Source organism: Esox lucius, chromosome 19, assembly GCF_011004845.1.
Source record: "Esox lucius isolate fEsoLuc1 chromosome 19, fEsoLuc1.pri, whole genome shotgun sequence".
Classification (NCBI taxonomy): Eukaryota; Metazoa; Chordata; class Actinopteri; order Esociformes; family Esocidae; genus Esox; species Esox lucius.
Window position 1 is genome coordinate 31,901,117 of NC_047587.1, and position 68,342 is coordinate 31,969,458.

The following is a 68,342-nucleotide window of genomic DNA, read 5'->3' on the forward strand; positions in this document are numbered from 1 at the left end:
CAGCCCCTTTTAGGGAGTATTTCCTAGGCACTGCGCATCAACACTGTTGTTGCTTGTTCCATGGGGTTTCAGGCTGGGTGTTTTGTAAAAGCACTTTGTGCAACAGCATCTAATATATCCAGATCTTGACATGTGCCCTTGTTAAGAGATGATCAACATTATTTGCTTCACCTGTGAGTGGTAGAAATGTTTTGGCTCTTCAGTGTATATATACTGTACATATACTGCATTAAAAAAGGCAGTTTAAAGGCAGCCTAATTGTCTATACCGCATATTTAATCTGGAAGGCCCTGGCATGGCTTTAAGTCTCTCCCCAACACATACAGTCATTTACCAGCCAACTCTCTCTAAGAATTAAGCATGGGGACAAAGTTAATGCATACTTTATACATCAGCATTCACCTCCTTGAGAATGTACAGAATGTTATTCTCAAGTCCAGGGATTCAATCACATCTGGTCTCTCAACACTGCCCAGGGATGCTTTTAACCAGAGGTCAACGACCATAATATACCATATATGCTGTTTTAATGATGATGAGTCCCATTGGACATTTAGATTAAGGCCAGTTTTGGGTTTTTTTACATGCTGCAAACCCAATCTCATAAGTTTCTAAGCTATGGAATTTTTGAATGAAATAGTTACTTAATTTAAAATTTAAAATGGCTCAATGTAGGATTATAGTTTAGATCCTGATTTAACACAGGTGGTTTTTATCCAGGATAGCTTTGTTCAAGGTAACAGAGGGTGAGAGAAACATTAGAAAATTTTAGACTACTGACGGCGCTCATCCTTTTGGTTACTAGGATACGTGGCTAATGAAATAACCATTCTGACCACATTCACCCTGAGGACCCATGGAAAAGTCCACCAGGCAGACAGGCAAGCAAACGGACAGACAGGCAGACATGAGGTCAGGCATGCAGGCACCTCTGTTGCTTTGTAAACAGACAGGGCCCAATTAGTTTTCAATTCACCCAGGCTCACTGGGAAAATGTATCCAAAATGCATAGAATTGCTGTGATCATCTATTTCAGTCTACAGTACTTGTACACGTAGACCTGTCATTTATGTGATCTGGGTTTTTCATTAACTATTCAAATCAGATTGCATTGGCCTGAATATTGAATGTCATAACCTTAACAAATAGTTTAGATCTTTTTCCTTTGCCTATTGCAACAACTATAAACTGCTGTAGATTAAATTATTTGTGTTTTTATGGTATTTCTCATTGTCATATTAGGTAATAGACAATTCATAAATCAATCAATCTGCGACAGGAAGTGGTATCAAAGACCATAATTGTACATTCAATTCGTTTTAATTAATACATATTATTTCTGTGTTTGTGAATTTCACGCACTGTTGGTCGTGTGCCTGGGTGGATGGTATGGAAGACTTGCAAGAGTTTTCAGGGTCTTTCCACGTACCCGAACTGCACGTTGGGCTCCGGTTGGTCATTTTAGTTAATAGCGTATTTCTCCGAAAACTGCTCGTCGAGTCCTCTTTCTTGAACGTGTGGGGTAATTTTTTACAGCATGGGAACCAGTTAGTAAAGTCGAGGAGTACATGCCCGCTGAAGATCATGTATATCCACGGGTTACAGCAGCTGTTTAAACTTGCGAGGAGCGCTGACAGCGTGACAGCAGTGTTCTCAGAATCTGGAAAGGAGAGGGGGAAATATGACCAAAATCATGAGATTCATTAAACCTCGATATAGCGATTATTACGCACTGCGAAATCACACCGGTATGCAGAGACACTTGGTTAATTGTAGTATCTTAGACAGTACCCAAAAAGAGTAGGCTGTTTGAGTGGGGAAAGCAGTTACAGCGTAAATCCTGAAATGTACGTTTAATTGAATTGAGCCTTTGGGCTACCTGATGGGGATTATTGTAAGTGTACAAAGCCCAATCAATTACATGGTGCAATAAATAATAACTATTATGATACAGGAATAACATTGACCAGACGCCGTAGACTTTGGTAGGCTATGCTTAACAACATTTTCAATAACACTGCTTCAATCAGTGAATAGGATATGTAACAAAAACAACTATTTTTATCCTTTGCTTTCATGCTTTATTGATAATAAGAGAGAAAGCGGGAAAAGACAAAAGAGAGGGTTTTGAAATTACATTGATCCGGTATCTAAGCCAAGTAGCGATGTCTGCACAGCTGGGCGGTATGAGTGAATATTACATTTTGTTCATACAATTTGAAGATCAATCAGAATATTTTAATATCCTAAATAGCAATAAGCCTAAACTTTCCCCAAAAAGTTAAGTTACTTACCGTCCCATGCAAAGTTCTCATCCCACACCGACCACATCTGCACGATAAAGAAAGGTGACCAGCATATTATGTAAACCAGAACAATCACAGACGTCATTTTAACAGTTCTCAACTTAGCTCTGGATATAGTGGTAACGCTGCTAACTGCATTCTTTACAATTAAACTATTTTTTGTCGCATCTCCCACAGTTGTTTTCCTGGTTTTATACTTAATGTTCTTCCAAATGGCGTGGCAAATGTACCCATAGCATATAATCAGTAGGAACACCGGGATTAGGAATATACTGATGGTTATCCAAGTGATGTACGCCCTTACGCCCCATGGCTCTATGAAATGACCCCAGCAATCGTAGACGTCCGAGCCGTTCTTGATCTCACTCAGAGAAAATATGAAGTACTGCGGCATGCTGAGGACCAAACTACATATCCAGGTGCTGACGATCATGATATAGGACCGTTTGGTGGGCTGCTGGAGGGTCTTCAACGGGTGGCAGATTGCGATATAACGGTCCAGGGTCATCATAACCATCATGTAGGTGGAGGCGAACATGCCCATCACCTGGAGGTGCTTCACTATTCGGCACAGGATATCTGGCCCGTAAAAGCGAAAGGTGATCTCCCAACATAGTTGCGGCAGGACCTGAAAAAAAGCGACCACCAGATCAGCGACGCAAAGGTGCCGGATGAAGAGATGCATTCTCGACGTCTTTTTTTTTGTATTGTACATGGCCAGCAACACACTGACATTCCCAATCACGGCCACAATAAATGTAATGCTCAGGACTGTTATCTCTATTTTGGCAACTTCTTCATTTCTTCCAAAGGGATCACTCCTGTTTGGCAGGACGGTGCCATTGCTTAGCATAGCCATCTTAAAATCATTCGTAGGACTAAAAACCAGAGACTGGTTGACTTGGTTGAACAGCGGGAGCGCATGGACCGGAGTGTGCATGACATTGACTTTTGTGCGCACCGTCCAATTGCAGTGCCAGAGTTTATCGCCTTCCTGTATTAGGAGCAACCTGACTCTGAAACATATTACCTTCTGCTGGGTCTTTACAAAGCGAATCAAATTTCAGGCACTACCCGCTTCAGTTATCAGCCAATCATACTGCACACGTCACCAAACATTGAAAATGAATGTTTTGTGTAGAATAAAGTATGATATACTTCAAATGATGTGTCATTTCAACCCACTCTCTTCCTTTTGCGTACATATAACACGGGTTCACACAATGTCGTGCTATGCATACGCCAAAGTCCTTTTTTGTGTGCAGTTGAGACGCGATCTCCTCCCATTAATAATAATGGTGGTCAATAAAATCGTTTCATTGACACGCACCAACTGAAACCTATTTGACGTCACCATCATCGAGGCACGGATTTCCCGAAGAGTGACTAATCGTTTAAAAGCAGTAGATTAACTTTTTCCTTGAAAGAACGTAAAAGGGTAAAGGTAAAACTTTAATATCGCATTAATTCACCATTGTTCTTAATTGGAGGAGATCGCGTCTCTGAACTGCACGCAAAAAAGGACTTTGGCGTATGCATAGCACGAAATTGTGAAGTGTAAACCCGTGTTATATGTACGCAAAGGGAAGAGAGTGGGTTGGTCATTTTCAATGATCATACTTTTGAAATACAGAAGACGCAGAAGATGAGCCGGACAAGAAGAGCGAATGCCTGTCTGTCTGATTGACTGCCCATTGTTACATAGCGTAGCGGTTAGAGACGCCGACTGCCACGTGGGTGACCGGTCTTGGATCCTGGTCTCTTGACGGATTAATTAACGGATTAATAAGAATGCATTAGGATTAGTTTAGGGTAGACAAAATCCTTGCTGGCTGCAAGCTTCAGTTGCTACGTTAGTAAGCCTAAAATAAAAGCCTAAAATAAAACTGGTGGATTTTCCAAGTACTCGCCCATTAATGCTTTTTGTTTGCGTCACTCTAGGCAAATTGTGTGCAAATTTACATCTCATGGAATCCCATCACTGCTACTAAAAGCCATCCATCTTTTTAAAAAGGACCGCAAAAGTTTAATTCTGGTGTCAATATTAGATAGGTTAGCTGACTGGTGTTCACCTAATTGTAGCAAGTTGGTTTGCTAGCTAGCATTGCAGGTTGTAAGAATTACATCAATGAGGCATATTAATTGAATAGAGACATATAAAATGTAAAAATTTATTAAAATAAATTTCTATTCCAATTTTAATCATTGTACTAATATGAGGTTCCTTAATTCAAATGTGCTATTCTCAAACTTTAATACACAGCTGATCTGATGTTATGACGCTAGTTCGCCCACAGACACACCCACAAGTACGCTACAGGCGAAACACACTGGGCGTTGCTTGGTTACATTATATTTTAAACTACATTACACAAGCTACCCAACTTTCATTTGAACTAGTGTCTATTTTTTTAAATTACGAGATAACATCACCAAACACTTTGATGAAGATTTTATATTTCAAATCTATTGAAAGGGGCACTGTGTAGAATCCTGCCTCTAAACAATAACACTACATGTCAAAAACGACATGGTGAAGAGGTCACCTATGTCATTTCTCCCTTACTGAACAAGATCCAGAATAGTATTACCTAGACCAGGATGGTTTAGGTTGGGAAGGATAGAACTGCAACTGTTTAAAATGAGATTACAACTCATGCAAACTGAAAGATGAATGAAGAAATTAATGTGTTTTAATTAATTCCATTGAATGTTTTGTATAGAGTATTGTTTAGTATCATTAGTATATAGTTACAAACAATAATATATGTGCATGTAATAGTAGCTTATACATAGCCATGCAAAGTTTTGTAGATGTGCAAGATATATTTGGGGCAATATGTAAGGTTTTTACTGGAACACTAACATAAACACAAACAAAAATGACCAGTAGACATCTGCAGTTAATGTTTGAAGTTAATGTTTCAAATCATATTTCTCTATAAAATTGATCTGAGTGCCTGAGATATTCCCCATTTAAACTTTCTCTCCGTTCCATCTTTCAGTTTGCATGACTTGTAATCTCATTTTAAACAGTCGCAGTTGTAACTGAAATAAGTATGAATAGTTTAAAAGCATAAATAAGTTGGAAGGTAAAAGTGATTCATTTAATGCAAGTTAATAAAAAATGTTCACAACAACAATTTAATGTTTAAGATTTAAAAGTATGCCGACAGAAAATGAATGTCGCTGCCCCTTTAAGGGACTAGTGACGCTAGACTCAGCACCTGAGTGACGCTGCAATAGAGACCTGATGGAGAGAGCGTGAGGAAAATCGGAGAGAACGAGTGGTGGCTAATAAGCAGGGAAAAGAGTAGAAGAGTTGATTTTGCAGTTGAAAAACATAATTTACCTGTTCGGGAACTGACAGGGATTTTATGAGAACTAAGCCACACCGGTTGTAGTCAGTTTTTTTTGGTGTTGAAGCTCGGTCGGAGCGAGGATTGGTCTTCAGCGTGCCTGCATGTGCATAGACGGGATTCAAGATGGCGAGCCAGGCCCAGACCTTGAATTTATCTTCTCCATTGCACCAGTGAGGAAATCTCCTGCGTATGGTGACTCGCTGCCAGAGTGGTAGGAGTGTCAGGAAATATTTTTGAACGGAACTGGGAAATGATTGAATTATTATTTTTGGACTGAAGCGAACAAACTTTTAATTGAACTGAATAATTGAACTCACATTTGGACTTGAACTTGAATTTAAGGTGTTATACTTTTATTTTCATATTGGGTTCATATTTTTGAATGTGATCTGAAATGATTGTGGTCCACTTTGATTTGATTGTGTAATTGAAGGTATTGTTTTACCCTTAAAAGAAAGGAAGAAATTAGTTAACTCAGGAAGAAAAATAGGAATTCTAAATTAGGTGCAACCTAGGAAAAAGAGACTGGTCTAACTTAGATTAGTTTGACTAAAATAACTTAAAGAGAGTGAAATACCCTTTCATTTATTATACTTACCTCAATATTAAGAACCTGCAGGGTATTTTTGTTTTGTGTACTGTATTTTATAAGTGTGTTTTGTGTTCAGTAAATTGCCAGCCTTTTGAATTTAAAGCAACAGTCTCTGGTGTAATTATTTTCTGCTCCCCACTCCTTAGAACCTAGAACTGGTCCAGTGGCGCAGTAAGTGGTGTGATACCGGTGCTACACAGTTCTATCCTTCCCCACCTAAACCATCCTGGTCTAGGTAATACTATTCTCGTTTTTGGCATGTAGTGTTATTGTTTAGAGGCAGGATTCTACACAGTGCCCCTTTCAATAGATTTGAAATATAACATTTCCATCTAAGTGTTTGGTGATGTTATCTCGTCATTTAACAAAATAGACACTGGTTCAATTGGAAGTTGGGTAGCTTGTGTAATGGAGTTTAAAATATAATGTAACCAAGCAATGACCAGTAGAAAGAGCTAGTGGCTGAATTTGTTCAGTCACAGCACAATATACTGTATAATGACTGTTACTGTTTGATGCACGTGCAATGTGCTATGATAGCAGCCTCTTGTAATTGAAAATATCTATGGTAACCACTATCTTTTTTAGAGGCTGCTTTGAAACATCCCAAGGTCATCATTGTTCATGAAGCAGGCTTCAGCCTTGCCAAAACTCAACACCCTGGGTGCAATATCAACAGCAAAAGAGCAACAGTCCGGACAATGTATGGGAATATCTTGATGTGTGCAGCCATATCAGAAGATAGGGTGGTAGGATGTACACCCTTCTTGGTTCCTGCACAACTCATTGAGTTCTTCAAAAACGTTGAGCCATTGTATCAAGGTAAGGAGGTCACCTACTGTGGGACAAAGAAGTATTTAGTCAGCCACCAATTGTGCAAGTTCTCCCACTTAAAAAGATGAGAGAGGCCTGTAATTTTCATCATAGGTACACTTCAATTATGAGAGACAAAATGAGAAAAGAAAATCCAGAAAATCACATTGTAGGATGTTTAATTAATTTATTGGTAAATTATGGTGGAAAATAAGTATTTGGTCAATAACAAAAGTTAATCTCAATACTTTGTTATTTACCCTTTTTTGGCAATGACTGAGGTCAAACGATTTCTGTAAGTCTTCACAAGGTTTTCACACAGTGTTGCTAGTATTTTGGCCCATTCCTCCATGCAGATCTCCTCTTCAGCAGTGATGTTTTGGGGCTGTCGCTGGGCAACTCGGACTTTCAATCCCTCCAAAGATTTCCTATGGGGTTGAGATCTGGTGACTGGCTAGGCCACTCCAGGACCTTGAAATGCTTCTTACGAAGCCACTTCTTTGTTTCCCGGGCAGTGTGTTTGGGATCATTGTCATGCTGAAAGACCCAGCCATGTTTCATCTTCAATGCCCTTGCTGATGGAAGGAGGTTTTCACTCAAAATCTCATGATACATGGCCCCATTCATTCTTTCCTTTACACGGATCATTCGTCCTGGTCCCTTTGCAAAAAAACAGCCCCAAAGCATGATGTTTCCACCCCCATGCTTCACAGTAGGTATGGTGTCCTTTGGATGCAACTCAGCAATCTTCCTCCTCTAAACACGACGAATTGAGTTTTTACCAAAAAGTTATATTTTGGTTTTATCTGACCATAGGACAATCTCCCAATCCTCTTCTGGACCATCCAAATGTTCTCTAGCAAACCTTAGACAGGCCTGGACATGTACTGGCTTAAGCAGGGGGACACGTCTGACACTGCAGGATGAGTCCCTGGTGGCATAGTGTGTTACTGATGGTAGCCTTTGTTACTTTGGTCCCAGCTCTCTGCAGGTCATTCACTAGGTCCCCCCGTGTGGTTCTGGGATTTTTGCTCACCATTCTTGTGATCATTTTGACCCCACAGGTGAGATCTTGCGTGGAGTCCCGGGCCGAGGGACATTATCAATGGTCTTGTATGTCTTCCATTTTCTTATAATTGCTCCCACAGTTGATTTCTTCACACCAAGCTGCTTACCTATTGCAGATTCAGTCTTCCCAGCCTGGTGCAGGTATACAATTTTGTTTCTGATGTCCTTTGACAGCTCTTTGGTCTTGGCCATAGTGGAGTTTGGAGTGTGACTGTTTGAGGTTGTGGACAGGTGTCTTTTATACTGATAACAAGTTCAAACAGGTTCCATTAATATAGGTAATGAGTGGAGGACAGAGGAGCCTCTTAAAAAAGAAGTTACAGGTCTGTGAGAGCCAGAAATCTTGCTTTTTTGTAGCTGACCAAATACTTATATTCAGAGGAATTTACCAATAAATTCATTAAAAATCCTACAATGTGATTTTCTGGATTTTCTTCTTCCATTTTGTCTCTCATAGTTGAAGTGTACCTATAATGAAAATTACAGGCCTCTCATTTTTTTAAGTGGGAGAACCTGCACAATTGGTGGCTGACTAAATACTTTTTTGCCCCACTGTATGCCATTCTGTGGGTAAATGGGAAGTTCCACCATGCAGAGATGGTTCAGAAAAACTTTTGGGCCAGACCACAATTCATGACCCTATATCTGCCCCCATATCCTCCTTTCTTCAACCCTATTGAGGAATACTTTTCAGCATGGATATGGAAGGTCTATGGCCATCAATCCCAAGAGAATTTTGCCCTTCAGGCCATGGATGAGGCATGTGATGACATCACTGGTGACCAATGTCAGGCTTGGATTAACCATTCCTGAAGAATTTTCCCACAGTGCATGAATAATGAAGATTATTCATTGCGATATGGACGAGAACTTACTGCCAAATGTGGAAGACAGAAGTGACACAAATTGGTGTCATCTGTGTGAAACATTGACTTCATGACATTTCCTTCATTTCTTACAGCATTTGTTACATTGGAGTAGACACTTTTTTTAATAGCATGTACAGGCCACTTGTTGGCCACTTGCATTACAATGCCTTCCAACAATACCCCAATCAGCGGCTCACCAGCGGCCCGATGGTGGCAAGCCGCTTTTTTGCACCAAACCCAGCAGGATGACTCTTGCCATTGTATTAGGTTTTATTTATAATAATCTGAATTTGGTCATATCATGAACATTGAACTGAAATAAATCTATACAATATATTTCATATAGTGCAAGATGCATACAAAAAACATGTGCATTATACAACAAGCATATAAAATAAACATGTGCAAATGAATTGAATTAAATAAAAATATCAAACAGTGAAAGATGCATGCAAAAATCATGTGCAATATACTGTGCAGAAACAGATATAGAAAAGTCACAGTATTTGAATGTGTAAAAGTACAAAATAAACAATACAATACTAAATAAGCAAGGGCTTCAATTCAAGCGTTGTAGCATTATGGTTTTGTCATTCATATTCCTGAGGAAAAAGCTCCTTAAAGCTGGCCTTGTGCCTTCAGCTTGACATTCTCTTCAGGCAGCCGTTTCTCTGAGGCTAAAAAGCTAAAAGAAATGTCAATAGTTTAATAGTGAAATAAAGATAGCTAACTGCTTTATACATGTAATTTAGAATGTCTGTAAAGTATTGCATTTTAGTAAAGGGCACTAATTCAGACAAATGAAATGTAAACGTAAGACACAAGATGCTAGCGTAACAATAGTCTTGTTTTTACAGTGGGGAGAACAAATATTTGATACACAGCTGATTTTGCAGGTTTTCCTTGCAAAGCATGTAGAGGTCTGTTATTTTGATCATAGATACACTTCAACTGTGAGAGACGGAATCTAAAACAAAAATCCAGAAAATCACATTATATAATTTAATGTAATAATTAATTTGCATTTTATTGCATGACATAACTATTGGATCACCTACCAACCAGTAATAATTTGGGCTCTCACAGACCTGTTAGTTCTTCTTTAAGAAGCCCTCCTGTTCTCCACTCATTACCTGTATTAACTGCACCTGTTTGAACTTGTTACCTGTATAAAAGACACCTGTCCACACACTCAATCAAACAGACTCCAACCTCTCCACAATGGCCAAGACCAGAGAGCTGTGTAAGGTCATCAGGGATAAAATTGTAGACCTGCACAAGGCTGGGATGGGCTACAGGACAATAGGCAAGCAGCTTGGTGAGAAGGCAACAACTGTTGGGGCAGTTATTAGAAAATTGAAGAAGTTCAAGATAACGGTCAATCTCCCTCGGTCTTGGGCTCCATGCAAGATCTCACCTCGTGGGGCATCAATGATCATGAGGAAGGTGAAGGATCAGCCCAGAACTACACAGCAGGACCTGGACACAACGCTGTCATGGATTAAAATCCTGCAGCGCACGCAAGGTCCCCCTGCTCATGCTAGCGCATGTCCAGGCCCGTCTGAAGTTTGCCAAAGACCATCTGGATGATCCAGAGGAGGAATGGGAGAAGGTCATGTGGTCTGATGAGACAAAATAGAGCTTTTTGGTCTAAACTCCACTTGCCGTGTTTGGAGGAAGAAGAAGGATGAGTACAACCCCAAGAACACCATCCCAACCGTGAAGCATGGAGGTGGAAACATCATTCTTTGGGGATGCTTTTCTGCAAAGGGGACAGGACGACTGCACCGTATTGAGGGGAGGATGGATGGGGCCATGTATCGCAAGATCTTGGCCAACAACATCCTTCCCTCAGTAAGAGCATTGAAGATGGGTCGTGGCTGGATCTTCCAGCATGACAACGACCCGAAACACACAGCCAGGGCAACTAAGGAGTGGCTCCGTAAGAAGCATCTCAAGTTCCTGGAGTGGCCTAGCCAGTCTCCAGACCTGAACCCAATAGAAAATCTTTGGAGGGAGCTGAAAGTCTGTATTGCCCAGCGACACCCCCGAAACCTGAAGGACCTGGAGAAGGTCTGTATGGAGGAGTGGACCAAAATCTGGTCAAGAACTACAGGATACTTATGATATATGTAAATGCAAACATAGGATTCTGTACCAAATATTAAGTTCTGCTTTTCTGATGTATGAAATACTTATGTCATGCAATAAAATCCAAATTAATTACCTAAAAATCATACAAAGCGATTTTCTGGATTTTTGTTTTAGATTCAGTCACTCACAGTTGAAGAGTACCTATGATAAAAATGACAGACTTCTACATGCCTTGTAAGTGGAAAAACCTGCAAACTTGGCAGTGTATCAAATACTTGTTTTCCCCACTGTAAGTCATCCTCTTCCTGAATGCTCCGGGAAGTGTGTGGCCTCAGTTGGACATCATTCTCCATCCTCAATCTCACTTGCCTTATGTTGTGGCACAATGTTGTGATTTTTTATTTCTATTAATATCCCATGTTTTGCTTAACTTTAAGTTGGGATGGTTTCATTTATTCAGTATTGCCAATACAATGTTGTGATGGAAATAATTTTTTTGAAGCTTCAAATTTTGTATGAATGGGTGTGTGCCGCTATTTATTTATTTTAGCTTATATTTTATGGATGTATTTATTAATGTTGAATGCCACCATTTGATAAATCCTTATTTATTTTTCGTGGTAAAGTAACTCTGTACTCATTGATTCAGAATTGAAATGTTATGGTTGCATTCAATACACTAATTGGTTTTTTGAAACATACTTCAATTGTACAATATATGTACATTTTTGTTAAATTCTTAAATAATTTTTCATGGTTTTATATTTAATTACTGACATTGCTTTACAATACAGAAAACTGCATTATTATTTACAACTGTTTCACAGGTATTAAAATATCAGTTTTGATGAGTTATGGGAAGATAATGTTATGGTCATGGTAGAAATGTAAAATAGTTCAAATCCTATTTAATTTGTAATTGTTTAGCATATTTAAGAAAATTTAGAACACACACATCACCATTAGTATCGAATCAAAACTGGAACTGAAACTGATTTGGCACAGAGCCAAATCAGAGGTAACATTAAATATAGTACATTTGGGTCTGAGCTGGGCCTATGCTGGTCCAAGTCTGTTTTTGATCCGGATTCCAGATCTGTTTCGCTATTGGCACATTTGAGTACCTTGTGCTGTCCCACCTCTAGACCATCATCGACCAACTAGACCCACTGCAGTTTTTCTAAAGAGCCAACAGGTCTGTGGACGACACGGTCAACATGACTCTTCACTTCAACCTCCAGCATCTGGACTGCCCTGGAACCTATGCCAGAATCTTGTTTCTGGACTTCAGTTCCACATTCAACACCATAATTCCCACTTTACTACAAGACAAGCTCTCCCAACTGCTGCACCTCCACTCACCACTCTGACAAGCTCCTGAAGTTTGAGGATGACACCACCCTCATCTGACATTTCTGATGGAGACGAGTCCGCCAACAGGTGGGAGATTAACCATCTGGTGTCCTGGTGCAGTCAGAACAACTTGGATAGTGGAGATGATAGTGGACATCAGGAGAAGCCCAGCTGCCCTTCCCCCCATTGCCCTGGGTGACACCCTAGTCAACTCTGTGGAGTCCTTTCCCTTGTTGGGCACCACCATCACCCAGGACCTCAAGTGGGAGCTGAATATCACCTCTCTTACAAAGAAAGCACAGCAGAGGATGTACTTCTTGCGGCAGCTGAAAAAATTCAACCTGCCAAAGACTATGATGGTGCATTTCTGAACTGCCACCATAAAGTCCATCCTGACCGTCTGGTATGCTGGAGCCACTGCCAAAGACAAGGGCAGGCTGCAGCGTACACTGCTGCACAGGCTGCTCAGTCCACTGAGCATAAAAATATTATTATTTGTCTTTATTTTCCTTATTCCTATTGTATAAATTGCTGCACTAGCGGCCAGAACCAATTCCTTGTTTGTTGTGAAACTTACTTGGCAATAAAACTCTTTCTGATTCTGACAAAATTATCAGGATTAATCCTATTACAGACAAGGCAATCAAGTAAGCAAGTTTATTTATATAGCAAAATTCATACATAGAAGCAATGTGCTTTACAAAGAAAGAGAAATATAAAAATACTATAGCATACAAATGAATACTCAAATGAAAACATCAAAACTAAAACAGAATAAGATAATAGTAATAGATTAAACATGGGATAAAAACATAGGAAGCTATGTTTTTATCCCGAGGGACAAAAACACCAGTTATCTCATTATATTTCACAATTAAGAAAACATTTTCCAAAATATGTGCACAGGACAAGTTACTGCTGTATTTCATTATTTATTCATTATGTTAGTCTTCGTTTCTCCATATCTGTCCACCTCATCTCTCAACCTCTGCTGTCCCCATTGACTGTTCCCCATTGACTGTTTCTGGTTCACAGTCTCTATTTTGTATTATTTTAAGATTCCTCCTTGTCTGACAAATGTGATGACGCCAGTGTGGTTTGGAAGAAAACCCTGAAGTGAACTCTAAAAACGTCTGACTCAATTAACAATGGTGGCCGAAGAGAGATCATTTCAAAAACAGCTATGGTCATTCAACTGAGATTTGTGGTCAAAATTATATGATGATACTAGCCTTATGTCTGTATTGGCATCCTACCAGATAACACTATAGGTTCACTAATGTCTGAACTGGCCTCTGGCTGCAGTCAGTGATGCAAGCTGATTCTCTAGTTCACACAGGAACTAGTCTGAATTGCATCTCAGTTAGATTGGCTTACTGGAATCATCAAGTGTTCCCACTAATCCTCTGCTATGGTGCACTAATCTTCCCATGCATCAGAACAACTAAGAGGGACAACCTTGATGACACAGGACTGCAAAACACAGCCTCAGGGAGAAAAAACCTCTCTGTACCACAGACTCCCAGTGGGGTTTCCTTTTGTTGTGGCTGCTCTATTGGCTACACTAGCGTAGCCAATGAGTCCCAGTAGTAAAGCAATGAACGGCTGAAGCTTTAATTTAGCCCTGCCTGCTTTGTCCTGTTTCTAGGGGTTCATAGGAGAGCTGACAACCTGTTATCATGCTCCAGGCTCAAAGAAACGTAGCTTGTTATGTCTTTGGTAGCCTGAATGGACATTATAAATCACCTTAATGACTGCAGGCTTAGATCAGTGGTTGTTAACTGGTGACCCGGGACGTTTTTAATGAGGAAAATTTTTTCTTTAATTATTATTAATTATTATGAAAAGAAATGTACTAGTTAATTGTTTCTCAAATGTGATTGTTTTCTCTTCTGACAACCCCTAGTTCAATTAGATGTCAATTGATTCAATTGATAGAAGTATGACACCCATTACAATAAAAAACGAAAAAGACGAAAAAGGCACTAGAACGAATAAAGGAAAATGACCCCCCCATTGGCCAAAGAAATTAGAGTGGGCAGCCGACTTCCCTTTCAGTCCCTGGAGAAATATGTTTTATTCTGTTTGTACTGTACATGTGTCCCTCAAGCTACAATTGTACATGAAATAAGCAATTAAACTGTGTCTACAAACAATAATCTAGAGGCCAAATCAAATAGGAAATGAAATCTTAGATGGATATGAAGACAAGGTTCATAGACTCAGAGAAGCCTGAGCAGGATTCTTGTTAATGCCTGTGAATGATGGGTTATGTAATTGTCATGTATGTTTGCATACTTGGTCTAGTTGACTATTACTTTTAGTTTACACTCCAGTTGCTATAAGAATTCCAAAGCAAACATGGCATTATGTTTTATAACTGTTGGAATATGTGCTGCATTATATATTATGCAAAACAGTGGCCACATATGTGCAGTTTTACTATCAAAGTACTATCAAATGAGACCAGAACTATCCTGGACAGCTGTCATATGCAGGAGACGTTAACTGCAGTACAATCATTGTGTTTTCTTGTTGTGGGTTTAAAATGTAAAATTTGAAATTATATAATAATAATAAGTGTTGAACATAATGACAGATCTTAAGGTGTCAATTTGGGGATTGTAGATACACTCACCTAAAGGATTATTAGGAACACCTGTTCAATTTCTCATTAATGCAATTATCTAATCAACCAATCACATGGCAGTTGCTTCAATGCATTTAGGGGTGTGGTCCTGGTCAAGAAAATCTCCTGAACTCCAAACTGAATGTCAGAATGGGAAAGAAAGGTGATTTATCAATTTTGAGTGTGGCATGGTTGTTGGTGCCAGACGGGCCGGTCTGAGTATTTCACAATGTGCTCAGTTACTGGGATTTTCATGCACAACCATTTCTAGGGTTTACAAAGAATGGTGTGAAAAGGGAAAAACATCCAGTATGCGGCAGTCCTGTGGGCGAAAATGCCTTGTTGATGTTAGAGGTCAGAGGAGAATGGGCCGACTGATTCAAGCTGATAGAAGAGCAACTATTACTGAAATAACCACTCGTTACAACCGAGGTATGCAGCAAAGCATTTGTGAAGCCACAACACGCGCAACCTTGAGGCGGATGGGCTACAACAGCAGAAGACCCCACCGGGTACCACTCATCTCCACTACAAATAGGAAAAAGAGGCTACAATTTGCACGAGCTCACCAAAATTGGACAGTTGAAGACTGGAAGAATGTTGCCTGGTCTGATGTCTCTCGATTTCTGTTGAGACATTCAGATGGTAGAGTCAGAATTTGGCGTAAACAGAATGAGAACATGGATCCATCATGCCTTGTTACCACTGTGCAGGCTGGTGGTGGTGGTGTAATGGTGTGGGGGATGTTTTCTTGGCACACTTTAGGCCCCTTAGTGCCAATTGGGCATCGTTTAAATGCCACGGCCTACCTGAGCATTGTTTCTGACCATGTCCATCCCTTTATGACCACCATGTACCCATCCTCTGATGGCTACTTCCAGCAGGATAATGCACCATGTCACAAAGCTCAAATCATTTCAAATTGGTTTCTTGAACATGACAATGAGTTCACTGTACTGAAATGGCCCCCACAGTCACCAGATCTCAACCCAATAGAGCATCTTTGGGATGTGGTGGAACGGGAGCTTCGTGCCCTGGATGTGCATCCCACAAATCTCCGTCAACTGCAAGATGCTATCCTATCAATATGGGCCAACATTTCAAAAGAATGCTTTCAGCACCTTGTTGAATCAATGCCACGTAGAATAAAGGCAGTTCTGAAGGTGAAAGGGGGTCAAACACAGTATTAGTATGGTGTTCCTAATAATCCTTTAGGTGAGTGTATATTTCTGGGCATAAACCCTGACTGATTCGCAGTGAAAGTAACTTGTATACATACCTTATAAAATGACTGTACCAACTCAGAATCCAGAATATCAGCTCATTTACTCCAATGTTTTTAAACAAAGTGAATGGAAACAAGCAGTCTGCTGTTTTCCATGCATCATCATTTTAAAGGGTTACATTTCTCCAGCCCCATCTCGACTTTCTACAGAAACACACAAGGGGATTTGCTTTGTTATTGTTTTAGCTGCTGATCCACCCTTTAAGAAAAACTGAAGCACGCCTACACTAAAATTATAGCATTCCCAGGCTACTGTTTACACAGGATGATAAACGTTCTGTGTTTTTGTTGCTCATCTTCACCAGAATATGCCATTTTCTATCTAAATCCTTTCTTATCAACATCCCCCTTTATTATGCTCCTGGGACTAATTTCTACCAGTTCTTACCAGAAGTTATGTTTTAAGAATAGCTCCTTAATTTTATTCCACTAAATAATTCACTATAAATAACAAATACTTATGTCCGCTGGGTTTTCATTCCTATTTGCAACATAATTCGGACAAAAAACATAGACAGTAATCAAACAAATGAGCTATAATAAATATATTATGTGACCTTCTGGCACAGTATGCAGATATAAAAGGGAGAAACATCCATATTAGCCACTTGGCATCTCTCTATAGCTAAATCTGCTTACAAACCAATAGCTGGTCAAAGAAATTGCTCACTGAGTGGAAGTCCTTTTGATGAGTAGAATCCTTTTGCTTTTTTGACATTGGTTTGGCTGTGTTAATCTAACATGATTATTGGTCATGTGGTCATATTCCCAATGCCAAAGCAATTCATGTAGCCATTATACCAGTATACCAGTACACAGTACAGACTAGATTCAACAGTGTCTCATTTTTGATACCTCACATTAGCTGAAGTATACAGTACATTTAAATACCACTAAGCATCCAAAGTGCAGATTCAAATGGGTAATCTGATATAATTTCTAAATGGTCAAACTAATATGTGTTCAAAAACCTAATATCCAAGATAATACTGTAAACTTGAACCTTATAGCAAATTATTTGAAATCAAAACTTTTTGAATATAAGGGACTGATCGTTTCTGTGGTAGGATAAAGCCCCCCAAAAATATGAAAATGGTTGAAAATATGAAAAAAAACATGACCCTCCCCATTCAAAATATAGATTAACAGGTAGATTGAGCGCATTGCTCAACAATATGCATGCAATTGTAGCCTATACTATAGGCCCATTCTACAAACTGACTCAAACAAAATGGAAATATTTAAACACATTAGCTATACTGGATACTGTATTTAAAATACAGAACATATTGCTAGTTTCTATTATTATTAATTGTTGTCAAGGCGCCAGCCCAGTCTCGGGCTGGCTCTGCCACGGCGCCAGGACCGGCTGATAACCTGGCCGTGCAGGAGTGGCGGAACGAATTCTGGGCATTCTCTGCCCAAGGCAGGAACCCCCCAGCTGGTCCTGGCAATAGTAAACAGCGCCTCCGCGGTCTGTAGAGTCTTCGGGAGACCGGGGAGGGGGAGGAACAGGCAGGCCCTTGAAAACGGGTCCACAACAACCAGGATGGTGATATTGCCTAGCTAGAGGGGAAGATCTGTCAAAAAATCTATGGACAAGTTAGACCATGGTCGTTTCGGAACGGGCAAAGGGAATAACTTACCCGCCGGAAGGTGGTGCCTTACACTGAGCGCACACCAAACAGGAGGACACGTACGCCCTCACATCCTTGGCCAGACCAGGCCACCAGTACTTATCGTTAAGGCAGCGCACAATACGGTCTATGCCTGGGTGACCAGTGGAAGGGGACGTGTGGTCACGAACATCCAGCGGCACGTACTGGCAATCTGCAGGACACCGAGTGGGCCCGGGATCGCTGCGTACACGCTAAATGTCCGCGTCCACGTCCCATACTACCGGCACCACAATAGCAAGAGGCAGGCAGAATCGGTGTATCATCCACCCGACGCTCACCCGCATCGCATAGCCGGGACAACGCGTCTGCCTTGGCATTCTTTGTACCCGGAATGTACGAAAGCATGAAATCAAACCGGGTAAAAAACAGTGCCCATCTGGCCTGGCGAGGATTCAATCTCCTCACTGCCCGGATGTACTCCAGGTTACGGTGGTCAGTCCAGACTACAAACGGGTGTCTCGCTCCCTCGAGCCAATGTCTCCAAAAAGTCAGGGCTCTGAACACAGCTAGCAGATCCCTATCACCGACGCCATAGTTCCGCTTCGCCTCACTGAGCGTCCGCGAGTAAAAACCACAGGGGCGACGCTTAGGAGGGGTACCTGACAGTTGGGATAACACTGCACCTGCCCCCAACTCCGCGGCTTCCACCTCCATTATGAACGGCAGTGACGGATCAGGGTGAGACAGAACCTAGGCAGAGGGGAACATTCTCTTAAGGGTGCGAAACGCGTTGTCTGCCTCGGTCGTCCAGGTAATCCGGCTCGGCTCCACCCTTCAACAAGGATGTAATAGGAGCCGCTACCTTGCCAAAGCCCTGTATAAACCTGCGGTAGAAATTGGCAAACCCAATAAACCGCTGTACCGCCTTAACCAAGGTAGGAACGGGACAATTATGCATGGCTGACATGCGATCAACCTCCATCTCCACCCCTCCGGCAGAAATTTGAAACCCGAGAAAGGAAATGGCTCGCTGGAAGAACACGCACTTCTCTGCCTTAGCGTATAGGCCATGCTCCAACCACCGCCTCATCACCCTGCGAACGAGAGACACGTTCAGTACGCGTAGCGGAACACATAGGTCTCCATCCCCACCGTCTCTGCCTGCGACAGGGGATACACATGACAATAAGGTGGCACAGCATTTACCTTTAGGTCTATCGCACAATCCCCAGACCAATGTGGTGGTAATTGGCTAGCCATGGTTTTCGAAAATACCAACGCTAGATCGGCATATTCTGGAGGAATGCGCACTGCAGAGACATTGCCTGGACTTTCCACCGACGTTGCACTAACAGAAACACCCAGACACCTCTCCTGACACCCCTGAGACCACCCAGTCAACACCCTCTGCGACCAGGAAATAGTAGGATCGTGTCCCGACAACCACGGAAGCCCCAACACCACCGGGGAAGGAGAATGAATAACGTGAAACTCAATCTGTTCTGTATGGGAGTGTTGGATAGTCATAGTGAAGGGCACTGTGATGTTCTGTACTAATCCACTACCCAGAGGTTTACTGTCTAAGCCCATAATGAACCTAGGCTTAGGCAGTGGCACCAGCGGTATGTGCAACCTCTATGCGTAACCGCTGTATATAAAATTCCCAGCTGCGCCTGAATCTATGAGCGCCTTACACTGAAAATTAGCGAGGAAATCAGGGAAGGACACCAAGAGTGTAATGTGATTCGCAGAGAGCCCTGACAGTGTGTTACCTGACTTGGTGTAGGGGTGTCAAGCTTCCTCCACTCAAACCTTCTCTGTTGGTAGCAGTGGGAGGCAGAGTGCCCCTTCCTCCCACAAAAGGAGCACTCCCTAGACCGCACCATCTACCTCTGTGCGGCGTCTCCCACCTCCATGAGCTCAGGCCTGACAACGGGATGCGTTGGAGGGGGCAGATCATTCCCGGGGTGTCCGCGGGTGGCTAGCAGGTTGTCCAGCCGGATCGACATGTCGACGAGCTGGTCAAACGTCAACATGGTGTCCCGGCATGCCAGCTCCCTACGGACGTCAGGCTATAGATGGCACTGGAAATGATCTATAAGCGCCCTGTCATTCCAACCCGACCCTGTCGCCAGGGTCCTGAACTCAAGGGCAAAGGCCTGCACACTCCTCGTCCCCTGCCTGAGGTGCACAACACGTTCGCCCGACCTCCCTGCCATTGGGCTGGAGATCGAAAATGGCCCAGAAGAGGCCGACGAATGCCTTGTAATGAGCCAACTCCAGTCCATTTGTGGACCAGACAGAGTTGGCCCAGTCCAACACCTTGCCCCTCAGGCAGGAGACAAGGGCCGAGACCCTCTCCCTATCCCCCGGGTGTGGGTTGAGGGAGGGCACCTGCTTGGCCGACATCCTCGCCTCCAACCGCTGCATCGACTGGACCATTGTGTTCATGGCCTCCCCCAGGGACGCAATCATCTCCCCGTGCTGGCGTAATAGATCCGCACCTGCTGGCTCCATTATTTTCGGTGAGGTATTCTGTCATGGATGTTGTGGTGGTGTGCAGAGAAAAGAGCCAAACGCAGGAATGTCGTTGTCTATTCTTTATCCAAGTGTAATAGGTATAATTCCCAAAAATCAAAAGGGGAAACAACTGACCACATCCGTACAAAAATCCCCAAGAGAAGCGCAACAAAACGGAGTCACTGGTAGAACACCGCCCAACCAGACTTCAATATCACATATTAAGGTCCAGCCCAATTGTGATCGGGTTGAGACTGAGAATGAACTCCATACCTCTGGGTCACAATGTCTTCAGTTGCAGGTTTGCTGGCCTCCATGATACTAGCCTTTCCTCCAGATCACACAACCCCTTTTAGCACAGGTAGGATTTAGGCCTAGCTGAACCTGTTCTGATGGTGATTTGTATGTACAGAGCAAAGCTGGGGCGACCTTTCTATAATATTCATTTACAATAAAGTCAATGATCTGATGTTCAAGTTCTACATGGAGTTATGACTCTTCTTCTGTTCCCTTGTCCTATTTGTTGTTGTTCTTTTCCACTAGGTGAAGCAATATTTTTTTCATTGATGGAGTGCAGTTGTGGAGAAGAAACTGATAATCGTCTGTATTTTAAAACAGGAAAGCCATCACTCCTATAAACCCTCTCCAAGACTGAAATTAAAAAAGCATGACCCTCCCCCATTTCCCTCTGTCTCATCGTGTTAAATTCTGATCTCTCCCTAACAGAAATTCTTCCCTGTCCCGATACTTATGGACAGCTCTGTATATTGAAGCAAGCCCTTCCACATAGATTTATCATCTTCCTAGTTGCAGGAATTACGATCTGCCTGGTTTCCTATTCTTTTGGCTACAATACCATGACTACAGGAAGAGATTGCAGGGCCTTTTGATAGTTAAGGTATATCTGACAGAAGCTTCAGTGACAAAGACTTCTCAACTTGCTGATGTTTCAAATTATTCCATTATTCCACTTTCTCAGTCACCAAATCTCAGCCCAATTGAACACATCTGGGAGGTTCTGGAGTAGCGTTTGAGGCAGTGTTTTCCACCAATTTCAACAAATCACCAAGTTATGCATTTTGACGTGATAAATGATCCCTACAATAAATTTCCAAACACTTGTAGAAGTGCAGTAAAGCTGCTGTGGTAGTCCAATGCCCTATGAAGATATTACCCATGCTACATTATAATTGTGGATTTGATTTTGACAGTGTACTTCTACTGAAACGTATTTACCAAGGCTGTCTTACAAGGCTCCTGTAAAGGCTGCAGTTGTGTGTGTTGCGTAACTCACTGGCATACGGTGGTGTTTCAAAGGCCGTATGCCTTTCTCCGGTCTACAGCATTATATGTCCTACACTCAGATTTGAATAATAGTTGTCACATCAATAGATCTATTCTTGCCAATCTCAGCTGGAGTATTCTGCAGCCAAACATAAAATATTTGAAGACTTTGTGCACAATGTTCTCAAAGAGATTTCCTTGGTGAAATAAATTCTAAGTCTCAGATGAAGTTTGGATTTATGAGCAGTGTTGCTCAACAAACATTTTCTCATTGAACTTGAAACTTTAAATGTAGAATAAATAGCTGTTCACTGAACAATTTTGTTTTACCCTTATAGTATGATGCCCTGGCGAGAATCTATAATTCCTTTTATAGTCAATTATCTGATTCCAGAGTTACCATTTGTTGTAAGCAATCTTATGTAATGTGTATTAAGAAGATCAACAGGTTGTCCAGTTTCTACTTGGAGCTTACAGTTATAACACAATGACACATGTCTTAATGATATGTTATAGTCAAAGATTAACTGATGAGCCAAATTACATCCAAGACAATAGAAGAGCCAAAGATAACAAGAATACCCTCATATATAGAGAGCTACTGTATTAGAATAAAGATTGATTTATGCAAGGTCTTGGAAGCTCTTGTAAGTCTATGTGAATGTGTCACGTAAACCATTTTCAGGACTCATGGGAACATATAGGCCATCATGGCATCTGATAATTTATCAGGAGAATACATACTGCAAGTTTTATTATCCTTGGTGGATATTATTATCCTTGATCTAGCCCCATACCATATTCATCTTTTCAGAGAAGATCAAGCTTCCATTCAGTAACCTGGGGCGGCATTTCTCCACTCAACACGCCAGTAAATGTGTCGTTTCACATTCTTACCACGCTATGTGCTGGGTACAGATATAACGCATGCACATTACATTTGTGGTCATAGGTTTGCATACCCTGGTAGAAATTGTGAAATTTTGGCACTGATTTTGGAAATATGACACATCATGCAAAAAAAAAATATATAGACACAACAGAAATCACCAAATTGCCCTGATCAGAAGTTTACATACCCTTAAATGTTTGGCCTTATTACAGACACATAAGGTGACACACACAGGTGAAAATGGCAATTAAAGGTGAATTTCCCACACCTGTGTTTTTTTCATTGCAATTTCTGTCTGTGTATAAATAGTCAATGAGTTCGTTAGCTCTCGTGGATGCACTGAGCAGGCTAGATACTGAGCCATGGGGAGCAGCAAAGAACTGTCAAAATACCTGCATAACAAGGTAATGGAACTTTATAAAGATGGAAAAGGATATAAATAGATATCCAAAGCCTTGCAAATGCCACTCAGTACTGTTCAATCACTTATTTGAGAAGTGGAAAATTCAGGGATCTCTAGATAGCAAGCCAATGTCAGGTAGACCAAGAAAGATTTCAGCCAAAACAGCCAGAAGAATTGTTTGGGATACAAAGAAAACCCCACAGGTAACCTCAGGGGAAATACAGGCTGCTCTGGAAAAAGACGGCGTGGTTGTTTCAAGGAGCACAATACGACGACACTTGAACAAAAATTAGCTGCATGGTCGAGTTGCCAGAAAGAAGACTTTACTGTGCCAATGCCACAAAAAAGCCTGGTTACAATATGCCCCGACAACACCTTGACACGCCTCACAGCCTCTGGCACACTGTAATTTGGAGTGACGAGACCAAAATATCGCTTTGTGGTCACAACTGTAGAATCTGAGCATTAACAATTACAATATGAATGTACGTTTCATTGGAAGTGAATGTGCCTAGATAATGAGAACAACAGAAACCTCTCTGTTTAGATTATCTCTCAGTAGGTAGCGCTCTAATGACAGGAATGTTTACGATGGCCATATGGCATGGGGGTTGACTCCTAAAAAGTTAGAAACGCCCTTAATGTATAGGCTAGCTGGTAACCAACATTACAGTGAGAAGAGATTGACTGAGATGAGATTGAGGTTGTGTAAGGAAGACCAGGTCCGTAACCTCATGAACAAGACTTTCTAATGCTGCAATAAATAATATACTTTCTCTCTCCCTTGACAAACGGGTATGCTAATTATTACAACCACTATACGAAACGGCCGATTTCTAACACAACCATAAGCGCTATGTTTTGAGAGGGGTCAACAAGGCCTATAGTGAACAGAATACCATCCCCACTATGAAGCATGGTGGTGGCTCAATGATGTTTTGGGGGTGTGTGAGCTCTAAAGGCACGGGGAATCTTGTGAACATTGATGGCAAGATGAATGTAGCATGTTATCAGAAAATACTGGCAGACAATTTGCATTCTTCTGCACGAAAGCTGTGCATGGGACACTTGGACTTTCCAGCCCGAAAATGACCCTAAGCACAAGGCCAATTGGTCATCCTCAAGTGGTTACAGCAGAAAAAGGTGAAGGTTCAGGAGTGGCCATCACAGTCTCCTGACCTTAATATCATCGAGCCACTCTGGGGAGATCTCAAACATGCGGTTCATGCAAGACAAACAAAGAATGTGAATCCCATAAGAAATAAAAGATGTGTTTTGCCTGCTCACTCATGTTTTCTTTATAAATGGTACATATACTACCAATTCTCCAAGGGTATGCAAACTTTGGAGCACAACTGCACATGGGCAATACCACTTATGTATATGGAGTTCATTACACACACACACCATCAGCGCAAATGCATCTGGCCATACACACATAGACACACACGCAAACACAGACAGACAGGCAGGCAGGCAGACACACATATTCTGGCCAGGTTGGCTTGAGCCACAACTTAATAACAGATTGGGCTGGAGTGTTCCGCTCATTCTTCATAAGGCGTGAAGTGGAGCATGACTAACGTGACCTGCCAGCCCAGAGAGATCATTTGTCTGTGTCTCTGGTTACAGTGTTAACTTACAGTTAGCCCAGAGAGACCATGTGTTTGTGTCTCTGGTTGCAGAGTTAACTTACAACCAGCCCAGAGAGACCATGTGTCTGTGTCTCTGGTTGCAGTGTTAACTTACAGCCAGCCCAGAGAGACCATGTGTTTGTGTCTCTGGTTGCAGTGTTAACTTACAGCCAGCCCAGAGAGACCATGTGTCTGTGTCTCTGGTTGCAGTGTTAACTTACAGCCAGCCCAGAGACCGTGTGTCTGTGTCCCTGTTTGCTGTGTTAACTTACAGCCAGCCCAGAGAGACCATGTGTCTGTGTCTCTGGTTGCAGTGTTAACTTACAGCCAGCCCAGAGAGACCATGTGTTTGTGTCTCTGGTTGCAGTGTTAACTTACAGCCAGCCCAGAGAGACCATGTGTCTGTGTCTCTGGTTGCAGTGTTAACTTACAACCAGCCCAGAGAGACCATGTGTCTGTGTCTCTGGTTGCAGTGTTAACTTACAGCCAGCCCAGAGAGACCATGTGTTTGTGTCTCTGGTTGCAGTGTTAACTTACAGCCAGCCCAGAGAGACCACGTGTCTGTGTCTCTGGTTGCAGTGTTAACTTACAACCAGCCCAGAGAGACCATGTGTCTGTGTCTCTGGTTGCAGTGTTAACTTACAGCCAGCCCAGAGAGACCATGTGTTTGTGTCTCTGGTTGCAGTGTTAACTTACAGCCAGCCCAGAGAGACCATGTGTCTGTGTCTCTGGTTGCAGTGTTAACTGACAGCCAGCCCAGAGAGACCATGTGTCTGTGTCTCTGGTTGCAGTGTTAACTGACAGCCAGCCCAGAGAGACCATGTGTCTGTGTCTCTGGTTGCAGTGTTAACTTACAACCAGCCCAGAGAGACCATGTGTTTGTGTCTCTGGTTGCAGTGTTAACTTACAGTTAGCCCAGAGAGACCATGTGTTTGTGTCTCTGGTTGCAGTGTTAACTTACAGTTAGCCCAGAGAGACCATGTGTCTGTGTCTCTGGTTGCAGTGTTAACTTACAGCCAGCCCAGAGACCGTGTGTCTGTGTCCCTGTTTGCTGTGTTAACTTACAGCCAGCCCAGAGAGACCATGTGTCTGTGTCTCTGGTTTCAGTGTTAACTTACAGCCAGCCCAGAGAGACCATGTGTTTGTGTCTCTGGTTGCAGTGTTAACTTACAGCCAGCCCAGAGAGACCATGTGTCTGTGTCTCTGGTTGCAGTGTTAACTTACAACCAGCCCAGAGAGACCATGTGTCTGTGTCTCTGGTTGCAGTGTTAACTTACAGCCAGCCCAGAGAGACCATGTGTTTGTGTCTCTGGTTGCAGTGTTAACTTACAGCCAGCCCAGAGAGACCACGTGTCTGTGTCTCTGGTTGCAGTGTTAACTTACAGCCAGCCCAGAGAGACCATGTGTTTGTGTCTCTGGTTGCAGTGTTAACTTACAGCCAGCCCAGAGAGACCATGTGTCTGTGTCTCTGGTTGCAGTGTTAACTTACAGCCAGCCCAGAGAGACCATGTGTTTGTGTCTCTGGTTGCAGTGTTAACTTACAGCCAGCCCAGAGAGACCATGTGTTTGTGTCTCTGGTTGCAGTGTTAACTTACAGCCAGCCCAGAGAGACTATGTGTCTGTGTCTCTGGTTGCAGTGTTAACTTACAACCAGCCCAGAGAGACCATGTGTTTGTGTCTCTGGTTGCAGTGTTAACTTACAGTTAGCCCAGAGAGACCATGTGTTTGTGTCTCTGGTTGCAGTGTTAACTTACAGTTAGCCCAGAGAGACCATGTGTCTGTGTCTCTGGTTGCAGTGTTAACTTACAGCCAGCCCAGAGACCGTGTGTCTGTGTCCCTGTTTGCTGTGTTAACTTACAGCCAGCCCAGAGAGACCATGTGTCTGTGTCTCTGGTTTCAGTGTTAACTTACAGCCAGCCCAGAGAGACCATGTGTTTGTGTCTCTGGTTGCAGTGTTAACTTACAGCCAGCCCAGAGAGACCATGTGTCTGTGTCTCTGGTTGCAGTGTTAACTTACAACCAGCCCAGAGAGACCATGTGTCTGTGTCTCTGGTTGCAGTGTTAACTTACAGCCAGCCCAGAGAGACCATGTGTTTGTGTCTCTGGTTGCAGTGTTAACTTACAGCCAGCCCAGAGAGACCACGTGTCTGTGTCTCTGGTTGCAGTGTTAACTTACAACCAGCCCAGAGAGACCATGTGTCTGTGTCTCTGGTTGCAGTGTTAACTTACAGCCAGCCCAGAGAGACCATGTGTTTGTGTCTCTGGTTGCAGTGTTAACTTACAGCCAGCCCAGAGAGACCATGTGTCTGTGTCTCTGGTTGCAGTGTTAACTGACAGCCAGCCCAGAGAGACCATGTGTCTGTGTCTCTGGTTGCAGTGTTAACTGACAGCCAGCCCAGAGAGACCATGTGTCTGTGTCTCTGGTTGCAGTGTTAACTTACAACCAGCCCAGAGAGACCATGTGTTTGTGTCTCTGGTTGCAGTGTTAACTTACAGTTAGCCCAGAGAGACCATGTGTTTGTGTCTCTGGTTGCAGTGTTAACTTACAGTTAGCCCAGAGAGACCATGTGTCTGTGTCTCTGGTTGCAGTGTTAACTTACAGCCAGCCCAGAGACTGTGTGTCTGTGTCCCTGTTTGCTGTGTTAACTTACAGCCAGCCCAGAGAGACCATGTGTCTGTGTCTCTGGTTTCAGTGTTAACTTACAGCCAGCCCAGAGAGACCATGTGTTTGTGTCTCTGGTTGCAGTGTTAACTTACAGCCAGCCCAGAGAGACCATGTGTCTGTGTCTCTGGTTGCAGTGTTAACTTACAACCAGCCCAGAGAGACCATGTGTCTGTGTCTCTGGTTGCAGTGTTAACTTACAGCCAGCCCAGAGAGACCATGTGTTTGTGTCTCTGGTTGCAGTGTTAACTTACAGCCAGCCCAGAGAGACCACGTGTCTGTGTCTCTGGTTGCAGTGTTAACTTACAGCCAGCCCAGAGAGACCATGTGTTTGTGTCTCTGGTTGCAGTGTTAACTTACAGCCAGCCCAGAGAGACCATGTGTCTGTGTCTCTGGTTGCAGTGTTAACTGACAGCCAGCCCAGAGAGACCATGTGTCTGTGTCTCTGGTTGCAGTGTTAACTGACAGCCAGCCCAGAGAGACCATGTGTCTGTGTCTCTGGTTGCTGTGTTAACTGACGCACCTCAAACCCCTCCACTGTCTCTTCTAGTGCCTCGACATTCCACACTCATGTCCTGTTCAAATGCACATATTAAACACCATTCATCATTCTCTGACAGGGCTATGTGATCTCACGGGAGCCTGCTGCTTTTTATGACCACCAATGACAGGGCAAGCTGGAGAGGCCACAGCGCACGGCTTGCGGCGTAGGTGGAGAGGAAACTGAAATAGGAGCGTCTCTGTTCATGAAGCATGTAAGTCATCGCAATAATACGGGCCCTCCGACATGTTATTTTTATGCTCAGTGTCTGACAATTTGTATTCAGCTTTCTCTCACACCACACACGCACACATGCACACACATTCGCGCACACAAACACACACACACACACACACACATGCATAACAAAAACAGAACACACAAATAAACACAAAATACACAAACTGTTGCCCTGAGAATGATTTTAACAGCTATCTTAAAGGCAACTGCTTTGCACCAGAAAGACAATAGTGAAGATGATTATTTCTTCCTGACTGGACACTACAGATAAAATTCTGTTGATTGGCTAATTTACTGACATGTTTACTAATACATTGTTGAATAATATTATAAAGTCCAGAATTCAAGTGGATATTGCTCTTTATCTGACAATATTGGTGTAAAAGACACAGCAGCGGTTACTGTGGATTTTGTTCATTCTTCCATTGAATCATGAGCACAACATCAAGGTGAAGGTAAAAAAATAGAATTATCATACAGCCTCTGTGACTTTGCTGTCCTTTGGCAGCTGCAAGTTAGCACAAGTCCCACCAACATGTAAAGCTTTATGGCAACACTACCCACTTAACTGCCATACAACACATTTTAACATCTGTTATAGTATTTGACACAGTTGTAAATACTAATGTGTAATGATATAAAGTTGTTAAACTAGTTATAATAGGTGATATAGATTACTGAATGAACTGAACCGATGAGTTAAAAGTATCACAAAACCATCCATGAATTCCAAGAAACATGGGCAAATGGGAGCACAGGTGTGATTAGGATGTTTTTGAAAATATCCTTTCACATTAACTTCAAACTTAACAGTATTTTCATCTTAAAATGTATTGTTTATCTCAATATATCCAATGTTCTCTCATCTGCTTCATGTTTTTTGTGGTTGGTCTACATGATAATCTCATGTAACGTGTCATCTTTAAACTTGTTGTTTTGGGTTGGTTCAAACCTTGGCCTTGAGATTTCAAACTTGTGATTCACTAACAAAAGCCAATGCATTAACAATTCATTGGATGTGTGAACAGATCTGTAGTCAGAGTCAGTGAAACATAGATGAAACGTAATAGACAATTTTGAGATATATTTTTAACATTTAACCAGAAAAAACTTTCAGGAGGGGGAATCTATCACCTCTTCCATTATTCCACTATTGTTGTTACAATGCTCTAGTTTTACACAATAGAAGTGGGTGGGGGTGCATCAGCACTTTTGGTTAACAATAGCTCAGTAATAAGGCAAGACTATGAAGCAATGACAAAAAATTTCACCCCCATACTATAGAAGGCACTGACAACAACACATCACAGGCTCATTACAACAACCTCCAACTGCATACAGGTGTAGTGGAGAACTGGGTATACCCTGCCTATCTGTCTGATTGTTCACCAACAATGGTTACTCTTCACGCTACAAAGAGGAAAACAGTCATTCCGTACAACAAAGACAACCGTTTTACAGGTCTTACACAAAAGCCGGATGCCACCTCTTATCATTCCACTTGGCTAAACTATAACACCAAAAATAATGGTTAGAGACATTTACTTCTAACAGACAAAATCTAAAAATAATACCCTCATCTCTGACTGAGAACGTATGTTGTAGGATTGTGATATTACTGTTAGTTGGGAGCATAGAAAAAAACAATAAAGGTACGAGCATCCCTAGCAATTCTTTGTACAATACACTGAAATGTATTCTGGGGTAAAGGGACAACACTTCAGCAGGTTCTATAGGTAACACCGTTTTGCATTTGAAATTAAGTGTCACATGATACTTCGCATCTAGCACCTTAATGCCTCATTTCTATTGGTCCCAAAAACCAGTGTATTATCCCAAAACACCAAGACTTCAGGTTTCCATTGTGACATGGACGGGCACCAGTTGTACTTCAGCCGAGTAGCCCAGCTTCTACCTGATGCCAAGCACTGGGCCTCTGGGGTTGAGATAGGGGGATTTGAAAAAAGTCGAAAAGGAAGGTTTTGAGTGAGGAACAGAAGGGTTAAATTTAAGAGACCACTGCTAGTTGAATGCTTCTGTTCCTCACTCAAAACCTTCCTTTTCGACTTTTTTGGAAAGGAAAGGAAAGGAAAAGGTGCAGTGATCTCTTAATTTTTTTGAGAGCTGTGTATATATATATATATATATATATATATATATATATATATATATACTCACCTAAAGGATTATTAGGAACACCATACTAATACTGTGTTTGACCCCGTTTTGCCTTCAGAACTGCCTTAATTCTACGTGGCATTGATTCAACAAGGTGCAGAAAGCATTCTTTTCAAATGTTGGCCCATATTGATAGGATAGCATCTTGCAGTTGACGGAGATTTGTGGGATGCACATCCAGGGCACGAAGCTCCCGTTCCACCACATCCCAAAGATGCTCTATTGGGTTGAGATCTGGTGACTGTGGGGGCCATTTCAGTACAGTGAACTCATTGTCATGTTCAAGAAACCAATTTGAAATGATTTGAGCTTTGTGACATGGTGCATTATCCTGCTGGAAGTAGCCATCAGAGGATGGGTACATGGTGGTCATAAAGGGATGGACATGGTCAGAAACAATGCTCAGGTAGGCCGTGGCATTTAAACGATGCCCAATTGGCACTAAGGGGCCTAAAGTGTGCCAAGAAAACATCCCCCACACCATTACACCACCACCAGCAGCCTGCACAGTGGTAACAAGGCATGATGGATCCATGTTCTCATTCTGTTTATGTCAAATTCTGACTCTACCATCTGAATGTCTCAACAGAAATCGAGACTCATCAAACCAGGCAACATTCTTCCAGTCTTCAACTGTCCAATTTGGTGAGCTTGTGCCAATTGTAGCCTCTTTTTCCTATTTGTAGTGGAGATGAGTGGTACCCGGTGGGGTCTTCTGCTGTTGTAGCCCATCCGCCTCAAGGTTGTGCGTGTTGTGGCTTCACAAATGCTTTGCTGCATACCTCGGTTGTAACAAGTGGTTATTTCAGTCAAAGTTGCTCTATCAGCTTGAATCAGTCTGCCCATTCTCCTCTGACCTCTAGCATCAACAAGGCATTTTCGCCCACAGGACTGCCGCATACTGGATGTTTTTCCCTTTTCACACCATTCTTTGTAAGCCCTAGAAATGGTTGTGCGTGAAAATCCCAGTAACTCAGCAGATTGTGAAATACTCAGACCGGCCTGTCTGGCTCCAACAACCATGCCACGCTTAAAATTGCTTAAATCACCTTTCTTTCCCATTCTGACATTCAGTTTGGAGTTCAGGAGATTGTCTTGACCAGGACCACACCCCTAAATGCATTGAAGCAACTGCCATGTGATTGGTTGATTAGATAATTGCATTAATGAGAAATTGAACAGGTGTTCCTAATAATCATTTAGGTGAGTGTATATACAGTGGATATAAAAATTCTACACACCCCTGTGAAAATGCCAGGTTTTTGTGATGTGAAAGAATGAGACAAAGATAAATAATGTCAGAATTTTTTTCCACTTTTAATGTGACATTTCAATTGAAAAACAAATTGAAATCTTCAAGGGGGAAAAATTTAAAATAAAACCTTACAATAACCTGGTTGCATAAGTGTGCACACCCTCCTATCACGATTAGCGTAGTGGTGGAGAGGAAGGAACCAGGCGCAGCCAGAGTGGCAATCGATGTTGCAATCTGTAATTGAAAATAACACAGAGCATTGAAAACACAGGAAAACAAAAACAAAAGGCTGGCTATGAAGCAAAACAACATTCACCACGGACGAGAACAGACGTAGACATGGAACAATGACCGGCAAATGAGGGGAGCAGAGGAGTAACATTTAAACACATACTAATGACCGGATTGGAGGCAGTTGTGAGTGATAAACAAAGACACATGATAAGTCCGGGATGTGTTTGTGAAGGAAAAGGAAACCAGGAAAAGCGGGAGATGACGGGGCTGTCCGTCACCTTACCGTCACAGTATTCCCCTGGCTTCCAGACGGGGCAGACAAGACAACCACAGGGGAGAGCGGGCGAGCGGGCGAGCGGGAGAAAGCCGTACCTCCACCAACCCACACTGGGAACAGGCAGAGGAGGTGGGGCCTGCGGAACAGGCAGGGGAGGCGTAGCCGCCGGGACGGGCAGGGGAGGCTGACCCGCCGGGACAGGAGAGGGCGGCGGAGCGGCCGGGACTGGAGAGGACGCCGCTGAGACTGAGACTGGAGATGACGCTGCCGGGAAGACGAGCGGGCGGCGGCGGACAGTCCTCTGCGGGCTAGGGCAGCGGCGACTACTGGGCAGCAGGAGGAGCTGGCGGTGGCAACCCCTGGGCAGCAGGGGGCGCTGGCTGCAGCTCCAGGGCAGCAAGGAGTGCTCGGCGCCTTGGCGTTGGCACCGGACCAAGAGGAGGCACTGGCTGCTTTGCCTCCAGGATGGCTGCCACTGGTGCCTCGGAGACCTGGGTAGATGGTATTCCCCAAGTCCCCGGTGAGAACTGGTACGGTGGGTCGTGAAAACAGGGCCAGTCCTCACTCCTTCAAATGTCCAGGAGGGCATTTTCAGGCCCCACTTGAGGCGTTGCCCAACGCCTTGGAGCTGGCACCGGGCATACCTAGGGCACCTCTATCACCCCCCACGTGAGCGGCAGCAAGGGCTCGTATTCTCATGTTAAATATAAGTCATTACACACCTGCCATCATTTAAAGTGGCTCTGATTAATCACAAATAAAGTTCAGCTGTTCTAGTAGGATTTTCCTGATATTTCCTTAGTTGCATCTCAGAGCAAAAGCCATGGTCTGCAGAGAGCTTCCAAATCATCAGAGGGATCTCATTGTTGAAAGATATCAGTCAGGAAAAGGGTACAAAATAATTTCCAAAGCTTTAGATATACCATGAAACACAGTGAAGACAGTTATCATCAAGTGGAGAAAAATGGCACAACAGAGACCTTACAGGGACTGGACGTCCCTCCAAAATTGATGAATAGACTGGAAGAAAACTGGTCAGGGAGGCTTCCAAGAGGCCTACAGTAACATTAAAGTATCTGCAGGAATTTCTGGCAAGTACTGGCTTTATGCTACATGTAACAACAATCTCCCATATTCTTCATATGAATGTGCTATCCCAGATAATACACGTCTTACCGACGTCAGCCCGACATACACACGAGATGTCGGCGGGAATGCAGCATAGACGGCGACTGCTCATCGGCAAGATGTCGAGTAGAAGTAAATTTTTCCCTTTCGCTGATGTTTGAACGACGCTTCTCGTTTGTCCGCCGATGTTTAGTCGACATTTAATAGCTCTACTGCCGACTTTGAATAAATCTAGTGCTGATGTAAAGTGAAAAGACAAGATAAAGGCTAAGGAATTAACTTTATTTACAGAATGTACAATTTAACAAAAATATAAAAAACTAAAGAAGCCTAAACAAAAACACCAAACAATTGTGCATTATATAGGTTACAAATTAATCGTCTCTTCTTCCTCAGGTCTCTCCCCCTAGCTGCCGTCCCTGCCCTTTCAACCTCGACCTGAGTAATTCCTGGTAAAAGTGGGTTTTTAAGAACAGAACCTGAAAGACAAAATATGAAGCAATTGCAATAAGTATAACATGATGGCGCCCTGTAAAGAAAAAAATCTAAACTTTTTTTTGTTAGACAACGTACACAATTTTTCAGTGCACAAAATCGTTCTTATGGTACGTAGCGCGTTGAGCCATTTTCTGCATGCAATTTGAGAAACGCATATCACACTGTCATAGTCAGAGCTACAAATATGCTCTAAGCAGACGAGTTGAAACAGGAAAACATATGTCCTGATCAAGTTCAAAACAACTCTCGCTCTCTCTATGCTAAACAAATTATATCAGTGTTTGCCAGCTGAAAGAAGAAGGAAGGATCGGGCCAGTCATCAGAGGAACACACGTAACAGATAGAGAGAAAAGGCCAGTCACCAGAATTTGTAGCTATCAATATTGCTGCCACTATTGTATCCCCAGTTATACTGACACGTACTGAGAAACACAGATGATAGGTAAAGCAAGTTTGGCTAGCAAACACTAACAGTACTATTTCCATGCTTATCCATGATTGTTCATCCAACATTAAATACAACATGTATCGGTTTTCAATGTGATTTTCTTCAGGAGTAAATAGTTTAAACCATTGTAACGAGAAAGAAAGGGGGAGCAGGGACAAATGTCAGGCAACTTTAAAGTTGGATTAAATTATGTATTATACTTGAATCTGAATAACCTTATTCATTGGGACAAATTATTACCATCTCTTAAAGGTTATGCTCTGCGTTTTCATAAGAAGTGTAGCATTACTTGAGTAGGCAGGGGAGACAATAGTCTTGATAGTGAGGGACAGAGTGGTACAGAGTGCCAACAAGGTACATGGAAGAGGAGAGAGTAGACCAGGGTGGAACAGAGGATAGAAGAGAGGAAAGAATAGGTGGAGATAACAGAAGAGGAAGTGAAGAAGGAAAGAGTTGGAGGGGAGGGAAGAGAGAATAGATGGAGGGCAGCCCCCTCAACAACATTCCCACCACACAATACATTTCCAGGGGAAACACTGAAGTATGGGCAGCATCCACATTTCTAATGAGTTGGTTTTGTCCACCAATGTTTAACTTCTATAGAAATAAGCAAGTGCTGAACTTACACACAATAGCATCCTTCAGTGGCATGGCAGTCTTCTGCCCCCTCCCGCACCAGTTCAGTTGGGTTGCAAAGTCCAGTGTGAAGACCTTCTCGAAAACATACCACACGGTTTGCTTAACATTCTATCCCCAACTTTGAGGTCTGAAATGCAAACAAAGCATTAAAACTGCGTACTTCGTACTGTTAGGGGTTGTCATACTACTTCATCATTTTAGTTGAATCAGGTGTTTGTCTTTAAAAGTATTTCCAAGGGACCCTCCAGTCATTGTATTTATAATGTTAAACAACAAGTACCTGTAGAGTTTGGTGGGACACGTTGCTCACAACCTCACGCACTAACTCAGGCTCCTTCCCCGCCAGCGAGGTGACATTCCACGTCCCTAGAGCCAGTTTCCGTGTCCAGAGATCGGGTTGTCTAGGCCCCTGCCTTCGACTGCCGCCCAATCCTCTTCGCACCGGCCCCTTATGGTCCCTCCTGTGGGTGGTGAGCCCACGGGAGGGCGGCCCCACGTCGCCCGTTCGGGCTGAGCCCGGCCGGGCCCCATGGGGGAAGGCCTGGCCACCAGGCGCTCGCATACGAGCCCCAACCCCGGGCCTGGCTCCAGGGTGGGGCCCCGGCTGCGCCATCCCGGGCGACGTCACGGTACTCAAAATTTGATTCATCGTTAAGGGGGTTTTGAACCGCTCTTAGTCTGACCCGTCGCCTAAGACCTGTTTGCCTTGGGAGACCCTACCAGGGGCATATTGCCCCAGACAACATAGCTCCTAGGGTCACTCGGGTACTCAAACCCCTCCACCACGTTAAGGTGGCAGTTCTTGGAGGGGGTTCCGATTAGAGGTAGTCGGGATCACCTCTACGCACGGCTTGGGCTCTGGAACCACACTCCTTGAGAGAGGATGGACTCTTCACCACTCTGGAGTTGCCCATGGTGAGAGGCGGCGGGCTGGTGTGGGTTTGCTTATAGCTCCCCAGCTCTGCCGCCATGTGTTGGAGTTTACCCCGGTGAACGAGAGGGTCGTTTCCCTGCGCCTACGGGTCGGGAATAGGTCTCTTACTGTTGTTTGTGCCTACGGGCCTAACGGCAGTGCAGAGTACCCGACCTTCTTGGAGTCTCTGGGAGGGGTGCTGGAAAGTGCTCCGACTGAGGACTCTATTGTTCTACTGGGGGACTTCAACGCCCACGTGGGCAACGACAGTGACACCTGGAGGGGCGTGATTGGGAGGAACGGCCCCCCTGATCTGAACCCGAGTGGTGTTCAGTTATTGGACTTCTGTGCTAGTCACAGTTTGTCCATAACGAACACCATGTTCAAGCATAAGGGTGTCCATCAGTGCACGTGGCACCAGGACACCCTAGGCCGCAGGTCGATGATCGACTTTGTTGTCGTCTCATCTGACCTGCGGCCGTATGTCTTGGACACTCGGGTGAAGAGAGGGGCGGAGCTGTCAACTGATCACCACCTGGTGGTGAGTTGGATCCGATGGCGGGGGAGGAAGCTGGACAGACTCGGCAGGCCCAAGCGTACTGTAAGGGTCTGCTGGGAACGTCTGGCCGAGTCTCCTGTCAGAGAGATCTTTAACTCCCAACTCCGGCAGAGCTTCGACTGGATCCCGAGGGAGGCTGGAGATATTGAGTCCGAGTGGACCATGTTCTCCACCGCCATTGTCGAAGTGGCCGCTCGGAGCTGTGGCCGTAAGGTCTCCGGTGCCTGTCGAGGCGGCAATCCCCGAACCCAGTGGTGGACACCGGAAGTAAGGGATGCCGTCAAGCTGAAGAAGGAGTCCTATCAGGCCTGGTTGGCTTGTGGGACTCCTGACGCAGCTGACGGGTACCGACAGGCCAAGCGGGCTGCAGCCCGGGTGGTTGTGGAGGCAAAAACTCGGGCCTGGGAGGAGTTCGGTGAGGCCATGGAGAAGGACTATCGGCTGGCCTCGAAGAGATTCTGGCAAACCATCCGGCACCTCAGGAGAGGGAAACAGTGCCCTACCAACGCTGTTTACAGCAGAGGTGGGCAGCTGTTAACCTCAACTGAGGATGTCGTTGGGCGGTGGAAGGAGTACTTCGAGGATCTCCTCAATCCCGCTGTCACTTCTTCCATTGAGGAAGCAGAGGATGAGGGCTCAGAGGTGGACTCGTCCATCACCCGGGCTGAAGTCACTGAGGTGGTCAAGAAACTCCTCGGTGGCAAGGCACCGGGGGTGGACGAGATCCGCCCTGAGTAACTCAAGTCTCTGGATATTGTGGGGCTGTCTTGGTTGACACGCCTGTGCAACATCACGTGGCGGTCGGGGACAGTGCCTCTGGGATGGCAGACCGGGGTGGTGGTCCCTCTTTTTAAGAAGGGGGACCGGAGGGTGTGTTCCAACTATAGGGGGATCACACTTCTCAGCCTCCCCGGGAAAGTCTATGCCAGGGTTCTGGAGAGGAGAATACTGCCGATAGTAGAACCTCGGATTCAGGAGGAACAGTGTGGTTTTCGTCCGGGCCGTGGAACACTGGACCAGCTCTATACCCTCTACGGGGTGTTGGAGGGTTCATGGGAGTTTGCCCAACCAATCCACATGTGTTTTGTGGATTTGGAGAAGGCATTCGACTGTGTCCCTCGCGGCATCTTGTGGAGGGTGCTTGGGGAATATGGGGTCCTGGGTCCTTTGCTAAGGGCTGTCAGGTCCCTGTACAACCGAAGCAGGAGCTTGGTCCGCATTGCCGGCAGTAAGTCAGACTTGTTCCCAGTGCATGTTGGACTCCGGCAGGGCTGCCCTTTGTCACCGGTTCTGTTCGTAATTTTTATGGACAGAATTTCTAGGCGCAGCCAGGGGCCGGAGGGTGTCAGGTTTGGGGACCACATGATTTCGTCTCTGCTCTTTGCAGATGATGTTGTCGTGTTGGCCCCTTCTAACCAGGACCTTCAGCATGCACTGGGACGGTTTGCAGCCGAGTGTGAAGTGGTGGGGATGAAAATCAGTACCTCCAAATCCGAGGCCATGGTCCTCAGTCGGAAAAGGGTGGCTTGCCCACTTCAGGTTGGTGGAGAGTGCCTGCCTCAAGTGGAGGAGTTTAAGTATCTAGGGGTCTTGTTCACGAGTGAGGGAAGGATGGAACGGGAGATTGACAGACGGATCGGTGCAGCTTCTGCAGTAATGCAGTCGATGTATCGGTCTGTCGTGGTGAAGAAAGAGCTGAGCCGCAAGGCGAAGCTCTCGATTTACCAGTCAATCTACGTTCCTACTCTCACCTATGGTCATGAGCTTTGGGTCATGACCGAAAGGACAAAATCCCGGATACAGGCGGCCGAAATGAGCTTTCTCCGCAGGGTGGCCGGGCGATCCCTTAGAGATAGGGTGAGAAGCTCGGTCACCCGGGAGGAGCTCAGAGTAGAGCCGCTGCTCTTCCACATCGAGAGGGGTCAGCTGAGGTGGCTTGGGCATCTTTTTCGGATGCCTCCGGAACGCCTTCCTGGGAAGGTGTTCCGGTCCTGTCCCACCGGGAGGAGACCCCGGGGAAGACCTAGGACACGCTGGAGGGACTATGTCTCCCGGCTGGCCTGGGAACGCCTCGGTGTCCCCCCGGAAGAGCTAGAGGAACAAGACAAGGACAGGGCTGAGTAACACTGAAAGTATAACAGGCCTACAGGACTGATCATTTGTGTTATACTCATTCAACCTACTTCCAAGAGTGTTACTTTCTTCCATTTTACTTGAAGTTGTAGGTTGGACCTCCACTCCTGGCCTCCAACTCGCTGTTGGGACACAAATAGAAGATATGAAAATAGTGGTCAAGCTGTGTCACGGTCCAGGTGCCATGCTCTGGTTTCCAAGCAGCCCTGGATCATGGCATGTGTATCACTGTGCGCACCTGTGATCTGGTAGATTAATCCCCATGTCTATTTAAGTTAAAACCTCTCAGATGCTGGTCTGCTCTGGCCTGTGATCTGGTCTGGCCTGTGATCTGGTCTGGCCTGGAACTTGGATCTGGATGGTTAGTGACATCAAAATGAGTATAAAGTTACTTCATATCTGACCCTGTTGACCCTTCAGTGTCACTTGCCACTACTAATGCCATTCTGGTGGTTTGTCTTTGCTCTCACTACCAATGAAGGATTGGTTTTAAGAGGACCTCCTTGCCTTTTTAGTGGAGAGGTTAAGGTGTGCTGGAAGGAAGATGATCCTCCTCCTGAGGCTGTTGAGGAAGATGATGACCGGAGTCTTTATGATTTATTTATGAAAAAAAAAACAAATTAGTTGAAAAGGCTTTTTTACCAGATTATTTTCGTCAAGATATTTTACTCGAGTTATTGTCTATTTGGATATATTTTACTCACTTGATACTTTCCTACACCAGACTAAAGTAATAATTTTAAAAACTAATATTTTCTCACTTGATATGTTGTCGGCCTCTTTGGCATTCTTTCTCCAAGTCAGTGTTGAGGTCTGGCCTAGCCAGTCTCCAGACCTGAACCCAATAGAAAATCTTTGGAGGGAGCTGAAAGTCTGTATTGCCCAGCGACACCCCGAAACCTGAAGGATCTGGAGAAGGTCTGTATGGAGGAGTGCAGAAAACGTATGAACTACAGGACACGTATGATCTCTGTAATTGCAAACAAATGTTTCTGTACCAAAAAGTTCTGCTTTTCTGATGTATAAAATACTTATGTCATGCAATAAAATGCAAATTAATGACTTAAAAATCATACAATGTGATTTTCTGGATTTTTGTTTTAGATTCCGTCACAGTTGAAGAGTGACTATGATAAAAATTACTGATTTTTACATGCTTTGTAAGTGGGAAAACCTGCAAAATCGGCAGTGTATCAAATACTTGTTCTCCCCAATGTATGTGTAGTATTACAAAAACATACATTTGAAAAATAAATACGTCTGTACACAGAATATTACCTGTTTCAAAGAGTACTGGTGCTTGTATTGCTTCCATCCATTGGCTGGTTGTGGGGAGATCTGAAAAAAGTGTTTAAAATGTTGGCTTTGTCAGCATAAGGGGGCCACCATCCAAGACCATCGGAATACCACTACTTTGCCTCTGTTCCTCAACACAGTGGGAGAGTAACTGTATATTTGGGTAAACATGTATATTCCTGTTAGCAAGATTAAAACCAGCACTATTATGTCCGTAATTGCACAAAATCACCTCATGTAAACAAAAGAGAACGGCACACTCTCTGATGTCAAACTGGAGATAAAAGAGTCACACCGATGTTACAAGCAAAAATCTGTAAACACGGAAAACAGAGTTTCTGAATATCTTCATCTCAAACCGAGTTTTTCAAAAGGTCAGTTTTCAGTTACCTTAAACACAGTTTGCGTTTGGACGAAAGGTCAAAACGCATAGAAAGCCCCAGTTTAAAAAAAGACCAGTGTACTTAGTTAGCTAGCTAGATAGCTAGGTACACTGCGCACATTGTTGTAGTTCACATTATTAGATAGAAACATAATTTCTTTACCTACGCATATAACTAAGCCAGCTAACTTGATTTTGAGATAGAGTTTGTGTACTCACCTTTTTGCAAAAATATCTTGTCGCCCAAAAACATGTGGGAAAATATGTTGTGGTCTGATGAACCCAAGGTTGAACTTTTTGGCCATAATTCCAAAAGGTATGTTTGGTGCAAAAACAACACTGCAAATCACCCAAAGAACACCATACCCACAGTGAAGCATGGTGGTTGCAGCATCATGCTTTGGGTCTGTTTTTCTTCAGCTGGAAGAAAAACAGTTCCACATACTAGGCAATTTTGGCACAAAATCTTCAGGCGTTCGTTAGAAAGATGAAGATGAAGAGGAAGTTCACCTTTCAGCATGACAACAACCCAAAGCACACATCCAAATCCACAAAAGCATGGCTTCACCAGAGGAAGATTAATGTTTTTGAATGGCCCAGCCAGAGCCCAGGCCTGAATCCAATTGAACATATGTGGAGTGATCTGAAGAGGGCTGTGCACAGGAAATGTCCTCGCAATCTGACAGATTTGGAGCATTTTTGCAAAGAAGAGTGAGGAGTGCTACGTCAAGATGCCACGTCAAGATGTGCCATGCTAATAGACTCCTATCCAAAAAGACTGAGTGATGTAATAAAATCAAAAGGTGCTCCAACAAAGTATTAGTTTAAGGGTGTGCACACTTAATTTTTTTCAGTTTGTTTTTCAATTGAATTGTTCATGTTTTAGGTCACATTTAATGTAGAAAAAGTTCTGACATGATTTATCTTTGTCTCATTCTTTTACATCACAAGAACCTGGCATTTTAGCAGGATTGTGTAGACTTTTTATATCCACTGTATATATCTATACTGCTCTGTGACAATATCATCACTCAATGAAAATATCATCACTATCTGAGAGACTATTGTAACCTGTGTGTTTGAACAAAAAATGAGAACCCTCTGTGTCAGAAGGAAAAATGAGAACTACTATTACTCATTACCCATTATTCCAGTTCCTCTGTACTGGGCAAGCATTCTGGCTGCCATCAGCCCCTCAAGAAACCGTTCCTTGTCCCAGACCTCCTCTCAATACAGAGCCAGTGCCAACCTCCCTTTTTTGTGTCTAGTCCTAGAGAAGATTGTGAAAACTACACATTTACGTCTTGGTGCTAACCTTGTGCCACTTTAGACATAGGGGTTCACACTGTTCTATTCCTGAGTTTCAGAGTGTATTAACTCACTAGCGGTAAGCAGTATATCACTTTTGACCATGGCTTCTGGTGTTGTAATCTGGCTTTGAAACCACTAACTGAGTGTCTTGGTCTTGGTACTCAGTCTTTCTATTGGTCTCAGACAGTGAAGACTCGTGAAATTCCAGCTGAGACAAGCATAGTAATAATGAGCCTAATATTATGAAAATCATTCTTGGAAAACTATTTCACTGACAGGCTGTATTTCTTCCAAAGCCACCTTGCAACGGCACTCTGCCAGCTCTGGGTTCTCCGGTAATTGGCAGCAATTGGAATTAGGTAGTGTGTCCTTCTGTGCATGCACTTCACCTTCTCTGCTCAAGATCATATCAGAATAAAATCATACAGCAGTCAGGACCTTACCGCTGAGAATCATGTTTTCTGTATTTCTTTCTATATTTATTTTTAAGCACTGAAAGGAAGTGGTGAAATGATAAGAAATATATATATATATATATATATACATAAACCATTTTCCAAAGCAAAGGTTTTCTAGAATCTGACATTGCCACATGCTCTCAAGATTGCCACAACTTCTGTTTTGTTTTAAGCCAGGTAGGTGATGTTGGCTTCTATACCTCTTTCCTTTAAGAAAGTAGTGAAGTTGTCCATCAGACTTTATTTGACAGTGTTGTTTGGGGTGACGAAGCATCAAAACTGCAGTTGCAGTTCTTGTGTAATATTAGTAAAATAATGCTGATAAAGAAGCCAAATATAATGTAGGTACAGTAGGTAGCTTGAGAAATCACAGAAAATACCTTCTGTGTTAACAGCTCAGTGTAATTAATCTCTAGAAATCTTAACTCTGGGGATGTTTTTAGTGTTGTCTAACTAGCTAGATTATTTTGCAGGCTTGGCTAGCTGGCTGGTTAGCTAACAACTACAGCTACAGTACATCTGTGCTTTGAACTCAACTGGGATCATTGAAAGTGTGGAAAAGGAAATTTGATAATTGACAAAAAGATAACCAACAGGCCTTTGTTTATAGCTTGCAATACATGGAGGGGATCTTGCTGTATCTTGGGGCAACTAAAGAAGTAACGCATAGGTCAGAGGGACAGATCGAATTACTGGTTGAAGAATTTAGTCAATTGGAGAGTAGAAAAGGAATGTGAGAAAGTGGATTTGGTTACAGTCATAGATAATTGAGTCCTGTCACATCTGTCTATCAGTTTAAACCAATCTTTTATCTGGTCTGTCTGTTGATCTTTGTTCTTTTGTTCTGCAAAGCGAAAGCCCAAGGACTCTGGGAAGGGGGGTGACTCCTATTTATCCAGGGTCCGAACATCATTCTAGAACCAGTGTGTTTTCATGCAATTGCTGTATGAATATACACTCACCTAAATGATTATTAGGAACACCTGTTCAATTTCTCATTAATGCAATTATCTAATCAACCAATCACATGGCAGTTGCTTCAATGCAATTAGGGGTGTGGTCCTGGTCAAGACAATCTCCTGAACTCCAAACTGAATGTCAGAATGGGAAAGAAAGGTGATTTAAACAATTTTGAGCGTGGCATGGTTGTTGGTGCCAGACGGGCCGGTCTGAGTATTTCACAATCTGCTGAGTTACTGGGATTTTCATGCAAACCATTTCTAGGGTTTACAAAGAATGGTGTGAAAAGGGAAAAACATCCAGTATGCGGCAGTCCTGTGGGCGAAAATGCTTTGTTGATGCTAGAGGTCAGAGGAGAATGGGCCGACTGATTCAAGCTGATAGAAGAGCAACTTTGACTGAAATAACCAGTCGTTACAACCAAGGTATGCAGCAAAGCCTTTGTGAAGCCACAACACGCAAAACCTTGAGGTGGATGGGCTACAACAGCAGAAGACCCCACCGGGTACCACTCATCTCCACTATAAATAGGAAAAAGAGGCTACAATTTGCACGAGCTCACCAAAATTGGACAGTTGAAGACTGGAAGAATGTTGCCTGGTTTGATGAGTCTCGATTTCTGTTGAGACATTCAGATGGTAGAGTCAGAATTTGGCATAAACAGAATGAGAACATGGGTCCATCATGCCTTGTTACCACTGTGCAGGCTGGTGGTGGTGGTGTGATGGTGTGGGGGATGTTTTCTTGGCCTACCTGAGCATTGTTTCTGACCATGTCCATCCCTTTATGATCACCATGTACCCTGCCTCTGATGGCTACTTCCAGCAGGATAATGCACCATGTCACAAAGCTCGAATCATTTCAAATTGGTTTCTTGAACATGAAAATGAGTTCACTGTACTGAAATGGCCCCCACAGTCACTTTATCTCAACCTTTAGGTGAGTGTAGGTTCTATTTTGAGTAATCAGACTTCTGTCCATTATTTGTGGTAATTGCCACGACAAAGGCATTTTTGTCTTGTTGTTTCTTCAAAGTAAAGAATAAGGACCCTGGCTAATATCTACACAACAAAACCCTAGCTAGATAGACAGTTGTGATAATTACATCTATATTAGTATACATATAGATTGAACCTCTATTCAAGAATTACATTTTTGCTAATTACTTTTCTTTATATTAGTTCAGTGAATTATCCTTGGTTTTATTTCTTGACTGACAGACGAAAATGGAAGCATGCAGCAAACAAAGTAGTCTTGCTCTTGACTTGCTCTGCTTTACGTGGTCTCAACCACAACACTAGGCGTCCTACTAGTGTCATGCTAGGCTCCACTTAATGGCCCAGAAAAAGCCTTGGTAGCTATAGTTATGTGTTTCAGGGTCATTATCTATTTAAGTGTTTCAGGGTCAATAATGAAATGCCATCCAATTGGTTTTGAGATATTTGGTTTAATCTGAGTAGACATTATTTAAAGCCCCATGCACACTGCCTGCTCGCTAGCTACAAAGAGGTACGCTCCCATTCATTTCCAATGAGAACCAGCGAATCAAGGCGACATTGGGCGGAGCTACACTTGGGGACAAAATCTACCAGCGACAGCGACAGTTGAGAGTTGAGAAATTAAAAATTTTATGGTAATTTCCAGTGAGCGGGCAGTAACGGAGTTCAGCGACTACCAATGGCAGGGTAAACGTTCTCTGCATCTTGAAGTCCGATTTCCCCAATTATTTACAGTGATATTTTTTTTTTATCCCCTGCTGATTTTGTACGTTTGCCCAAAGAAATTATCAGTCTATAATTTTAATTGTAGGTTTATTTTAACAGTGAGAAACAGAATAACAACATATATATATAAATATATATAAATATATAAATTGATTTGCATTTTAATGAGGGAAATAAGTATTTCATCCCCTCTCAATCAGAAAGATTTCTGGCCCCCAAGTGTCTTTTATACAGGTAACGAGCTGAGATTAGGAGCACACTCTTAAAGGGAGTGCTCCTAATTTCAGCATGTTACCTGTATAAACGATACCTGTCCACAGAAGCAATCAATCAGATTCCAAACTCTCCACCATGGTCAAGACCAAAGAGCTGTCCAAGGATCTCTGGGACAAGATTGTAGAACTACACAAGGCTGGAATAGGTTACAAGACCATGGCCAAGCTGCTTGGTGAGGTGACAAAAGTTGGTACGATTATTCGCAAATGGAAGGAACACAAAATAACTGTCAATCTCCCTCAGTCTGGGGCTCCGTGCAAGATCTGACCTCATGGAGTTGCAATGATCATGAGAACGGTGAGGAATCAGCCCAGAACTACACAGGAGGATCTTGTCAATGATCTCAAGGCAGCTGGGACCATAGTCACCAAGAAAACAATTGGTAACTCACTACGCCGTGAAGGAAAGAAATCCTGCAGTGCCCCCAAGGTCCCCCTGCTCAAGAAAGCACATGTACAGCCCCGTCTGATGTTTGCCCATGAACATCTGAATGATTCAGAGGAGAACTGGGTGCAAATGTTGTGGTCAGATGAGACTTAAATCAAGCTCTTTTGCATCAACTCAACTCGCTGTGTTTAGAGGAAGAGGATTGCTGCCTATGACCCCAAGAACACCATCCCCATTGTCAAACATGGAGATGGAAACATTATTTTTTTGGGGGTGTTTTTCTGCTAAGGGGACAGGAAAACTTCAATGCATCAAAGGGACGATGGACGGGACCATAAAATCTTGGGTGAGAACCTCCTTCCCTCAGCCAGGGCATTGAAAATGGGTCGTGGATGGGTATTCCAGCATGACAATGACCCAAAACACATGGCCAATGCAACAAAGGAGTGGGTCAAGAAGAAACACATTAAGGTCCCGGAGTGGCCTAGCCAGTCTCCAGACCTTAATCCCATAGAAAATCTGTGGAGGGAGCCGAAGGTTCGAGTTGCCAAACATCAGCCTCGAAACCTTAATGACTTGGAGAAGATCTGCAAAGAGGAGTGGGACAAAATCACTCCTGAGATGTGTACAAATCTGGTGGCCAACTACAAGGAACGTCTGACCTCTGTGATTGCCAACAAGGGATTTGCCACCAAGTACTAAGTCATGTTTTGCAGAGGGGTCGAATTCTTATTTCACTCATTAAAATGCAAATCAATTTCTAAAATGTATGACAAGTTTTTTTCTGAATTTTTTTGTTGTTATTTTGTCTCTCACTGTTCTAATAAACGTACCATAAAAATTATAGACTGATCATTTCTTTGTCAGTGGGCAAACGTTGCTTCACACAGAGATATAATTCTAAAAATTGATGTATGGAAGAACATTTCAGAGCTCATTAGGATCATGGGTGAGCTATTAAAACACTGGAAAATCATTGACTTGGCATTGTGTGGAGAAAAAAATTATTAGTGGAGTTACGCAAATAATAAATACTTATTAGTTACCACAGAGGCCGATGTTTCCTCTATAGGCTGCGGGTTGACTGGTGTGTAAGGGACGGCGCAGCGACAGCTCGCCAGAGATTGAGAGATTTGGGAGTTGAGCGAGCGTGCAGTGTGCATGTAGGGTAAGGGACAGATTAGAATTTAACTTGATGAGACACAGAGAGAAATGGGGGAGGGTCACGATTTAAAAATGTTAGTCTTGGATAGGGTTTATTTTATTTAATTAAGTCCAAGGAAAGGTAATAACATTTTATATTTGATTACATTTAAGTAGCCTACCTGTCAGACTTTTGGAATTTACATTTCCAAAAAGGCTGAAAAGGAAAGTTTTGAGTGTTCTCTTAATTGTAACACTTCTGTTCCTTACTCAAAACATTCCTTTTTGACTTTTTTGGAAAGGAAAGAAAAAGGTGCAGTGGTCTTTTAATTTTTTCCAGCGCTGTACGTTATTTCTATTTATTATAACTATCTATTGTCTATTCGATCAGTCCCTCATGGTTGGCGTTTCTAGATTGTGCGTATAGTGCAATAAATAGAGGAAAAAAGACTTGCAAAATCCTAAAAGAACAACAACATTCATGACACCGCAGAATTACTAAGGACCGCAATCGTGAACTAAGTTCTTTACTCAAGAATTTCAGTTTCTTTGCAGTCTCTGTTCGCTGTTTTCCTTGTCTTGAAATATTCAATGGACTTTCAGAGTTAAAGGGAGATTTTCCGTTGGGGGAAAAATATAGTGGAACAAATTGTGTATTGGAGGAGTTGCTGCTCTCTGATAAGCCCCTGACCATGCCCACCACCTAAGCACCTATTTGATCCAGAAGATACTCTGTAGTGGCTTCCACACATGACTGAAACATATCACTACCCACTATATTTCAAAGATGATGTATTCCAGTTCCTTTCCTTCTCCAGTCTTTTCTCTACCCATAACTCTGGTAAATGTTTATCTTAGTCTCATCTGTTCACCAGATCTTTTCCCAGAACTTTGCTGGCTCCTTACTCTTTTAAGTAGTTCAATGATTAACGTTCTCCATCCTGTTTTTCAGGCTAAATAGTGTTTTTGCACCTTGCATTCCAGCGTCTATAGTTTGGCTTGTGAGGTCTTCTGGCTGACAAATACAAACATACCTGCAGAGTTTCTGAGTTTTTATTTTTTAGTAATTAGTTTGAGCGGTCTTTGGACATAGACAGTAGAGGTCTTCCTCAGTCTACCAGGTCATTTGCCATTGCTGAGCTCACCAGGGCTTTTTTCTATCTTGTTATCCAAAGCTGGTTGCTGGAATACACATTTTTTTTATATATACTTTTTGGAGTTAATTGTATTTATATACTATTGTTATTTTTATGCATTTTAGGTTATTCTTGTATAATTAACAGTGCTTTAAAAATGTTATGAAGACCTAAAATTACTATCACTAACCAGTATGTGTTTAAGGAATCACTGGAGATGCAGTTAGATATGCAGACTCATTGAGGAGAAGAAACTTTCAGGGTTGTAGCGTTTGGCCATAGCAATAAGCTATTCGGTACCAACACGGAAGTATTATGTATTGACATATCTTTCGAAAACATATATTTTTAATATGTGCCTTAATTCCATGATGTGTTGATGAGAAAGGCTTAAAGTTCCACATATTCATATACACTCACCTAAAGGATTATTAGGAACACCTGTTCAATTTCTCATTAATGCAATTATCTAATCAACCAATCACATGGCAGTTGCTTAAAATGCATTTAGGGGTGTGGTCCTGGTCAAGACAATCTCCTGAACTCCAAACTGAATGTCAGAATGAGAAAGAAAGGTGATTTAAGCAATTTTGAGCGTGGCATAGTTGTTGGTGCCAGACGGGCCGGTCTGAGTATTTCACAATCCGCTCAGTTACTGGGATTTTCATGCACAACCATTTCTAGGGTTTACAAAGAATGGTGTGAAAAGGGAAAAACATCCAGTATGCGGCAGTCCTGTGGGCGAAAATGCTTTGTTGATGCTAGAGGTCAGAGGAGAATGGGCCGACTGATTCAAGCTGATAGAAGAGCAACTTTGACTGAAATAACCAGTCGTTACAACCAAGGTATGCAGCAAAGCATTTGTGAAGCCACAACACGCACAACCTTGAGGCGGATGGGCTACAACAGCAGAAGACCCCACCGGGTACCACTCATCTCCACTACAAATAGGAAAAAGAGGCTACAATTTGCACGAGCTCACCAAATTGGACAGTTGAAGACTGGAAGAATGTTGCCTGGTCTGATGTCTCTCGATTTCTGTTGAGACATTCAGATGGTGGAGTCAGAATTTGGCGTAAACAGAATGAGAACATGGATCCATCATGCTTTGTTACCACTGTGCAGGCTGCTGCTGGTGGTGTAATGGTGTGGGGGATGTTTTCTTGGCACACTTTAGGCCCCTTAATGCTAATTGGGCATCGTTTAAATGCCACGGCCTACCTGAGCATTGTTTCTGACCATGTCCATCCCTTTATGACCACCATGTACCCATCCTCTGATGGCTACTTCCAGCAGGATAATGCACCATGTCACAAAGCTCAAATCATTTCAAATTGGTTTCTTGAACATGACAATGAGTTCACTGTACTGAAATGGCCCCCACAGTCACCAGATCTCAACCCAATAGAGCATCTTTGGGATGTGGTGGAACGGGAGCTTCGTGCCCTGTATGTGCATTCCACAAATCTCCATCAGCTGCAAGATGCTATCCTATCAATATGTGCCAACATTTCTAAAGAATGCTTTCAGAACCTTGTTGAATCAATGCCACGTAGAATTAAGGCAGTTCTGAAGGCGAAAGGGGGTCAAACACAGTATTAGTATGGTGTTCCTAATAATCCTTTAGGTGAGTGTATTTCATTATTTTAACACATAATATTCAACGTTAAAATATATGACATGCATTGAATTATGATATTGTGATATTGCAAGTTATATATTTCATAAACATATTCAGGGCACATATGTAAATATATGTTGAGAAATCATCTACATATACAGTGGGGAGAATAAGTTTTTGATACACTGCCGATTTTGCAGGTTTTCCTACTTACAAAGCATGTAGAAGTCTGTAATTTTTATCATAGGTACTCTTCAACTGTGAGTGACGGAATCTAAAACAAAAATCCAGAAAATCACATTGTATGATTTTTAAGTAATTTATTAGCATTTTATTGCATGACATAAGTATTTGATACATCAGAAAAGCAGAACTTAATATTTGGTACAGAAACCTTTGTTTGCAATTACAGAGATCATACGTTTCCTGTAGTTCTTGACCAGGTTTGCATACACTGCAGCAGGGATTTTGGCCCACTCCTCCATACAGACCTTCTCCAGATCCTTCAGGTTTCGGGGCTGTCGCTGGACAATACGGACTTTCAGCTTACTCCAAAGATTTTCTATTGGGTTCAGGTCTGGAGACTGGCTACACCAGGACCATGACATGCTTTTCAAGGAGCCACTCCTTAGTTGCCCTGGCTGTGTGTTTCGGGTCGTTGTCATTCTCCCATTCCTCCTCTGGATCATCCAGATGGTCATTGGCAAACTCCTGACGGGCCTGGACATGGCTGGCTTGGGCAGGGGGACCTTGCGTGTGCTGCAGGATTTTAATCCAGGACGGAGTAGTGTGTTATGATTTTCTTTGAGACTGTGGTCCCAGCTCTCTTCAGGTCATTGACCAGGTCCTGGCATGTAGTTCTGGGCTGATCCCTCACCTTCCTCATGATCATTGATTCTCCACGAGGTGAGATCTCACCCGGTTCGAATGTTATCATAGGATTGAATGGCCATTATCATTGGTTATCAACCTCATAGATATGGGTCAGAAGGGGCCTGCTACGCCTACTGGTAGGCTCAGAAGGCTGTTATCATCCATTCGCATGGTTAATCACGAATAAATACACGAGAAGGACAACTTAAATAGATCCAGTCCCAGACGAATTCAGGTCGCTTCTACAAGTAAGACCATTGAAATGGGTTAAGGTTAAGGTTAGGGTAAGACCATTAAAATGAGAGCCTTAAAACTGTGATGATTTTGTCAATACTAAATTATCTAAATACTAAATTATCCATGCGAATGTATGATAACAGCCTTCTGAGCCTACCAGTAGGCTAGCAGGCCCCTTCTGACCCATATGTATGAGGCTGATAACCACTGATAATGCCCATTCAATCCAATGATAACATTCAAACTGTCTGGAGATCTTGCATGGAGCCCCAGACCGAGGGAGATTGACTGTCATCTTGCACTTCTTGCATTTTCTAATAATTGTGCCAAAAGTTGTTGCCTTCTCACCAAGCTGCCTGCCTATTGTCCTGTAGCCCATCCCAGCCTTGTGCAGGTCTACAATTTTATCACTGATGTCCTTACACAGCTCTCTGGTCTTGGACATTGTGGAGAGGTTGGAGTCTGTTTGATTGAATGTGTGGACAGGTGTCTTTTATATAGGTAATGAGTTCAAACAGGTGCAGTTAATACAGGTAATGAGTGGAGAACAGGAGGACTGCTTAAAGATAAACTAACAGGTCTGCGAGAGCCAGAATTCTTACTGGTTGGTAGGTGGTCAAATACTTATGTCATGCAATAAAATGCAAATAAATTATTTAAAAATCATACAAAAATGATTTTCTGGATTTTTGTTTTAGATTCCGTCTTTCACAGTTGGAAGTGTACCTATGATAAAATTACAGACCTCTACATACTTTGTAAGTAGGAAATCCTGCAAAATCGGCAGTGTATCAAATACTTGTTCTCCCCACTGTACATACATATATGTTTTGCATGAGTTTTCCATGTGGGTAGCTACTCAAAAGTTGTTGCTTGAGAAGATGGTGGCAGTTGTAGGGATGGCTGAAATAACTTACAGAAAAGAAAATGGATTAGTTGGATTTTGAATGAAAAAACTAAGTACAGTACAGAATTTGAGCTGATTCAAATGAGCATGCTTGAGTGTTTACTCACATCAAGAACTTTTATTTTATTTCTTGTATCTGAGGGGACTTTTTATTTCCCATGGTGGAATTTTATTTCCACTAAATGGATATTCTATATTGCCTAAGAGGAAGAGTGCTGTTTTTTCTCTCAAGCAGAGTGAAGTTGCATTTCTCGTACTAATGGTTAAGATCATTGAAACTGGGGAGATTTCATCTTACATCGACATCTGGAGCTCCTATATCCCTGGAAAGGATGTTTGAACAGAGCTCAAGCCATTACAAGTGTGACGATTGCCAGGTCCCCTGTGGGGATTATCCACTTGTGTGAGGAAGTGAGTTAGTAAACTAATGAATAGGCAACTCGTACTTATATCACATTCTTTGTCCTCAGTGTTCCTGGGAATATACAGTGACGAGTTACAGCTGCTGTTTTTTCTTTTTAATGGTGATTTCTGCTGTCCCATGTACATGCAGGCATTTGCATGTTATGATGTGTACAACTTTGTAATGTGTAATAACTATGTGTTGTGTTTAAGGCCCTTAACTTGTCTTGTGCCGGAAACCAGAAAGAAGGGAGCAGAGTCTAGGTACATGTCAGGTCCTGACCTTGGGCCTCTAGAGGCAGCTGCCCCACGTTGCATCTAATTGGGGGCCGTAATTAAGTTGCTCTTGTTTTGCTATTGGTGTGGATCATTGTACCAGTCGTGGTTGTGCTATGTGCCTCAGTTACCCGTTGTGCCTCCTTTTGTGGTTTTGGTTTGTGAAGAACATTGAAAGGTTGTTACCCTACTCCCGCTCCGTGTCCTGCCTACCTACGACTGTGACAGTACAATTAACTTGCATCACACAGAAACGTGTACCAGTCACTGTTTCCCATTAGCCTATTAATAGCCTTATATCAATTGTATAATTAAATTAGCCAAGTGAATTTACGTCTCTTCACAGATTATTTCACTATTAGCTCCTCTGCCTTTAAAGGCTTCATCATTGGTCTATCCCGACTGCATTTTGACCTAAACCGGAAATGTTTATTTAGATTCCATGTCCACAAACTGACACACATTGCTAGTTTAAGTGCTCATGTGGAGCCTGTTTAGAGATGCGTCTCCGTTGTAAAGGGTTGGTACTTTGTCAAATTTTGAATGACTCAGTGATAATTCCATTGAAACTGTTTCAGATTCAATATTTCATTTATATTTCACACACAGACCTGAATAAACCTGTTTGTCTTTCTCTGTGTTGTCCTGTCAGCAAGCTAGTTAGCCACATCAAGACCATAATTTAAATCACACTGCCACAAATCAGCATTTTGGGATTTTTCTCCGCATACCCCAGGGACACCCAGTAGAATATTAGAAAATTAGTAAACTGTAAGCATTATGAGTGTACTGATATTTCAATATTTTTATTATTTTACCAGATACAAAAATTTGGCATTGATATATAATTGTTTTCTAAATTCAAACAATTATACTATTATTCTATGTGTTTTGGCTATGTTATGGCTGTCATTAAAGCTTACTTGGTATTGATAGCTTTGAGGTTTTATAGATTGTTGGCCACATTACTATGTCATAACACCTTTTTGGTTTGCTTTTTTGTTTGTGTTTCTATTATTTTGTTCTTATTTATATTTGTTGAACCCAATTATATTTATTGATAGTATTTGATTTATTTGAAAGACGTAGATGTTATGTGTCAAGTTCTGGCATGGCAGGACTGCCAGTGAGGCCCAACATTTGGAGCACAGACACCTGTTCATTGTAGTTATTGACCTCTATTCTGTTCCTGATCACCATCCCTATTTAAGTTCCTTCTTCCTTCATGTGTCTTGTTGGTCATTGTTGGGATTTCATTCCGTTGTACGATGTTCTGTTTTATGTTCTTGTTCTTCACCGTTTTACTTCTTTTATGAAAGTCCTCCGTTCTCTGTGTGCCATTGTCCTGCCTCCATTTGCAATGTTACATAGGGAATGATTTGTGGCTTGTTTATGTGATTTTTAAACCAACAGAAAGGTGGGCCAGTTAGGATTAAGGCAAATAGTCATGTCTAGTAGTGTATTTTTTTTTAAATCCAAATAAATGGTTAAAGAAGCCAATGCTTTCGTCCTACATTTCCCATTATGCCATATATAGTTCACCACAGAGGTGAACAGTGGTGTCACAGACATGTCTGTCAACCTTTGTATTCATTTTTGAAGATACATTTTCAGGCATTCTCTGCTTTATAGGACATGAGACTGGTAAAAGAGGAGAGGTTTTGCTGAACGAGTGATAGGCTGGATTCAAACCCATACTGCAGCAGTACATGTATGCTGGTACAGTGGCTCCGACCGCTGGGCCACCATAAACCGCATGTCTGGGATCCTTTTACCACAAGACACATTGTCACAGCTGTCCTTCTCCCTTGACCTGGTTATACTTTTAGAGCTGTGGCTTTTGGAAGGTGCAAGGGAACAGCGAACAGTCCCACATTACCTTAGTGTGCTCCTGTCTCAGTGAGAGTGACATAAAGCTAGATCAGGAGCTACAGTAGGTCAGAAGATAATATGCAGCCCATTTTCTAGGAAATAAAAAGAGGCTTCTGAAAACCAGCAGGTATACCAAAAAGTGCTGTATGTTGAGTGTATATTGAAAAACGCTTCTGTGTTTATGAGTTCCCTAATGTGTTGTTTGCACATGCAATAACTCTTCATTGTTGGCAGAGACCCCTGGAAAATTTACAATTTTGACCGTGCAACCCAGATGTCACTTCAAATTTATGTTGTATCTTAGAACCCAACCAGCTTAATGTTTCCTTTGTGTATTGATGTACTGTATTCCAAAATGTGTATATAGTGAGGTACTAAAGAAGAGGAAACCGTATAATCTTGTGACATATCTACCTTGGCCTCCATGAGTGATACACAGGTTGCTACTTGCACTAATCTCGTCCCCAGGCCATTCCACAGAGCTCATACAAAACCAGAACACTCATTCAAGTTGGCCTTTAGGGAGAAACCGTGGCATTCTATGTAGTGAATAATAATAATGTGTTGTATCAAATGGAGCAGCATTTCAGATGTTTGATCATGTGAAAAACACATCTATTACATCTAGTCAAGCCCAATCTAGGCACTTCGTACTACCAGCTAATAGCCCACATAGGATATTTGGGTCCTAATGAACAAGTTTTAATGAAGCAAAAACATTTATTGTCATACAGCAGGTCAGTGCTAGTGAGAAAGTACAGCTGCTCAGTGTGCTCATTACGCTGTCCCATAGCAATGGTTACAAAGTAGAAATTGGTCTTTGTGTGTGCAAAACCCTTTGTGTTACATGTTGTGGGACACGACTGGTGTGTTAGCTGAGCCTAATAAACCAATGCCTATTTTTCATAGCTTTCTTATTGGCTAATGTAAGCCACATCGGTTGAAATATCCAACCAGACCTTCTGAGAATTTGGTCTGAAGTGTCTGGGAATGCAATTACATATCATCAGACAGTGCTACATAATATGAGTTTGACTGGTTAGGCACTGTGATATGTCAGACAGAAGCAGTGGTATAGTTATGTCATTGAAAACAGAAATTTGAATCTTGGACACATGCATACTGAGGCACAAATTGAAATGGATGTTGGTATGTGAGACAAGATTGCTTTGTGTCTTTGCACTCCGTAACTTGTTATGGTAGATTGGGCCATCAAGCTCAATAGTGGTTGTTTTCCAGGGAATGTACTCCTCTCCAGTGTGTGTGTGCATAATTCTCGATCTTCTTCTCTCCCATAACTGTTGTGTTGATGTTGCAATGAGGCAAGGCCATAAGCGCAAATTGGAAATTATAAAATCGAGAAGGTAAAAATGGGAGGGAATTTGGGTAGAGAATTTTTTTTTAAATGAATTGTTCTAAATACTTGGCTTTTTGATATTTATTACTATCGCTAAACAGGTTTAGATGACCATTTCTAGTTAAACACAAATTCTCCTTCACATTCTAATACAATACTCAATCGTCTGGTGGGGTAGCCTGTAATGTTAACGTTTATATCATAATGCAGTGTACAGGATGTACACACATATCATGGCTGGCTTTACACTAATCGTTCAATGGCAAAAGGTATCAGAGCTTTGTACAGTATCTGATCATTGGGAATATTTCCTCTTTCCAAATTCAAGATTTCTTGAAGTTTCTTTCCCCGTTGTCATCCGTTGCTTTCTTTGTTTATTATTTGTATTGTCTTCTTTCCAGCACCAACTTTTATCAGTAATGAATTAAAGTAGATTGTACATACTACTACTGAATTGTGTGGTTGTTTCTCCTAGTTTATACTTTAACTGTATTTCGCTCTGTATAAGAGCGTCAGCTAAATTACTAAACTAATTACGCTTTCATAATAATAAAGTGTGGCATCACTTGCCTTTAATTAGGGTTAGTGTTGACTGGCTGACATAGACATCACCCTAGTGATGAGTCATAAAGTCTGGACATTATGCTGTTTGCCAGGTTAGCTTGTTAGAAACCTCGAAGTCAACATGGCATGTCCCCTCCTCTTAATTTCCTGAATATTTTAAAGACAGTAAATATTGATCCATACTAGATAGGACATGGAGGAGCTTGGGTCTTTACAGTCTCATAGGTCCCTGTTTCAGATGATGTCACACCAGAAGGAAAAGTCAAATGTCTTTGTCATAAGAAAAGCAGATAATGTAATTATGCACCTCACCATGTCAAGATGTCTCTCTCCCCACACCGAGATGTTACAAGGCCGTGTCAGAAGGTTGAAGTATTTTTAAATGCCCTCGTTTCTTAGTGAATTCAAGTCAGTGCATGCAAAAGCACAATATATTTTATTCTCTTATACTTGCCAGCAGCTTCACATGACAGGAATGAAAGTAAAGGTTGTAAAAGAACAAAAGTGAGATAAAACATATAAAAATTACATTGCCTTATATCATATCTCTTCAATGGAGGTAAGTACTGGAGCATGTTGGAATCTAATCGGATGGTTGTGAGTATTGAGTAATGACATGTTGGGTGATGCTACTTGTTTGTATGGAATGAAAGCCCCAGCCAATCAGAAGCTCTAAAATGTCAGTGCAACTTAAGAATATTGCAAATCCGAGGTCCCTGAAATTGGTTACTTTTTTATGATCATATAAAAGTACTCAAAGGTTTTATTATAACAGTCATGTAGCTTTCATTAAATGTACAGGACAAGTCCACATTTGATTTATTGAGACTATGGGAAGATCTCAAGTCACAAACATAACAAACATATTTAAAATGGCTGCCCACCCTGCCCCTGCTAAGACCACCCCTCTCTTCTTATGCTGTGAGACATGACAGAAGGACATCCCTCTCTGTAAGGGGCCCTTGAAAACAGTTTGGGGAAAACAGAAGGGTGGCTGGACTCCAAAAGCAAAGTAGATAGCCTGTAAACCATACAACCTCAGCCCCTGAATGAAGTTTTACATTGTCATATCCAAGTGCCCTTTCTCAAGCAAGGGGGGTTGGTGAGCAGAGTTAGCAAAACTAACTACGCTTATTAGAGTCTGACAAAATAAATGTGGCCTACTTTACCTTGATTACTGAGCAAGTGGGAAACAGAGAACTGAGATAGGTATGACAATAAATGTACAATAAAACCTGCTGCTAAGCCAGACTCAAAACTTATCCTCCATGTGTGACAGAATGAAAATGTAGTTTCTATCAACCTAATACTTGCACAGTGTAATATCAGAGACCACCACTATTCTCTGGTAATGAAGTGGGTTTACTTAAAAAAAGGCGGTGATATTAATGAGGTTTCCTTTTATTGGGTATTATACCAAGAGTACGACCATACTTAAGTTTCTGTTGGAGCCAGTTTGTCGTTTACTTGCTTATTTGGTAATTTGTTATGTTTTTTTTATTACATTGTTAATTGTAGCCACTTAAGCCTGGCACGTGTATTTCAAAGGCCTAAGTATTGTAAATGTTTTGGGTTACAGTATGGACAGTTTTTTAATTAAGCACTCGCTCGCTCACTTACCAGCAGGGGTGTGTCGATCTTGTCATAATTATATCAATTTGTCACACGTGATAATCGTAATTGGATATACTGGTGATTGGAAAAAACCTCCTGGGTGCTCCACACAACCCTGTGAAATTATAACAAAGTGTGCCCTCTGAAAACAAAGTGTGGTTGTTGTCAGGCCTTGTTACACACCAACCCCGACTGCACTAAAGTCAGCTCGCAAAACACTTAGGGCTGAACATTTGGATCTGTTTAACACTTTCATATTGTAGATACCTTTTTTGTTACTACTTGATCCCCCCAATGCAGGAATGCAGAGTGGGTGTTTGACATGATTGAGTCTTTCTCCCCACTTTAAAATGAAAGTGTGATTTTTGTAAACAAGATAAGATTTTTTATAAAACATGCACTTTTATGAAACCGGATGTGCTGGCTTGGGTCCTCTGGATATCTCTATTCGCCTGGGGGCCACAGTCAGGGCATGACCACAGAGGTGCCTCTAGACATCTCTACACTCAGCTTTTTGATTGTCTCCAATTAGAAGCAGCTGCCCCCCATTGAGACCCTATTTAAGTTGCCTTCCAGGCCTTAGGTTTGTGGTTCATTGTTTATGCCAGCTGCGTTTTAGTTTGCAGTGTAAGGTGCCTTTTATTAATTTATTTGTAATAAATGGAATGATTCCCTTCCACTGCTCTGCACCTCATGTCCTACCTGCCCTCTGCTGTGACACTGAAGAACTTAGACGGTGAGTTCAATATTATGGAGGGTTCACTGTGCATTGGCCAAAGGCTTTAATCTGAGAGTTCAGACTGAGTGACAGGAGTGGGAGAGCTGTCCAGGGTTTCCCAGCAGAACATTGCCCAAAGCATCACACTGCCTCCACCGGCTTACCTCCTTCCCATAGTGCATCCTGGTGGCATATGTTCTCCAGGTTAGCGATGCACGTGTACACGTCCAGTTCTGATGCTCACGTGCCCATTGTAGGCACTTTCGGCGGTGACGGGTCATCATGGGCACCCTGACTGGTCTGGGACTACACAGCCCCATATACATCAGGCTTAACCCAGAAAGTGCATGACATTTATTTCTGCAATTCTTTTCTTACCCATTTTTCCAGGCAAAGTGATATTCCAGAAGAAATGAGAATATATAAGAGACAACTAACACCACTGAACACCTAACGCATGAACCACAGACCAGTGCGAGCAACATGCCGAAAATAAAATTGCCTGACTGATTGATTTTAGCCTACTTCTAAGCCAATAATTGCTTAACAGTGTTCAGAATTCCAATTATGTGCTGAATAAATGGCTGGGAGCCTGTAGTGTCTGATACGTGTAAATAAAATCAGATTTTTCTACCGAACACATGAGAACTGCATTTACTTCAGAAATTGTTTTCACAAGCTACATTACATGACACAGCAGCTTGGTCAGTGTTAATGAAGCGCATGCAATGGGAGCAGATGAGAGCTTTTGTTTCCAGGGTGTAATTGGACTTCTGATTCTCTTCATTTTCATCAATTAGCAAAGTTCTGTTGGAATTACACATGCAATAACATAACTCCCCTTAAGGTAGTTCCAGCCTCGGACGAAGCTAGGCTACGATTTCCTTGTCGAGTTAGTCGGTGCTTTATGGTATCAATTATTGCATGATTACTGAGACCCGCGAGGGGCTCGATGATATTAAGGTCAGGAGACTATGATGGCCACTCCAGAATCTTCAACTTTTTCTGCTGTAACCACTGGAGGGTCAATTTGGCCTTGTGCTTCGGGTCATTGTCATGCTGCGAAGTCCAAGAGCATCCCATTGCGCAGCTTTCGTGCAGAAGAATGCAAATTGTCTGCCAGTATTTTCTGAGAACATGCTGCATTCATCTTGCCAATTAATTTTCACAAAATTCCCCGTGCCTTTAGAGCTCACACCCTCCCAAAATATCAGTGAGCCACAAACATGCTTCACAGTGGAGATGTTAATCGGTTCACTATAGGCCTTGTTGACCCCTCTCCAAACATAGTGCTTATGGTTGTGACAATAAAGTTTTTTTTACAGTGCGCCAGAAGCTGTGAGTTGTGTCAAGGTTGTCGGGCATATTGTAACAGGGCTTTTGTGGCATTGGCGCAGTAAAGGCTTCTTTCTGACAACTCGACTCTGCAGTTTATTTTTGTTCAAGTATTGTCATGTGCTCCTTACTGTCTTTTTCCAGAGCAGCCTGTATTTCTCCTGAAGGTTTTTCTTTGTATCCCGAACAATTCTTCTGGCAGCTATGGCAAAATCTTTCTTGGTCTACCTGACCGCTTGTTATCAAGAGATTCCCGAATTTTCCACTTCTTAATAACTGATTGAACAGTACTGACAGGCATTTGCAAGGCTTTGGATATCTATTTCTATCCTTTTCCATATTTATAAAGTTCCATTACCTTGTTACGCAGATCTTTTGACAATTCTTTTCTGCTCTCCATGGCTCAGTATATAGCCTGCTCAGTGCATCCACGTGAGAGCTAACAAACTTGACTATTTATACACAGACACTAATTGCTATTTAAAAAGCCACAGGTGTGGGAAATTCACCTTTATTTGCCATTTTCACCTGTGTGTGTCACCTTATGTGTCTGTAACAAGGCCAAACATTTAAGGGTATGTAAACTTTTGATCAGGGCCATTGGATGATTTCTGTTATCATTATGATTTAAGAAGGAGCCAAACAACTATGTGATAATAAATGGCTTCATATGATCACTATCCTTAAACAAAATAATGTATTTGTATGATCAGTCATATTTTCAAAATCAATGCCTAAATGTCTCAATTTCTGCCAGGGTATGCACACTTATGAGCACAACTGTATATCAATAATTTCGCTCCTGCTGCCAGAGATTCTCTCATTAACCATTATGCAGACTATACTATTCTGTATATATACATTTGGTGCCTAATTGAACTCTATGCTGACATAAATAACAATAACATAAAAACACATTTTCTTTGATTTTCAACTACTCCTTAATTCTAGTAAAACAAAATGCATTCTCTTCAAACAGAAACTAAATGTCCCTGCCCACTCTGCAATCATTCTCACTGTACATTTGGTGCCTAATTTAACTCTTATTCCAGAACCACAATAGCCACCTCCAATCTAAAGTCATGTAGAGCTAGTTTCCTGTTTTGAAACAAAGCCTCTTTCACCCATGCTACAAAACATATTGTTATAAGACCATCCTACCGGTCCTAGACTTTGGTAATATAATTCACAGGTTTGCTGCTAACGGTCTCTTCAACAGATTGGATGTATATGGCCTTCAGAAAGTATACACAGTCTTTCACTTTCCATTTTTTTTAAGAAAGAACCTGTTACAGTGGTGTCACCATTTAACAGGGGAGTGGGTGAAAGTGTTTAATAGTGTATGAAAGACCTGGCTGGGTCAAGCACCACATGGTATGCAGTGTTAAGATTTGTGCCGGTGTGTGAACATTAGGTTCCAGACGAATCCACTTCCTATTTTGTAATGTTGAGGGCTACTATTATTGGGTAGCAATGTTCTAACATGAGCATCCAGCAACACATTATTGGCCATATACTATTCTATCTAGCCTTATTGCACAAATATAACATATTTTGTTTTCTTCCCAAATGACTTCCAATCATGCTGTCATTCATTAGAATGGGTTGTCCAGCATATAAAACTGTATTTTAGCATTGCATGACAATGTTATAAATACCTTGACAAGCTTCAACTCAATATGATTTATAAAGCTATTATAAAGCAGTGTTTATGCTACCCTTCATAATGCTCGGGATTGTCATATTTGACATAGCAGATTGTCATATTTGACTGTGGTTTGGCACATTTCATGTTTCTGAACCCCTTATAAAGAATTACATGCTTATAGATGCTATGTAGCTCATTCATGAAGTGCTTATGAAGTACTTGTAATAAGAATTTGTAAGCTTAACATAATTTAAAGTGGGACCACGAAAACATATTACCCATCTCTGACCCGGGTCTTTAAATAAAAGTGCCAGAGGAATTAATTTTGAGGGTCATACACCTAAAGGTCATATTGCTTGTAAAAGTTTTAGGGCAATTCAGGGATTCAGGGCTTTATACCAGTGATCGTGTCCATCTGAATTGCAGGGATTACGTTAAATGAGCCCTGAGCTTTGAAGCAGCGAAGCAGTTTGTTATATGGGTCCTGTGTCATGTCACGTCTTCTTGGTGAATGTTAATGTGCTTTAATGGGTCCTGCTAATAGCCAAAGTCTCTCTGTCTTTGTCTCTCTTTTCATCTATTTTTATCTCTTTCTCCATCTCTTGATTAGCACAGCTTGTCCTCAGAGTTCATTACCCTTTTGCACGGCTGGTCAAATTGATGTGCTCTGGCCTAGTGCTGATGGCACATAATACATATTGTTGTCACTATTTTGATATGAAATCCCTTTTTCATAAATAACTATTTCAAGGCTCCTAATATAATTTTTTCCCCATTTGGATTGTGCATAATTGTACACAAGTTAGTATTATACACTGCTGGTGCAGTTATGAAGCATAAGTGACTGTGAATCAATGTCACCTGTTTTGGTGCAAATGAATGTGACAACATGTGAACTGGAGAGGCAACAGCAAGACAACCCCCAAAAAGGGAATGGTTTTGCTGGTGGTGGCCACAAACAATTACTCTCTCCTTATCCTTCCTGACTGATTATTCTCTAGTTTTGCATTTTGCTAGCTTCCATGTCCCTACTGGTAGCATCAGGTGGTCCCTGCAGCCCATTCAGGTTGCACAGGTAGTCCAGCCCCTCCAGGATGGGACATCCATATGTGCCGTCGTAAGAAGGTTTGCTGTGTCTCCCAGTACAGTCTCGAGATACCAGGAGACGGAAATACCAGGAGAAATACCAGGAGATGGCCCATTACACGAGGAGAGCTGGACATGGCCGTATAAGCGCATTAACCCAGCAGCAGGACCGGTATCTGCTCCTTTGTGAAAGGAAGAACAGGAGGAACACTGCCAAAGCCCTACAAAATAACCTCCAGCGGGTTACTGGTGTGCATGTTTCTGACCAAACTGTTTAGATTAAATTGGGCAAAACAACACACTATCAATCATCACATTTATTTATAAAGCCCTTTTGATTGGAAAAAATTGGAGAACTTTTTTTGGAGAAAGTGTTATGGACAGACAAATCTAAGTTTCAGGTGTTCTGATCACCAAGAAATGAAAAGATGCTGGAGGTGTGCTTGATGCCATCTGTCAAGCATGGTGGAGGCAATGTGATGATCTCGGGGTGCTTTGGTGGCGGTAAAGTGGGAGATATGTACAGGATAAAAGGGATCTTGAAGGAAGGCTATTTCTCCATTTTGCAATGCCATGTCATACCCTGTTGACAGCACTTGATTGGAGCCAATTTCCTCCTACAACAGGACAATGGCCCAAAGCACAGATCCAAACTATGCAAGGACTATTTAGGGAAGAAGAAGACAGCTGGTATTCTGTCTATAATGGAGTAGCCAGCACAGTCACTGGATTTCTAATCTATTGAGCTGTTATGGTAGCAGCTTGACTGTATTGTACATAAGAAGTGTCCATCGAGCCAATCCAACTGGTGGTTATTGACTATGTTGTTAATGACTATTTCCATGTCATTTTGCTATATTTCCTATTCAAACTCATTTCATATATGTTTTCATGGAAAACAAAGACATTTCCCAAACTTCTGAAGAGTAATGTACATTTAGCTTTTATTTCAGGACATTCCGGTCTAGTGAAATGACAAGAATGCACTTATGACAGAGGGCCTTGAAAATATGATTGCTCCAGAAAGGTTGTTCTGTTTAACCATTTGGGGGTAAATTGACCAATCCTTTTTCCTAAATACCATTTCAAATTATTTTTCAATTATAATGTAATAATCCAGACAGTCTTGCTTATGTACTTTTAAATACTACTTTTAGCAATATAAAAACAACCAGATTAAGTTTTAATACTCAGAATTTTTTTATGTTTATAGGATGTGAAAAAATTTACATATTTAGTTACATCACTGTAATTTTCCAGTAACCATAGTGTCAAGGATTTTAAAAAAACTACTGTAAAAACATGCATGTCATATGCTTCTGCAGAACTGCATATTTTCAGTCAAATTTAAGAAAAAGTAAACATTCCCTCCTTAAATTCATTTTGTAATTTCATATATCGTAATGAGGACAGTTAGGAAGTGTGAACACAAAACAGTCCTATTCTTTTACTAAGAAAGAATCAGGAATGGGGCACAGTTTCTGTCAGCTGTCGGCAAAATCCATGTAAGTCAAGGTGGAATTTTCCCAAAATCATGGGTAATTTTTTTTAACCAGTTTTTCCATGTGCCTTTCTTCATTACTGCCAGTGGGACATTTTGGATACTTCTTGAATATTTGGTCACATAGCAAATATGTTGTAGAGTTGTCTACATACAGGGGATGGGTCAGATTTGGTCACATAGCAAATATGTTGTAGAGTTGTCTACATACAGGGGATGGGTCAGATTACCCCACTAACCCCTACTTTCATTGTAAACTATGGACTGTGCTTAACTTGTAATTAAATAAATGCAAGTTTCACAGCCCTTAAATGTTGCCCCCTAACTTATCAGCAATCTAAATAGAAGGGAGAAACATTTTCCTTCAAGTGACCTTCATCATGCTCACTTGAATAGAACATGGCTGAGCAAGCTACCGAAACTACCAAACCTTTGATTGGAACCAGCACAAACCTAGCTGGAGCTAGCTAATAACAAACTGAAGCTAGCTAACTAGCAGCTAATAGTTCCTAAAAAATACTGTTACAGGAGTGTCATCATCATCATCTTCCGCTTATCCGGGGCCGGGTCGCGGGGGCAGCAGTCTAAGCAGTAATGCCCAGACTTCCCTCTCCCTAGACACTTCCTCCAGCTCTTCCGGGGGGACACCGAGGCGTTCCCAGGCCAGCCGGGAGACATAGTCCCTCCAGCGTGTCCTAGGTCTTCCCCGGGGTCTCCTCCACACTGTTGTGGTCCCAGTGCACAATTAACCCTGGAGTCCCCAGGAACGATCAGTGGACAGAGTTAGCCATCCCATCCTCGTCACCAAATTGTTGTGGAAATCACTAAATGGGAAAGGCACAGAGACTGTAGATTCATTTAAAAAATAAAGCTTTATTCAAGATTTATAATCCTGGAGCAGTTAACAACACTCTCAGCAGAGTCAGGTCAAGAGCTCCCCGTGGAAGGTTGAGCTCAGGTCTATATACTTTCAGTACAGCCCACTGTGCCCCCTCCCATGCATGGTTAGTCTCACCAGCTGCTCTGCGAACTTCAGATTACCAAGATAACAAGATGTCTATAGCCCTTGAGTGAGTGAGTGAGTTGAGCCAAAACATACAATGGCCTTACTAAATTACTAGATTATACTTAGTAATATGATTTCTACCACAGAGTAACAATTTTTTAATAGGAATGCATTTTACATTCAACATAGTGTTTTCTGCCTAGTTCAAAGTTAGTTAGTTGGTTAATGCATTTGTAAATCATTAATAAAGTATGGTTTGTCAATACTAATGTTTTGTTTATGTCTTTATTAATCATATGTTCACTACTGTATATGTAAATGCTAGTTTGTATACCCTTATCGATAAGTGTTACTAACCTCATAGAAAGATACCTACCTTTCCAAATAATTTCCAGTCAATTAAATTTGCCACAGGTGGACCTCAATCAAGTCCTAGAGACATCAAAGGACACAGGTTTCATCTGAGCTCAATATGGATTGTGAAGGGGAATACTACTTTCTGTAGGCACTGTACACCTATTAAACATGACTGTGAACCTGAAATTGGAAGTTTATTCGAGACGGGAGACAGTAAATAGAATAATGATTTGCTGAAGGCGCATTATTCAGGATATTTCTTTTTGTTCTTTTTTCACTACAGCATTCTAAGCCACAGGCTAAAAGATGAGAAAACCAATGTTATTCTCCATACTTATTTTGCCAGTGTATTAATTACATACTGTACATAAGAATGAGATACACCGTCAAAAAGTTAACTTAATTTATTTTGGGTCAAAGTCAACAGAACAATCAATCTGGCAGAATAATGTCTTTGTTACGCATGCAGGTACCTGTGTGCATGTAAATGTGAAAATAATTGAGCCCTTACTTTGAATACTTTTTGTTGTTGTTATTATTATTATGTCATAATGATAGTAACAGATCGTCATTGTATGTCTCCAACAGAACTCCATTAAAAAATAATTGGATATTAGATAAAGAAGGATAGACAATTTCTTAAATAGTGGTTGACCTCATCCTGTTTTCTTTACTTTATGGAAATAGAGGTACTTCCCTGATATCATCCTAATCACTAGTATGTACAGTTGTTTTAACGAGACATTTTGATAATAGGGTGCCATTTCAGACACATCTCATGAAAAGGGAATAGTTCATAAGTTAGGATATCATTAAAAAAAAAGGTACCTAACCACATCTAACAGCAGAGATTGCTTTCCTTAAAATTTAAATAAATAGTTTGGTATCTCCTCCTGTAATATGTTTTAGAATTTCTTTCACTCAAGTTTCGGCAAAAATTGAAATGTTATTATTTTTGGCAGCCCTCAAGTTTCCATGAGAAGGCCTTGGAAGCAGGAGAGACAAGACATCTGAAATATTCAGCTGGGAGAGCTGAATATTCCTGCTGAAAGTAATTTTGCAACACGATCCAGGAAAAGCCATAAAGATCCTATTAAATTATGAAAGGAGCTGCCATAATCCCTCATCAGGGACATATCCAAACCAAGCCAGTCTTATTAATTGTAAAGAAGTGCAGTGGTAATGCATTTCTTAATTCAGCGTAGCAGGAAAATACAAGTAAGTCATATGATTTATCAGAAATTGTGCAATTGAATTAGTAAATATTGTCATATTATTTTGAATATAGTTCATACAAGTTTAATATGAATATTCTATTTAAATAGAATCTAATATATATGTAAATTGGTCATGAATGTCATGCACTAAATTCAAAAGATGGCAAATACTTTACACTCTTATCGAGTGCTGTGGTCCCTCCCTAAAGTCTAACATCGTATAGTAGGCACTCAAGGATATGGACGTCTTGGGCTGGTGTGGTTAAAAAATATATTTGGTGAGACTGGTTCGATGTCTTACCAAATTCTCTAAAATGAATCTCGATAGAGAAACAAGCATTCGATTCTTTGGCAACAGCTCTGGAGGACATTCCTGTAGTCCGCATGCCAATTTCACACTTCCTCAAAACTTGAGACCTCTGTGGAATTGTGTTTGTTTACTGTCGCAAGCACAAGGCGCACCTATATTATCAGCTTCTTCTTTGGTTCTTTCAAGCAGAAACATGAAAACAGCTATAGAGCCATCTAAGAATGGGAAACATTACAGTAGAAGATAACCAATGTAAAAAAGATATAAAAATGGTTTGATTCATTTTGTTTTGTAAAAATAAATAACTGAAATTGGGTATTTTACATGTTTAATTGTAATACATTTTCAGACTTAAAATGTTTCTTTTTAGGCTACCTAGAACATTTATGTGGTGGCAAACATGCTCTAAAATATATTGTTATCAGTGTGACATCCCCTTTCAAAATAAAGGTAGAAAAAAAATGTAGTTAGTGCATATTAAGGCATAATAGTTGATGCAGTATACAGCTCCAGAATAAATTAAGAGACCACTGCACTTTTTTTTTTCCTTTACAAAAAAGTTGAAAAGGAAAGTTTTGAGTGAGGAACGAGTGAGAAGGGTTCTATTTGCAGTGGTCTCTTAATTTTAACCCTTCTGTTCCTCACTCAAAACCTTCCTTTAGGACTTTTTTGGAAAGGAAAGAAAAAGGTGCAGTGGCCTCTTAATTTTTGTTGTTCACTGTTGTTCAAAAGTTTGTGTCACTTAGAAATATCCATGAAAACATCCATGAAATGAGTTTGAATAGGAAGTATAGCAAAATGAATAGAAAATATATAGGTTAGAAATAATGATTTTTAATTGAAATAATAGTGCTCTTTAAACTTTCATCAAATAATCCTCCATTTGCTGCAATTACAGCCTTGCACACCTTAGGCGTTCTAGATGTCAATTTTTAATCTGAAAAGTTTCACCCCATGCATCCTGTAGCACCTCCCACAAGTTGGATTGGCTTGATGGGAACGTTTAACGTACCATACAGTCAAGTTCAATAGGGTTGAGATCTGGTGACTGCGCTGGTCACTCCATTTTAGTCAGAATAACAGCTGACCTCATCTTCTCTAAATAGTTCTTGCATAGTTTGGAGTTATGCTTTGGGCCGTTGTCCTGTTGTAGGAGGAAATTGGCTCCAATCAAGCACCGTCCACAGGGTATGGCATGGCATTACATAATTGAGTGATAGCCTTCCTTTTTCAAAATCCCTTTCACCCTGTACAAATCTCCCACTTTACCACCACCAAAGCACCCTCAGACCATCACATTGCCTCCACCATGCTTGACAGTGTCAAGCACTCCTCCAGCATCTTTTCATTTGGTAAGCGTTTCACAAATGTTCTTTGTGATCCAAACACCTCAAACCTAGATTTGTCTGTCCATAACACTTTTTTCCAATCTTCCTCTGTCCAGTGTCAGATACTCCCAGCCAGTGTGTTCTTTTGCCCATCTAAATATTTTCTTTTTACTGGCCAATCTGAGATATGGCTGTTTCTTTGCAAATCTGTCGAAGGGCAGCATCCTAAGGTCACCTCTTCACTGTTGATGCTAGTGTCAACAGTCAGTTTGCACTGTACTTTGAATGGATGAGTACACAGCTTTGTGCAAAATATGTGCAAAAGGCCAGTTTTATTGTTTCTTTAATCAGCACAACAATTTTCAGCTTTGCTAACATAATTGCAAAAGGGTTTTCTAATGATCAATTAGTCTTCTAAAATGCTTAACTTGGATTAGCAAACACAACATGCCATTGGAACACAGGAGTGATGGTGGCTGATAACGGGCCTCTGTACACCTATGAAGATATTCTATTAACAATTACCTTTACCGAATATGATAGAAATTTACAACATTAACAATGTCTACACTGTATTTATGATCAATTTGATGTTGTTTTAATGTTTCATAT

The 68,342-nt window shown here is 41.9% G+C and overlaps 1 protein-coding gene and 1 long non-coding RNA gene across 2 annotated transcripts; one reads left to right on the plus strand and one right to left on the minus strand.

The window, feature by feature from the left end:
* Positions 1-673: 673 nt before the first annotated feature.
* On the minus strand, positions 674-20,465 carry avpr1aa (arginine vasopressin receptor 1Aa). Its single transcript, XM_013139035.3, has 8 exons — positions 20,346-20,465; positions 19,111-19,151; positions 18,853-18,874; positions 18,674-18,740; positions 18,094-18,201; positions 5,659-5,765; positions 2,295-2,934; positions 674-1,660 (listed from the first exon to the last, which is right to left on the minus strand). The coding sequence occupies exons 1-8, from the start codon at positions 20,463-20,465 to the stop codon at positions 1,320-1,322; spliced, it is 1,446 nt and encodes a 481-aa protein (XP_012994489.3). The 3' UTR covers positions 674-1,319.
* Positions 20,466-57,827: 37,362 nt separating this feature from the next.
* LOC109616955 lies at positions 57,828-58,580 on the plus strand. The gene is made up of 2 exons (XR_002198246.1): positions 57,828-57,960; positions 58,333-58,580. It is a non-coding gene; the product is annotated as an uncharacterized LOC109616955 (long non-coding RNA).
* Positions 58,581-68,342: the final 9,762 nt, after the last annotated feature.

What these genes read in the sequence shown, in the direction of transcription:
- avpr1aa (XM_013139035.3), bottom strand. Translation starts at nt 20,465, where the DNA reads ATGATTGCGTCCCTGGGGGAGGCCATGAACACAATGGTCCAGTCGATG. An exon ending in AGCCGCGGAGTTGGGGGCAG is followed by an intron (nt 18,202 to 18,673) that starts GTGCAGTGTTAT and finishes GGTGTCCTGCAG; the next exon opens with ATTGCCAGTACGTGCCGCTG. An exon ending in CGATAAGTACTGGTGGCCTG is followed by an intron (nt 5,766 to 18,093) that starts GTCTGGCCAAGG and finishes ATGCACATGCAG; the next exon opens with GCACGCTGAAGACCAATCCT.